The sequence below is a fragment of the Mustela nivalis genome, assembly GCF_964662115.1.
Source record: "Mustela nivalis genome assembly, chromosome: 2".
In the NCBI taxonomy this organism is placed as follows: domain Eukaryota; kingdom Metazoa; phylum Chordata; class Mammalia; order Carnivora; family Mustelidae; genus Mustela; species Mustela nivalis.
In genome coordinates this window covers 88,168,861-88,240,949 of record NC_139021.1, presented here as the reverse complement: position 1 = coordinate 88,240,949, position 72,089 = coordinate 88,168,861, and positions in this window count along the sequence as shown.

Genomic DNA, 72,089 nt, shown 5'->3' with positions numbered 1-72,089 from the left:
GTGTGTTGTCTTTGGTTCCACACAAGTATATCGTGAGTACAGATTCTTGAGTATATCATCCGAGTCAAGATGTGGAGTTTCATCACGATGGGGATCCTTGCTGCTGTGCTTTGATAACCATACCAACCTTTCTCTCACCCATTCCCACAGGCTCCCCTAACTCTGGCAGGCAATATTGTTCTCCATTTTTATAACTTTGTCATTTCAAGAATGTTATATAAGTGAAATCATATGGTGTGCGATCTTTTAGGACTGATATCTTTCCGTATCGCTCCCTTGACATTCATATAGGTGGTTATGTGTATCGTAGTTTCTTCTTTTTTATTTCTGAGTAATATTCCCCGGTAAGGATTTACCATAGTTTGTTTAACCATTCATCCATTGAAGGACATCTAGATTGTTTCCAGCTTTTGGCTTTTACAAATAAAGCTGCAATATATATGCATTTAAATTTTTTGTGTGTGAACAGAAATTTTTCTTTCAGTAGAATAAATTTCAAGATTGCAGTTGCTGGATTGTAGGGAAGTTTCCTGTTTAGTTCAGCTTAGTTTTAGTTTTTATTTTAATAACTGTATTGAGATATAATTCTCATACTGTACAATTCACCCATTTGTCTGAAATTAAAGTAAAAAACTTAATTAAAAAACACAACTTGCCCATTTGAAACATACAATTCTGTGGCTTTTAGTATATTCATGGAGTTATGCATTTATCAGCACATTCAAATTTTGGACATTCTCATTACTCAAAAAAGAAACACTGCACTCCAGCCATCACCTCCCCCAACTTCCCAATCCCTCTAATTCCCTAGCATTAGGCAGTTACTAATATATTTTCTGCTTCCTATAGATATACCTATTCTGAGACTTCTGTATAAATGAATCATGAATTATGTGGTCCCTTATGATTTGCTTTTTTTACTTAGCATAATATTTTCCAGGTTCATTCATTGGAAAGAGTATCAGGTTTTTAAAGTGGTCATATAACTTTCCATTTTATGGATATACATTTTATTTATATGTTCATCATTTGGTAGACATTAGGGTTATCTGCATTTTTGGTTTTTATGAATCATGTTGCTATGAATATTTGTGTACAATTTTTTGTGTGGATATGTTTTCATTTATCTTGGGTATATCTTGGAGTGGGAATTATTGGATCATATCATAACTCTAATACTTAACCATTTGAAGAACTGTTTCCCGAAGCAGTAGTAACATCTTCATTCTCACCAGAAGTGTGTGAGTGTTTCAATTTTTACTCATCCTCATAAATGATTTTTATTTTCCGTGGTGTTGATTGTAGTCATCCTTGTGAGTGGAAGCATTAACTCACAGTTTTGATTTGCATGTTCCTGACAGTTAATGATGCTGAGCATATTTTTATGTACTTACTGGCCATTTGTGTATATTCTTTGGAGAAACATCTGTTGAGATCACTTGCCCATTTAAAGAAAATTGGGTCATTTGTTTATTATTGAGTACTAATTATTCTTTGTATATTTTAGGTACCATTGCCATAACAGATACATGGTTTGCAAAAAATGTGTTCTCACTCAATGGGCTATATTTTCAGTTTCTTAATAGTGTCCTTTAAAATAAAACATTTTTAATTTTGATGATAACCAGTGTATCTTTTGTGGCTTGTACTTTTTGTGTATTCTATCTAAGAAACCATAGCCTTGTTATCCAAACTCACAGGGTTTACACCTATGTTTTCCTCCAGAAGTTTCATCATGCTAGCTAGCTTGCTAACTGGGTAATATTGGCTTTATAAAATGAGTGGGAAGTGTTTTTTAAAATTTGTTGATGTTTGCTTTATGGTTCTGGATAAAGTGCCTCTTAGTGAATGTTTAGTTTTGGAAAAAGAAATGCATTCTGTTGTTATTGGATAGAGTATGCTATATGTTAATTAGATTACATTGTTGGTTGATTACGTTGCTTGTATTTGTAATGCTGATCTGTTGTTTTGTGGTTTTGTCAGGTGCTAAGAGTAGTGCTGGAATCTTGGAGTCTAATCACAGATTTGTTTACTTTTTCTTTCAACTCTGTCAATATTTGTGTCCAGCATTTTGTGGACCTGTTGCTTGATGCATACACATTTAAAGTTGTTATAGACGTCTTACTAGAGGTTTGAGCCTTTTGTCATTATGTAATATCCTTTTATGCCTCTAGCAAGTTTTTGTTGTTGTTGTTCTGAATACTAATACTAGTGTTGACACACCTGCTTTATTTTTTTAATGTTTGCATGTTATGTCTTTTTTCTGTTCTTTTACTTTAACCTACCTGTGTCTTTGAATTTGAAGTGAGTCTCTTGTAGTCAGCAAAATAGGATTCAACCCAACTAGGATTTGGTTTTTCTTGAAATTCTGAGAACTCTAAAAGGTGTTTTGCCCACAAATACTGGTTTAGTCCATTAATCGCATATCATAAATATGAATGAAGTTTGCATATTTTAATACATTCTCTGTATTACTTATGTAGCTCGAATATATAATATATAATATTATGTGTTATATATTTCCCCAATTGTATTAATTGTATGGTGAATTCAGTTGAACGTAAGGAAACTGGAGATAAGACATCTGAACCACAGACTAATTAACTAATGGCTATAGACTTAGATTTAATTCTTTTGTCAAAGTAGGTAAATTTACAAGATGCTTCAGATACATGTACTGATATTAAGACACATGGTGACATCACGGTGGCCTTTTGCTTCTCCAAGGAAAATACTCTCTTTCAAGAGGCATCAACGTGAAGCACCACCGTGGTGGTAAATCTGTCCTAGTATGGAGTTGGAATTGCTAATCTACAATCTCAGATAACCAATTTTATTAACAAAATTAAAGTAGATAAACTTTTTAGAGGTTACCACAGTAACCAAACTTGGTAGATGGATGAATTAAGTTAGCAAATAAAAATACTGAGAATTTCCCAAGTGTCCAGAATACTCATGTGTGCATGGCCATACATTTGTATACTCACAATGAGAATTCACTGTCATGTGTCTTATATCAGCAGACAAATAATAATAAAGAGAATTCATGAAGAGGAGAAAACAGGGAAATGCATTAGATGATTCAAGTGTTAAATAACACCAGTCCACAAAAAAAGAATAGTAGGATCAGGATGCTCAACTGTCTTACCAGTGGCTACTGAAACTAAAAATGTTGACTGATGTCCCCTGGGAGAGCACTGCCAAAGCTAACTGGCATCTTCCCTGTACCCTCCACATCTCTGACCAGATCGTTCCTGGCTGACACATTCTTTGTATGTAGAAGTGGTTGATACCAGATCACATTATAGTTGTATAACCCCTTTCTGGAAATCATGGCTCCCTTCCCTTTGATTTTGACTACTCATTGGCTTTAGGACAGGTGGGGGATGAGTAAAATAAGGGAGGAGTTAAGAAGTGCACTGGCACTGATGAATACCAATGGAAGCATTGAATCACTATATTTATACCTGAAATTACTATTACACTATATATGACCTAACTGGAATTTAAATAAAAACTTAAAAAATGCTAACAGAGGCTATCTCATTTTCAAGTCTTTAGGATGAACCTTATTGTAGTTTTAAAATGTTTAAAATATATCCCAAGATTGTTGTGGGTGCTGGTGACCTCCAACTGCCCAGATCTTAAGTCCTGCTCTCCTCAATAAGACTGTGCATAGTTTCACAGGGATTAAGAACACAAACTTGAGTCAGACTACTTGGGTCTAATTCTGTGTATACCAAGTTAACTAACTGTACAGCTCTGGGTAACATTCTGGCTCCTTTTTCTCATTTGTAAAATACCTAACCATAGGATTATGATGAAGATATGATATTATAATATGATAATACATAAAGCAACATAAATAGTGTTGGCATAAATTGAACATTCAGTAAATATTAGCTATTCTTAATGGTTTCTCAACATTACCAAGTAGAACATGCCTAATACAGAATCCTTGATTCCCATATTTAGTTTCTCCTCAATCCCTGGACATGGCATCAACCCATTTTCTTAGGCCCTCAGCTTAGCCATCAAAATGCATGTACCTTTCCCTTCTTCCCTTTCTTCTCTCTCTCAGGAACTTCTGCTTTCTGTACCTATGAATAGCAAATCCATTTCCTTGTCTCATGTCTTCCATCTAGTTCAAGCCACTGCCATTCCCTGATGGGCATCTGCATCCTTCTCCTGACTTTTCTGCTTGCACTTCCTGTGGCCGCACTTTTACCACACTACAATCCAACATCTGTGCATTAGAATAAGTGATCTTTTCATATCCAGCAGTATGCTTTCACCTTCCACAGTTTGTCGGTGCAGACTTTCCCTGAGAGCCGGGTGACCAGGCATGATTTGGGCCTGCCCACTCCTCTGATTTCATCTCCTGGTGCTTCCCTGTGTCCACTCTATCTTTCCTTGGTGCATGCCTCTCTGGCGCTTCAACACATTCAGCTCATTCTCATTTCAGAGCCATTCCTTGCTCGGTCTCTTCTGCCTGCAAGAGTCTGACCAGATATTCACATGCTGGGTTCCTTCAAATTCTGATTTCAGCTCGCTTATCACCTTCTCACAAAGCTAATTTTGACCACCATATTTAAAATGCTCTCTGTCCCTTCGGATACTTGGGTGGCTCAGTATGTTAAGCATCTGCCTTCTACTCAGATCATGACCAGGGTTCTGGGATTGAGTCCAGTCCATCCTTCCTCAGCAGGGACCCTGCTTCTCCTTCTGCCTGCCGTTCCCTCTGCCTGTGCTCTTTTCTGACAAAGTCTTTACAAAAAATAAAAATAAAAATAATGAAATACTCTCTGTCCTTACACCTGCTTGCCCATATTGGCATGTCTGCTGTCTGCATAGCCATCCTAAGGAAGTCTGGGGCATTAACTTATTATGCCTGTACTATAATGTTTAGAATATGAAAATTTTTGCAGTCTTCAGTGCCTAGGACAGTGCTTAGCACATAGTAATTCTTCAGTAAGTATTGGTAAAATAGACAAATTTAGGGGCACCTAGGTGGATTAGTTGGTTAAGATTCTGCCTTCAGCTCAGGTCATTATCCCAGCAATTGAGCCTCCAGACCCCCGGCCCAGCGGGAAATCTTCTCCCTCTGCCCCCTCTGCTCCTTACTCCTGCTTGTGCTTCCTCTCTCTCTCTCAAGTAATTAAAAGAAATATTAAAAAAAAAAAAAAGATAAATCTAAGGAGAAATAAAAAGTGAGAGGGTAATTACATTTGCAAAAGTTTCAAAAGATTTAAATTTTAGGTTATTACCCTTCAAATATTTATTAAAATATAATGAGCCAATAAAATAGTTAACCTCGCATATTAGCAGGTAATTTTCTTTTTTTTCTTTAATGCTTTTTTTTTTTTTTTTAAGATTTTTTTAGTAAGTAATCTCTATACCCAACATACAACTTGAACTTACAACTCTGAGATCAGGAGTTGCATTCTCTACTGACTGAGTCGTAATTTTCAAATGAAGGAATGGGACTATGTTACAAATCTAATAAAATGTGATAAATTAAAATATCTTGAGATGTTTATTTTCTTTAAAAAACAATCTTCTTTTGCTAATGCCAAGAAGAAGTTGATATTAAACATCAAACTTCTAATCTTATTTTTGTTTAAAATATTTAAAGAATAAAAGCAATTATAATTTTATATTAAAAAGAATCTAGAGACAAAAGGAGTCTAGTGAACAATTAAAAAGATAAAAAAATAAACCTAAGAAATAAAAGAGCAACTTAATTTGAAGTCCAGTTTATTGAAACTGAGTTGTAAGGCCTTTATGTGGTTATGACTTACCAAAATTACAGGTTCTAAGTACATATAACCTGTAAGAAAAACACGTGATTCAATCATGGTTTCTTTTTAACTGCATTTCATAGGGTATTTTGAAATCCTTTTTAAAAGTTTGTCTTGAGGGGCACCTGGGTGGCTCAGTGGGTTAAAGCCTCTGCCTTCAGCTTGGGTCATGATCCCAGAGTCCTGGGATCGAGCCCCACATCGGGCCCTCTGCTCAGCAGGGAGCCTGCTTCCCTTCCTCTCTCTCTGCCTGCCTCTCTGCCTGCTTGTGATCTCTGTCTGTCAAATGAATAAATAAAATCTTAAAAAAAAAAAGTTTGTCTTGGGAGATGCAGATATATTCAGAATATTGGGCCACAGAATATTGGGCCGTGGGGTAAATTGATGTTCATTTTTCCGTATGAACCCTGGCAGTTTAATTACACATAAGCTGAAATGCATGAATATGCTGTTTAAATCTGGGAAGTACTTTTAAATGAGGTAGTTCATTTGGACAATTAAAAAAAAAATATATATATATATATACATATATATCTCCACTCTCTTCTTAATGTGTTCAAGGTACAGATGTCTCCAGGATGCTTTGACTAGAGGAATACGTCTATGGAATCCAGTTTCTCAATATTATTTCCTCAGCTTTAAATAATCCTTACATCATATGGACTTTTTACTTTCTTGGATTTTTTTTTTTAATTCAGTGAACATCTTTTTAGAAATAAAGGTAGTAGTAATACTTCTAATAATAATAAAATGACAACTTGTAAATAATGATTAAATTCCTCCTTTTGTTCTCCCCTATATTTTTCAGTTTGTTTATGTCTATGCTATTGCAATGAAAATGTTTTCAGTCACAAGTAGCGCAGGCTTTACATTGAAAATGTATGAGCCCATAATTCTATTTCCTTATGTTTTAAATCAGTAGTGAAAGATAAATAGGAGTTGTTTTTGCTTTAATACTTAATAAAGGATAACATGAAATTACTCTAATATCAGGACTTTGTAAATCATGACAAATAATACCTATCATATTTGCCTTTACTCTGTTATACCTAACTACCTAGGCATTAGTAGTTTCTAGCACTTATGGAGAAATTTGCTGGAAGATCTTTGAATAGATAAAGATAAACATAGTAAGAAAATTTTTGTACTCTTATGTAGAAAACAGCAGTGCAAAAAAAACCAGAAGAATGAATTATAACAGTAAATACATACAATAAATATTAACCATTGCTTATTCTTTCATCAATTATTTTTCATTCTTTTTTTAAAGACATAAAAAGCCATTCTGCCATTAATCGCATTCATCTTTTATTTTCTTTTAAATGTGCCTCTTCCTGAAAGATGTCAAAGTGCTACATTATTTTGTGCTTAGTCCCTTTCATTAGTTTGCTTATTATATTTTGGTGCAAGCAATTTTAATGAAGTTTCACAAACTTGAGAACATTCTTATTTGGCACATATGTGGTTTTTCACCACTTTATTTCAAAATCCAAACTCATGCTATTACTTTAAAAATTGAACTATTAATTTACACACCATTTAACTTCCAATTGCATTCTGAACCTAATTTAACTTTAAATTTACCTTTAAGCCATTAAGAAAATAAGATTAGTCGAAATACAATTGTAGGCCATATGGTTGTTTCAGGTCTTTCCTTTTCTGATGTGGAATTTTATTTCAACGGGCTTGTTTACTTAGCTCAGTGTGAAATTAATTGCTTTCTTGAAGTACCCTTCAGTTGTTAAAATTTGTGAAACTTTTTGGTGTTCCCTTTAACAATTTGTAATTTGTTTTCTTTTTCTTTTGATTAGTGGGTGTGACTGGGGAGGAGTCCTAGAAATTTTGCTCTTAAATTTATCTGCAATTATCTCCAGGCAGATTACCTACCTGCTATACCACCTCTAATTGTAGCATTTCTTGTCACCTGACTTGTACTTTTTATCTAAATCAATCTTGCCAACTCAGACTATAGTAGTCATTGAAGAAAAAAAAAATGAGCAAAAAATCACTTCTAAGTGTTTCCAAGGTGTTTGGCCTGAACAGGGCCCAAGGACACTTGCAGTGATATTTCAAGCGCTCTAAACTCAGTGAGCATGGCCTGAACTTTGTATGAAAGGAGAAATAATTTCCGCTCTACCATTCTTGGTAGAACCAAGAACCATTCTTGGTTCTTGGCTAAAACATCCCTGTAATAAAAAACAGATTAACAGAAGAGGAAAAAACAAACAAACAAAAAACCAAAAAACCCTTTCAAAATAATGTATGTACATACCAGGTCCCCATAAAGATATAATATTCAAAAGGCAGTCCAATAATTGAGGCTTATATACCATGAGCTAAGGAAACAAATAGGAATTTGTTGGTTCAAAAAGGGGATAGCAATTCCTAGGAAGGTGAGAAGAGGAAACTGTGATAAGTGCCTTGTGGATAAGTCCCTCAGGCAAATCAGCTGTCTCTGGTAATAGGTCTCTCCTTAGTACAGATCCTGTTCCTAATGTAAACTTCTCTTCTAAAAGAGTAACTTCTACTCTGTTTTTAGAGTTCTCTAGAGCCTACTTTTTCTTGAAATAATCAGCTCAAAATACTCCTTACACCAAAAGGGCATATTTTGGGGTGGTACATTCTGCTACTCTTCCCTCCCTGATGTAAAGCTGCAGCCACACCTCTGCCAGATGGAGCAATTCCTAGTCTTCTTCTCTAGCTATATTTTGTCCAGTAATACTTTGTAACATATTATATGCTACTAATTGATCTCATTCATTATCTATCTCCCATACTAGAATGGATGTTCATATATAATAAGTATTTCTTTCTAGGGGTGCCTGGGTGGCTCAGTCAGTTAAGTGTCTGCCTTCAGCTCAGGTCATGATCCTGGAGTCCTGGGATTGAGCCCCACATCAGGCTCCCCACTCAGCAGGGAATCTGCTTCTCCCTCTGCCCATCACCCCACTAGTGCACTATCTCAAATAAATAAATTAAATCTTAAAAAAATAAGTAATTATTTCTGTTAGCTCACTACTGCATCAATACTGCCCCAAAATAATCCCTAATATGTAGTACACACTCAATAAAGATTTCTTAAATGGGTGTGCTGCTGTTGAATGACTAGTTGAATGTTTTGTTCTTGCTCAGCTGATGTTAGTTATTCTTTTTCCTTGCTCTTGCTTTGTCCCATCATTTCCCCATGTGTCTTTCCTAAATCTATTCACAGCCACTATTACTTAAAGCATTATTTACAAAAAGTGCATGGAAGTGGTAGTTTTTATAAAATGACCATGTATAATCTATTCAGTGTAGTTCTTGACAAAACAGAAGAAAAAGCAAAAATGCTATAGTACCAATGATTTAAAATTGGTCTGTTTTCTCTAGATTGTTGATAACTGTCATTACCCCTTGAAAATATTATCTAGTATTTTTCATTTCAGAACTAGATGCTGGAGTGACATATTTTATGTATAAAAGGAAATATATGTGAATTAACTAAGTGTCCAAAAAGTGGCAAAATAAAGTTTTGTCTAGCTCTATTTAAAATAAACTAAATGATGTACTTGAACTGACTTATGCCAGCTCACAAGAATCTATTCTGTGCATTTCTTCCTAAAATTATATTCAATGGAATCATGTTGGTAGGTAAGAATTGGACAAAGTGAGGGTATTTACATAAGAAAAACTTTCAAATGCTACAAATCACAGTTTCTTTTTTTCTGAAGTGCTACTTGTCAAAAATTTGCCTTGATATTTACCAGCACACTGGTAAAAGTAACTCAGTGACATAGGAAAGAGGTAATATGAACAGGCCTATATCTATTAAGAAGATTGAACCAATAATTAATACTCTTCCAAAACAGAAAGCACAGGTCCAGATGAGTTCACTGGTGTTTTCTACCAAACAGTTATGAAATAAATTATGTTAATTCCCTATGACTTTTTTTCAGTGAATAGAAACAGAAGAAATATTTCCTAACTCATTTTATGAGGCTAGTGTCATCCTATTACTAAAACCCCTGCAAAGATATAACAAGAAAACTGCAGATCAATATCTCTCATGAACATAGATGTCCAACCATAACTAAATATTAACAAATAGAATTCAACAATGTATAACAAGAATTATACACCGCAATCAAATGAAATCTATCCCAGTATGCAATGCTGATTCAATATTTTAAAATAAATTAATGTAATCCATTATAAGAATAGGCTAAAAAAGAAAAACCACATGAGCGTATGAATAGATACAGAAAATCATTTGACAAAATCCAGCACCTATTCATGATAAAAATTCCCAGTAAACTGGGAATACAAGGAAACTTCCTTAATTTAATAAAGAATATTTTCCAAAAAACACACCCCACATGACAGTTACAACTTACAATTAATATCACATTTGCTAGTAAGAAACTCCTCAAAGCTTTCCCATTCAGATTGAAGTATGAGGCAAAGTCGTCTTCACTCAATGCTCATTTCCAACATTGTAGTAGAAGTTCTAGCTAATTCAGTAAGCTAAGAAATGGAAATAAATGTATACAAATTGGAAAGGAAGAAATAAACTGTATTTATTCACAGTTAACATGATCAGCTGTGTAGAAAATCCAAAAGAATAGACAGAAAAACTCCTGGAACTAAGTGATTATAGCAAGGCTGCAGGATACAAGGTTAACACCCAAAAGTCAATTGATTTCCTATATATCAGCAGTGAACAAGAGGAATTCAAATTAAAAACACAATACCATTTACAGTAGTAACCTCACAATGAAAACTGTTCATATAAATCTAATGAAATATGTATAAGGTTTATACAAGGAAGACTAGTAGACTGATGAATGAAATCAAAGAAGAAATGAATGGAGAGATATTCTATATTCATGGGTAGGAAGACTCTATTGACAGGGTGATAGTTCTTCCCAATATGATCTATCGATTCTATGCAATCTCAATAAAAATCTCATCAAGTTATTTTGTCAAAATTCTAAAGGTTATATAGAAAGGCATGAGTCCCAGAAGAGTCAACATAATTTTGGAGGAGAAGAACAAAGTTGGGGGACTGACCTTATGTGTCTTCTAGACTTAGTAGAAAGTTACAGTAATCAAGACAGTTTCATGTTGATAAAAATAATCAAAGAAATCAGTGCAGCAGAATAGAAAACAGAGAAATATATCCATATAACTATAGTCAGCTGAGCTCTGACAAAGGGCCAAGAGCAATATAATGGAGCAACGATAGTCTTTTTAACAGATAGTGCTGGAAATCAACTTGGATATCAACATGCAATAAAATGAGTCTAGACACAGAACCTTACACAACTGCACAAAAATTAACTCAAAATGGATCACAGGACTAATTGTAAAATCCCAAACTATAAAACTCCTAGAAGATAACATAGGAAAAAACAAACAAACAAACAAACTAGAAGTCCTTGTATGTCAATAAATTTTTAGATATAACACTCTGAAAGAAATAACTGATAAACTGGACTTCATCAAAATTTAGAATTTCTATGGAAAATAAGAGAATGAGAAGACAAGCTACAGAATGGGAGAAAATATTGTCAAAAGACCCATCTGATAAAGGACCCAAATCTGATAAGACAAAATACACAAAGCACTCTTAAAACTCAACAAGAAGAAAACAAACAACCCAATTAAAAAGTGAGCTACATAACCTCATCAAAGTATATATGCAGATGGCAAATACACGTGAGTACATGAAAAAACAACAACAAAGAAAGCGTTCTACCTCATTTATCTTCAGGGAAATGAGCCCATTAGAGTGCCAAACTCCAAAGCACTGACAACAGTAAATGATGCTGAGGATATACAGCAACAAGAACTCTCTCATTCATTATTGATGGGAATGTAAAATGGTACAGACACTTTGGAAGAGTTTGGTGGTTTCTTAGAAAACTAAACATATTCTTACCATATGATTCTGTAGTTATGCTCCTCGGTATTTACCCAAAGAAGTTATAAACTTATGTCCACACAGAAACCTGCACAGGGATGTTTACAGCAGTCTTTTAGTTCTGTAATTCATTTTCTAGTTTGGGAGGGGGGGTCTCCAGTAGCAAACAATTCTTAGGACACTGGAAGGGTATGCTATAATTCATGTAGATTCAGACACTATCTAGCATCAGATTCCACAGGTTGAGGGCTCAGTACCACAAGACTACCTCCCACTTCAGGTGCCAAATGCAAGCTGGTCTTTTTACCTGTACATCTGCCTGACCAACTACTGATTAGAGGCTTTCAAGATCTCCTCTTTAGACTTCACACCTCAGTCAAGCTCAAGCTATTACCTACTCTTCTGACTAACTAGCTATAAATCAGAGGTTTGGACAACCTCAGATTCAGTTGATTTACTAGAGCAGGTCACAGAATTCAGAGACACATTACACTTACAGAATCACCAGGTAATTATAAAATATGGTAGGACATAGCTCAGCCAGATTGAAGAAATGCTTAGGGCAAGGTATGGGGAAAGGACACAGAGCTTCCATGACCTCTCTAGATCCACTGTTCTCCCAGAACCTCCCCATGTTCACCAACCAGGAACCCAGTCCTTTTGGGATTTTGTAGAGACTTCATTACATAGTCAAGACTGATTAAATCATTGCCCATTGGGGATTGATTCAACCTTGGGTTTCTATTCCCTTAGTGGAGGTTGAGGTGGGGTGGGACTGAAAGTTCCAACCCTTTAATCACATAGTTCATTTCAAGGGTAATGAGCCCCCACCTTAGGTGCTTTTCAAAAGTTACTTCATTAACATAACACAAGATACCTTTCTCACTCTCAGCACTTGGGAAATTCCAAGGGTTTTGGGAGGTGTGAGCCAGGAAATGTGGATGAAGACCTAATATATATGAGGAATATATTTTGGTTATTTGAATGACCAAATATATATTTTTTCTTATAAATCACAGTATCTCAAGGAGCTTTATTTATAACTTCCAAAACTTGGAAGCAACCAAGACATCCTTCAGTAGGTGAATGGATAAATAAACTGTTGCACATCAAGACAATGAAATATTATTCAGTGCCAAAAAGAAATGAGCTATCAAGCTATGAAAAGACTAGAGGAACTTCAAATACACATGACTAAATAAGATCGATAAGATTATCAGACTGAGAAGGATACATATTGTATGATTCCAACTATATGACATTCTGGAAAAGTCAAAACTATGGAGATGGTTAAAAGCTCAGTGGTTGCAAGCTGTTCTGGTGAGAAAATGAGTATAGAAGGAACACAGTGCATTTTTAGAATAATGAAAATACTATGTATGGTATCATAATCATAGAAACATGTCATTAACTTTAGCCCAAACCCACAGAATGTACAAAACCAGGAGTCCACTATAATGTAGACTGTGGGTTTTGAGCGATTATGATGTCAAGTTGGCTTAGTTATAACAAGTGTGACTCCTGAGTGGGAGATGTTGCTGTTGAGGGAAGCTGTGTAGTATAGGGACATGGGGTACATGTGAATTCTCTGTATATTTCAGTTTTGCTGTGAACTTTGTTTTCAAAAAATTCTCTTAATTAAAAACAATAATTTAGTGATTATAAAGTTATTTTTTAGAGAATATTTTTTGACATGGGAAAATATAATTTTTTTTTAACTTTTTATTTTTTATAAACATATATTTTTATCCCCAGGGGTACAGGTCTGTGAATCACCAGGTTTACACACTTCACAGCACTCACCAAAGCACATACCCTCCCCAATGCCCATAATCCCACCCCCTTCTCCCAAACCCCCTCCCCCCAGCAACCCTCAGTTTGTTTTGTGAGATTAAGAGTCACTTATGGTTTGTCTCCCTCCCAATCCCATCTTGTTTCATTTATTCTTCTCCTACCCACTTCCCCTTCCTACACTGTTGGTGGGAATGCAAGCTGGTGCAGCCACTCTGGAAAACAACATGGAGGTTCCTCAGAATGTTGAAAATAGAACTGCCCTATGACCCAGCAATTGCACTATTGGGTATTTACCCTAAAGATACAAATGTAGTGATCCAAAGGGGCACATGCACCCGAATGTTTATAGCAGCAATGTCCACAATAGCCAAACTATGGAAAGAACCTAGATGTCCATCCACAGATGAATGGATCAAGAAGATGTGGTATATATACACAATGGAATACTATGCAGCCATCAAAAGAAATGAAATCTTGCCATTTGCGACAACATGGATGGAACTAGAGCGTATCATGCTTAGCGAAATAAGTCAAGCAGAGAAAGACAACTATCATATGATCTCCCTGTTATGAGGAAAATATAATTTAAAAATACTATATAAGAAAAGAAAAAGGAAGAAAGTAGTAAAAATAAAGAGTACATTTTCTCTATTAAAAATAAAAATGGGACACCTGGGTGGTTTCATTGGTTGAGCATCTGACTCTTGTTTTTGGCTCAGGTTATGATCTCAGTCATAAGGTGTAGCCCCATGTTGGGCTCTGTGCCTGCTGGGAGTCTGCTTGAGATTTTGTCCCTCTACCTCCTCCTATGCTCTTCCCCTGCTTATGTACTTTCTCTCTCTCTCTTTCTCTCAAATAAGTAAATACATCTTTAAAAAAGTTTAAAAAATAAAAAATAAAAATACTATATATAATTATTCATTACTAAAAACTGTATTATGAAACTCTACTGAAAATAAGAACTTTTAATATGGTATTGGTGGTTATTGCTGATAGTGGGATTGGGAGTGTATTTTTTATTTTTTATTTTTTTCCAGTGACAATATGCAGTTTAATCAGAAAATCTTTTCCTTCCAAAGCTCTGATGCATTCTCCTTCTACCTGACTTCTTCCTCTGTAGTCACAATGGATTCCTGATGTGACTTCCTGTGCTTTATTTCCTTCCTACTGCTCACTCTTTTTTCTACTTAGTGCACATTCCCTGTCAAAGAGAAACCACAGCTGGACAGTAGTTAAAGTGGCAAAAGTAGATTACAGTCATGAATTTTGCAAGAAGGGAAAAGAGATCTTAGTATAGAAGTGGGCTGAATTCCGAATATAACACGGACACGTGGGAATTTATAGTCCAGGAGCAGAGTGAATGAAAATTACTAAGAGGAAAGCTCAAGGGTAAGGGGTATTCTGGCTACAGACTTAAGAGGATTCTGGCTGATAAGTGACCAGAGACCCACTTAAGGGGGTGAGGAATACTATGCAGCCATCAAAAGAAATGATCAGGGTGATCAGATATTGAGGGTGGGATTCTCTCTAAACTGACTCAGCAGAATTCTTGCTACAACAGGGCTTTATAGGACAGCGACCGAAGCCCAGCTGTGGACCTACTAGAATAGAGAGCTCAGAAGAACCTGAATAAAATTTGGTCAAGGAGAGTATCTGGTAGTCACTACTGTTCAAAGGAAGGAGAAATGTTCTTTCACTTGAAAAATATGTCATTTTTCTCATTCAGTTGCTTTTTGTTTATTAAGAGCCCAAAGAACCATCTGTTGGGACTTAGTGGTAGAGAATATTTGTGAGCAGTCAAGCATTTAATGAGGGGAATTTCTGTGAAAATAAAGGAAGGAAGGAAGGAAGGAAGGAAGGAAGGAAGGAAGGAAGGAAGGAAGGAAAGAAAGAAAGAAAGAAAGAAAGAAAGAAAGAAAGAAAGAAAGAAAGACAATCAAACAAAAAAAACAGTGGTTGGAAACCCAGTTTCTGAGCCCAGAGAGTAGTAGCCAGCTGAAAAGATTTATGTTGGGTTGGAAGTATTTTCTGATGGTGGAAAGTGCTGATGAGTAGACAGATTTCCTAGTCTGCTGTCTGAATATCTCTGGTGATGACATATGTATCAGTATTAGTCATGTTTATTGGAGTAGAGCATAGAAACGTCCAGCTTCAGCTCATGGAATTCTTCAGAGAATCCAAATAAAAATTGAGGCAGTCAGGTTTTAAGTTCTCAGTGACACCAGGTAAATAAGGTGAAAGAAATATTGGAAACACTGATTTGGAGAATAGTAGCCATATATTGGAGAAAATTAGAGGAATTGAGAACTCACAACAATTCACTATAAATTTTCCATTCAAACATAAAATTTCCCTCTACAGTTGCCCCCCTTATGATTCTGTTTACAAAAACAAATCTGGTTTCCTTAGATTTGGCCTAGTTATTTACATAAGTGCAGCAAGAATGATAACTTGACCACACAGGTCTTTCTTTCAGGAACTCTGCTTTGCTGGAACTTTTCAAAAGAAATGTCATACTAGACTCTTAAAAGTCTCTAGACTCTAGGAAGCCAAGCCAATAACTCACCACCAGACTTCACCTTTTGTACCTATTGATTTAAGTGACTTCTTCTCTCCTCTGGGTCCCCAAAATACCCCAAGTTTCCTAGGCCTGCCAGGAAGTGACCTTGCACACTTGCCTATAAGCTGGGAATCCTTTAAACCAGGTACCAATCTAATTTTTCTGAGAGGACTTTGTAAAAGTTCTGTAATTCAACTTAGTTCTTTAAAATTGATTTATGCATGCATGTTGTTCTCAAACATGACATTCCCATCAAAGCCTGGGTTATATAACCAGTGTTTCAAATTATGTCCTGTAACAAAGAGAACCAACTCTCTTTTAATTTATGCAAATAATTGTATTGCCATAAAAATAAAAGTACTCGGGCGCCTGGGTGGCTCAGTGAGTTAAGCCGCTTCCTTCGGCACAGGTCATGATCTCAGGGTCCTGGGATCGAGTCCCGCATCGGGCTCTCTGCTCAGCAGGGAGCCTGCTTCCCTCTCTCTCTCTGCCTGCCTCTCCATCTACTTGTGATTTCTCTCTGTCAAATAAATAAATAAAATCTTTAAAAATAAAATAAAATAAAATAAAAGTACTCAATAAAAGTTTCCAAATTTTGGAGGATTAGGCAGGGAGAAAATATTTCCTTTTTGTTTATAATGGTATAATCTATAAAATTTCTATAAATTATTGATAGCTGAAAAGAAAAAAGAAAGGAGTTTTTTTTTTTTAAGATTTTATTTATTTATCTGACAGAGAGAGATCACAAGTAGGCAGAGAGGCAGGCAGAGAGAGAGAGAGGAGGAAGCAGGCTCCCTGCTGAGCAGAGAGCCTGATGCGGGACTCGATCCCAGGACCCTGAGATCATGACCTGAGCCGAAGGCAGCGGCTCAACCTACTGAGCCACCCAGGCGCCCAAGAAAGGAGGTTTTTAAAAAAACAGAAAATAGATCATTAAAGCACCATCAGTGTTCCAAGCAAAACCATAATCATCCTTTATCATTTCATTCAGTCCCTATGTAATTAATTCTTGTTCTGCTTGATCTTAGGTTATTAGTTTCATAAACCTATCAGTTTCTCCACTAGAATTCTGGACATTCTATCTCAGTTCAGTGGTATATACTTAGAGTTATTTAGGCAACTCAATCACAAAGGATTCTGTCCTATAGCTGATGGCAAGAGCTTTTAAGAAAACATCAAAGTAAAATAACAACCGTCTATGAATGACAAAAAGGTTAAAATGACCATGGTTAAAGATTTGATGAGGAGACATTTGACAAGAAAATGTGATTATTTTTGTGACATATACAACATTTTAAATAATAACTGGACTTATAACTGATAACATTATATCAAGACATACCATGAACAAGCAAGGGGACTGACAATATTCAATGAACTTCACACAATTTCTAGAATACCGACATTAATAACATTTATCTATATAAATACAACCTAGGAAATGTTAAAACATCTTTCATCTTTTCTTACTTGACAGTATCTCTCATGTCATTCAACATATCATATAAGCCAAATTATTTTTAACACGTCTCTTTTCACAAGATGAAAGAATAAATCCTTTGAGATTATCCAGGAACCCTCTAGATGATGTCAATGTTAGTTTAAGAACATGATTTCATTTAGGATTTGATTTGGGGAAGACAAGTCTGTCAAAAATGTAAAATACCTTACCTCTGTAAAAGTAAAAAGTCTCACTTCTTTTAAGTAATCAAGGACATGGAAAAGGTTAACATAAAGAATAAGAAATTATTCTGATTAAAAAAACATAATGTTGGTGTTCTAAGAACGTTACTCAAAAGGTAAAACTGTTTTATAATGTCCTATAAAGAGCAGACCAATAATCCAAGATAATTCTGTCATTTTAATAGGAAAAAAAACCCAAATTCTAGTTTTATACCAGTGTATTTTATATTGAATATTGTCAAAAAATCAAACTTATGAATAAATCCATTCAGATATTAGCTAGCTTGTCCACACATAATTTTTTTCTTCAAACCTTCTATAACTTTCTATGTTTAGTTAGTATTTTTTCCTTCATTTTCCTTTGTCTCATTCTGAAATACCTAGTCACTCTAACTTTAGGGCAAAATGACTCTTTTACCCTTAATGAAAATATATCCTTCAAGTACATCTTACTTTCCTTGCATACTTTTCATGCAGAATTGTTTCCCTTATTACTTTTAGTAGTTTTATCTCCATATTTGGTCATAATTTCTAACCATTAGTAAATTTTTCCACAGAAAATTGTAAGGTAGAAAGCTCTGAATTGTCTACAACATATCAGCATTCTGTAGAATATTAGCAAATTTTACATCATTTCACATTTTTTAGAGGTTTATTGTTCCTCATAGTATGGTTTTCAATGTAGCAAAAAGAACATGTTTATTAACAGGCCTAAATATGTTTAAGCTTCCCTTTATCATATAAAGATAATATGCCAGAAGTATTTAAGCTTAAATTTATGTTCAGTAATATAAAGATAATATGCCAGAACTATTTAAGCTTAAATTTATGTTCAATAATTAGTGCTGCAGGAGTTTATCTGACTTTGAAATGACCGAGGTTTCAATCAAATATTAACATAATTTAGCATAGTCATAAAAGTGAGTGTTACCACAAAGATTTTGGAAACTTGTTATTTTTGTTTGTGTATTTTTTTGGTCAGATTAATATTTAATAGACTTAGGCATCATCTCAAGATAGTTCCCAGTTAATTACTTTTACAGCATAAACATGTCAGGAAATATCACAAATGCAAAAAAACTAAGATGTTAAATACATGGCTTTTTGTTTTATTGCTGTGCCTGATATGAATAAAGTAACGGATTATCAAACAATTCATTTTTTACTCTATATTTATTATTTTTTGTTCATAAGTTGAATTTATACTTTTTATAGTCTTAAACATCTAGTAGAGATTTACAAATAAGTTTATTTCACTAGTAAACACAAGTAGGATTAAAATGTATGGTTGTATTGTATTTAATGCTAACTCAGAAGATGCTGCTGTTTTTATTAAATTAACTATGAACCCAATATGATTCACCCAAGATTTCCAAATTTATGTGAACCTGAGAAGCATTTGGGTTGGTTTGTATACTTCTGGAATTTTAGGAATATTTAATTTATAGAAGTGCTCACTTATCTTTAAACCAGCTTGAAAAGAACCCATTTAACTCATTTATAAATTAATTTGGTAATACCCTCTGGAGGTAAGAATATATCATGAATGCATAACATACATATTTGATGCCCAGAAACATACTAATAGATGTAAATAGAGCTCTTACAGCTTTTATTCTAAAAATTTGAGCCGGGACCCCGGCTCAAGTGTAGTGATATACTCTCATATTTACTCCACTTTATAGATTTTAGTTGAACTTTTGGCAAATGGGACAAACTGAGATTACTTAAGTCTTCAATGTGAGGACTAAAACTTTTTACCAATATTTATAGAGGAGACTTTTAAGATTTTCTTTGGCTTATGGACATTATGAAAGCTGCAGACATTATGAAAGCTCCATCCCTCACTTCTAGGTGAGGGATGGAGGGGACAACAAGCAGCTGTCTGGTTGTCTCCAGGCCTCATCTGAGTGGAAAAAATATCCAGTCTAATTCCAGTTAGCCTTTTCCCCCTCTTTTTAGCCTGGAATGTTGCTTCTAGGGGTCCCCAGGCCCCCGGAGAGGGGAGCAGTTTCAGGTGGCTGGACAGAGCTGTGGGGCTGACGGTGTGCAGAAAGATATGGGAGGGACATTGAAGGGAGATGTATTGAAGGGTTCAAAGTGTGAAGGGAAGAGCGAGGTGGATAAAGGAGGAAGAAGGAGCAGATGTGTGGGAAGGAGAGACCTTAGAGGAGTCGGTTTCGGGAAAACATTAGTTTCCCAAAGAGGCTGCTTATACTCTGTATCACCCTTAGTAAAACTGTGCCAGTGAGAAAAGAAACAGAAAGCTGGTGGAGCAAACAGTCAGCAGAGGTTCAAGAAGGGGGTTCAGTCAGCTGGAAACTCCTCTTCTTAAGTAATGCTATGCTGGTGCTTATGAACAGGGAAACTGGGGTCTCTAACCTAGCCTCAGAGCCACTCACAAATAGAGAAGTTTAGGGCTAACCCAGCCTCTGTTAATCTGTGGCCCAGGGCCGCTCCTATGTTACACTGAGAATCTTAAGGATCACATTATTTTAAGAATGTCCTACTGTGTTTCAACTGATTGCCATCTGAAACCCTGGCTTGGGAGTGAGTTTCCCCAAGAAGCCCATATCAGTCAGCCAAGAGTGAGGGCAGGCTTTTTGAAAGGTATACATTTGGGATCCTGTGCAAGAGGGTCCTGGGTCTGAAGATGGATCTGATTCTGAGCAATTTGTGGGCACCACAACTATCAACCAGAGCTGGACGGTAGTTAAAGTTAATAAAACAGATTTTACTCAGGATCTCCAGCATTAAGAGGAGACCTCAGCATAGAAGTGGGCCCAATTCTGAATACAATGTGGACAAGTGGGAGGTCAAGGAGCTTCACTCCCAGTGGATGGAGAATTACTAAGAGGAAACATTAAAGACAAAGGAGGATTTCCTGCTGGAAAAATCTGACGGGATTCTTACTGAAGGCAGGCTGGAGTGACCAGATCCACCTCTGCCACCTGTGGCAGAGAAATTCAGTCAGATATCCAGAATGAACATATTTCAAGGGTGAGGGTTCTCTCCACACTGACTTAATGGGGTTCTTGCTAAAACCAACCTCTATAGGGCTGGGGTTGGAAGCCTAGGGTTGGCCTAGTTAAACAAGGGGCTCAGGGTCTATGAAGAACATGAGGAAAGTCTGGTTCAGGAAAACACTTGTTATCTCCCACACTCCCTTGCTCTGACACCAGACTTTTCTTTTGAAGATAGGTTGTGGTCAGGCTCCTCCAGCAGGTGTGGTCTGAGGCTGCCTCTCCTTAACCCTCCCATCCCTCCCCTAGGGAGGTTCTTCCTTTGCAGGACATAAGGTTGGGCAGCATATGGTTTCTAACTTGTTAGTCTCTTCTCTTGTGATTATTTGCAAGGTCATTGTGGGATTTGCATACCCAATAGAGTATCTGAAACAGAAAATATTCAATAAATTTGTGGTAAAATAAGAAAGAATGAATGGATATCATGATAGTAGAAGTATAATCATCACAACAGTTAATAAAGTATTATAAGTAATTCACTATTTATAAAAATCTAAAAACCAAAACATTTACTGAGGAATATCATAAACAGCTATATAGAAGTTACCTGGATATGGGAAAAATCTTAAACTCCATTATGGAAATGCTTGTGTATTTTCTTTTTGGAAGTCAAGATGTAGAAAAATAGCTGTTGCTCCCATGATTTGAAAATGAAAAAATAGTTTTTCTTTTCCTTTACCAATTGTTTTTAAATTTTGGAGACCAGGTTGGAAATTTATCATGCCTCAAAACCAAAAAGCATTATGCTACTTTCTTGTAAGCAGATGCAACTATAAATTAAATCTGTATTTTTTTCCTATTACAAATAAAACTATTAAGTCAAATAACATATGCAGTCACGCACCTCCAAATTGCCGGTCAGGCCAAATGACAAATCTCATTTGGAGATTTGTCTCCAAATGACCTCCATGTTAGAGATTTAGGATAGAAGCAAAAAAAAAAAAAAAAGAAAGAAAGAAAGAAAGAAAGAAAGAAAGAAAGAAACTGGCTTTAACACCATTCTACAAACTACATTTGAGTAAACTGTTCAGTTTACATAGGAAAGTGCCCTTCAAATCTCATACTTTAAAACAACCACTGTGGGGTACCTGGGTAGTTCAGCTGGTTAAGCATCTGACCTTGGTTCAGGTCATTATCTCAGAGTCCTGTGATCCAGAGCTACCCCCCACTTCCAGGGTCTTCACGTTCCCTGCTCAGTGGGGGGTCTGCTTCTCTCTCTCCTTCTGCTCCTACCACTCCTTGCTCATTCATGCTCTCCCTCTAGTAAATAAATAAATAATCTTTAAAAAATAACAAATGAAATAATTATTATTTTATTATATCTAATGATAGTGTGATTCAAGAATTCAGGCAGAAATTGACTTGGTAATACTTCTGCCTGGCCTGTTATTAGTTGTGATCACAGTGTGTTCATTTGGTGGCTGGACTGGACTACAGAGTCAAAAAAGACTCAAAAAAGACTTTACTTATATGCCTGACACCATGGTAGGAATCGCTTGAAGCCACACCTTTGTCTCGCCTTCTTTACGAAGACTAGACTTTCCATACATTTCTTTAGCTGAGCAGTTGTTGTTCTTACATCAAACCTCAGGAATCCAAGGGAGAGTGTTTCAAGAGACAAGCAGTGGAAACTACCGATGTTTTAAGGCCTGGACATAGAAATGGGTATAAACGACTTCCTCTGTATTCTACTGCTCAAAGTGGTTACGAAGATTGCCCAGATTCAAATGGCGTATACCTATTATTTTAACTTCTAAAGGAACAATGTGGAAGAATCTGTAGATTTTTTTTAAATCTTCCATATATTCACAAACTTCATTTAAGAAACAATAAACTTTAAATTCAAGAGAACATGCTAGCACTAATAAAACTAAAAGGAATTATTGAGAATAAAAGGTAAAGTTTCACTTGATTTATTTTCTGTCGTGTGAGATAATGTCAATGATAAAATATAAAAATGGTAAGAACAGATCCATTTGTTTTATTCCATCAAAAATGGTATTATTGTTGAATAATATTCTATTGTATATCTATATACCACATCTTCTTTATCCATGCATCTATCAGTGGGCACTAATCTTAACTATAGAGAACAAACTGATGGCTACCAGAATGGAGGTGGGTGGGAGGTTGGGGGAAATGGGTAAGGGGGATTAAAAGTACACTTATCATAGTGAACACTGAGTAATATATAAAATTGTTGAATCACTATATTCTACACCTGAAACTAATATAACCCTGTATGTTACCAACACTGGAATTAAAAGGACAAAAAAGACTTATAAGTACTATACCTGTTGTATATCTACCATATATCTTGAGAATGCTTCATTAAAAAATTTTTAGTAATTAAAAATACTTGAATTTTAAAAATGATATTATGTCCTTGCTAATAGTTATATGATTCCTAGAAACTTAAACTATGAAGAGGTATAGCAAGGTAGGCCCCTTAGTTTTATTTGTATGAATTCACTCTTGAGTACATTTTTGAAAGTAGTTGTATTTTTGAAAGTCAAATATCAGAAAATTAAGCAGAAAATTACAGTTTAGCATCGTGGTTAAGAGCTTGAGACGGAGATTCAGACTGACATGGATCTATTATTTGGTCAAGTAATAGGATGGATGATCTTCCATTGTGATAGAAGAAATAATAGTAGCTATCATCAAGAATGGTTGATTATTAAGTGACAGTGTTATGTGAATTATTTAACATAATGATGAGACATATAGACAATTAACAAATAACATTATTTTTACAAGTTACAGGTCTTGTAGGGGAAGAAACTAAGGAAAGGTATAAACTTCTATGGTGCACACAGCTAATAATTTCTTCAATCTCAGTCTTTTTGACAAGAAACATGAAAATAGCAACTGAGGCTCTTCCATTTCTAGGAATTAACTATTTTTATAGTTTCATAAGATTGCTATAAAAAAGTACAAAAATTGGTGCTCTGAAAAAACAGGAATTTATTTTCTCACAGTTTTAGAGGCTAGATGTCCACAATCAAGGTGTTAGCAGGGCCATATTCCTTCTGAGACTAAGGAGAATTTTTCCTGGCCTTTTTCCAGCTTCTGGTGGTGGCCAGGAACTCTTGCCCTCTTCTGGTTTTCAACTACATCACTGCAGTAGGTAAAGCTATCATTACTTGGCATTTCACTGAGTGTTCCTGTTTTAACAGGATTTTTTTTTCCATTATATAAAGATACAAGTCATTGAATTGAGGCACACCTAATGACATCCTTATTTGATTACATTTGATTACATCTGTGAGACTGACCCAATTTCCAAATAAGATCACATTCACAGGTAGTCATATTAAGACTTCAACTTAACATCCCAGGAGACAGAATTCAACCCATAACAGTCAACCTTCTGGTTCTTTGAAATTTATATCTTTCTCATGTGTAAAATGTATTCACCTATTTCAGCATCCCCCAAAGCATTAACCAAATCCATCATCAGCTCTAGGTCTAAAACCTTACCTAGATTTAATCAACTAAAAAAAAAAATCCCCAATACTATTTTCTATATCATCTAAACCAGTTATGAGATAGACCTAGGATATAAATGATCCTAGACAGTATACCTTAGCATCAGTGGACCTATAATCAGACAATTCACTTGCTTCCAGAATGGAATGGTGGGAGGGGCATTGAATAGACATTCACATTCTCAAAGGAAGAAATTAGAAGCATAAAAGGTGTAATAGGTACTAAGCAAGTCCAAAACATAGCAGGAATAAATTATTTTTTTAATTTCAAGGCCTGAGAATAATCATCTGTGTTTCAGTGTTTTTGTTCTTGACCAGAAGAGGTCATGTTGACTCAACCGTGTGCATCTGTGGCTTGGCCTCAGAATTAATCTTTGTTTTGTCCCATCTCTGTTTTTGTTTGTTTGTTTGTTTGTTTGTTTGTTTTTTCAGACCAGGCTGGAAATGTTTCTGATGAAATAAAATTCTCATAAACCTTGTCAATTCATGACAGGGGTAAGTCATCAGATGAATGCTTTCCACAGATAATTGCATATCTATTCCTAGATTCTGATGCGATGGTTGTGTGGATCTAAGAATAACATAACTACTCTCTTTAGAAAATGATTGTCCACCCACAGCCTTTAATGTTCATAGTTTTGTCAGTATTCCTAATCATGCTGATACATGTATTCTTTAAGAAAACAGGAAGATTTTTTTCAAGCTCGCTCTCTCTCTTTTTTTTATCCCCCAGGTTCTTAACAGAATCACATCCAAATTTCTACCAACAGTCTTTTCAAGCCAAGCTAGGTTTTTTCCTGTTAGATGTCTCCAGACTCTTCTAGTCTCTACTTTTTACCCAGTTTCAAGGCCACTTTCATGTTTTTCCTTGTTTTTTACAGCAGCCCCCACTTGACGTCAAATTACATAGTGAATTTCAGGGCCGTTGTACCAAATTATCACAAACTAGTAGGCTTAACACAACAGAAATTTTAATTTCTCAAAGCCACTTCAGGCTTCCTGCATTTTCTAGAGGGGAGGATCCTTCTTTGCTCCTCCTAGCTTCTGGTAGCCCAGAGCATTCCTTCCCTTGCCAGGTACATCACTCCAGTATCTGCCTCTGTCATTAGTTGGTGTTCACCTGTGTGTTTCTGTCTTCATATGACATTTTTCTCACTGCTCACATTGAATTAGGGCACAACTTAAAGACCTCATATTAGCTTACTACTGCAGACCTTATTTCCAAATAAGGTCCTGTTTACATGAACTGGAGGTTAGGACTTAAAACATATCTTGTTGATGGACATAGTTCAACCCATAACACTGTCCTAATCAGATCATATCCCAAAGGACTAAGATACAGAATCTAACAATCTTAAATTCTATTTTGGGATTGGCTAGGCGTCTAGAGTGGAATTTTAGGAAACAAATCTATCTTATCCACATGGGTGAAGAAAAATGCTATTCCTGAGTACTATAAAGATCCCTAGCTGGAAGCTTGTCTACTTTCAATAAACACTGATCCCACAGGGGCACCTGGGTGACTTAGTTGGTTAATGTCTTTGGCTAGGGTCATGATCTCCAGGTCCTCGTACAGAGCCACGGGTCAGGCTTCCCACTCAGTGGGGAATCCACTTCTCTCTCCCCTCTCTCACGGTCCCTCTGTCTCTCCCACCACTTGCTCAAATAAATAAATAAAATCTTAAAAAACAAAACAAAACACACTGATCCCATGAAATGTGGGGAATTTTCTAGCAGGTCAAGAAGCTGGAACCATGAGCATGGGCCAACAAATACTGCACACCAGTTTAGCTGGAGTCAAGCCCTTTCTCTTAATGGTATAATTGGCAATGATTACTTCTTAAGTAACCTATTTTTTAAAAAACTAAGTTGAAAGTTGGTCTGTGTGCATTATATAACACATTAATATGTTATTAATGTTAAATATTAGTGCAGGTTCTATGAAAACATGATTGAAAATATATGAAAATTGAGAAATAAAATTATGTCTTTCCTAGAAGAATTGCTTTGAATGGATATGAAAGGGCCTCAAAAATTATATTATAAATATATTAATTAAAATATATTAAAATTATAAATTTATTTTATAAATATATATTTATTTTATAAATAATATATTAATTACTATTAAGCCAAAAAAAGTAAGTACTAGTCAAGAAATAGAAGTTGACATACACTTAGGCCTACATAGTCTATTATATATCATAAAAATCTTAAGATTATCAGGTGTATCACCAACTAACTTGAGACTTTCAGGTCTTTCTCTGAAATTTTAAATTTATATTTACAGGCACCTTGTTTTCCTTTGTAAATTGTAGTAATTCAAATCTCATATTTCTGGGTATAATATTTTAAGTTCCTTGGAAAAAGAAACTTTTAGAGAATCACTACCAATTATATAGCTCTGTTATTTACAATGTAGTCTGTATTTACAATTTTAAAGTAGTAGTGACTCAGGAGATTCCTAGCAACACACTTTCTCTCATACTTTGTTTCAAATATATAAGTAAATTTAAATTAAAATTATCACCAGGCAAAGCCAATTTAAAGGGGAAGATATAGAGTAGACAACTTAGGTATTAGTGACACAAACTTTAGAATTTCAGCATTGACAACTTTAGAATTTCAGCATTGACACAATTTTTTAAAAGATTTTATTTATTTATTTGAGAGAGAGAGAGAGAGAGAGAGAGAGAGAGCGCATGAAATGGGAGAAGGTCCGGGGAAGAAGCAGACTCCCACTGATCTGGGAGCCTGACTCAGGACTTGATCTTGTGACTCCGGGATCATGACTCAAGCCAAAGGCAGTTGGTTAACCAACTGAGCTATACAGGCACCACAACACCATTTTTTGAGGTACAGAAATTTTATCAAAATGGCATGACCATCTTTTCTGCTTCTGGCTTAACCTTCCATACCTACTGTCCGATGTGTTGCTGGCTTTTCTTGATTGACAGATTGCAGATGCCAGTACAACATCCAGACACATATTTTGGCTACAAAGAAAAGAAGGTGCAGATTAATCTATATTCAGTTTGGCAGCTCTGTGTAGAATCATCCTTGCTTCTTTGTTTTATGCCTCGCCCATCTGATTGGCAGGAATTTCAATTATCATCCAGGGCAGGATATCCGAAGGAAAATTTTCTGGCACTCAGGTTATTAAATCATTTTACTGCTTCATGGTTTCCTATTTTATTTTACAAGATAGTCCTAAAATAAAAGCCCTATCTCTTAACTTGCTCAGAGAAGTAATGAATATTTTTCTCTTTTTTATTTCTTTTTTGAGGGGAAAAATTCAGATCAATTTAATTTTCTAACACTCTTATATATCATTATTAATCATATTCCATAGAATATTATGAGATTATATATATCTTCAACTTTCATTCTCTAACTTAAGTTTTTTTTTAAAAGATTTTATTTATTTATTTGACAGGCAGAGATCACAAGTAGGCAGAGAGGCAGGCAGAGAGACTGAGGTGGAAGCAGGCTCCCCTGCTGAGCAGAGAGCCCGATGCTGGGCTCGATCCCAGGACCCTGGGATCATGACCTGAGCCGAAGGCAGAGGCTTTACCCACTGAGCCACCCAGGTGCCCCAAACTTAAGTATTTTTAATATCTTTAGGCTACATTTTTATGTAGCTTCCTTTGTAATGGACAATTCACACATTTGTAGTGAACTTATAGTGTTGTGCAACAATAATTTCAATAAATTTTTATATCAGTTCCATCACCTTGAAAAGTCTGTTCATGTCCTTTTGGAGTCCATTCTTACTCCTAACACCAGCCCTTTTGTGTATGCATGTCCAGTAATTTTTGCCTGATTCAATGTCATAAAGATTGTCTTCTGTGTGTGTGTGTATAAATGTATGTGTGTACATATGTGTTAAATCTTACAGTTTTAGCTTTTGCCTTTAGATCATTTTGAGCTAGTATTTTTTATAGTGTGAAGTTAAGGGCTTATGCATGTTTATCTATTTCTATTTACATATATGCATATATGTGCCTGCATATGTATATATGTGTATATATGTATATATACATATGTATATAAATATATGCATATGTATATATGTATGTCACATATATGTATATATATGCATATATATGTGCATGTGTGCATATATTTTATATATATACGTGTGTGTGTGTGTGTGTGTGTGTGTGTGTGTGTGAATATCCAATTGTTGGAGGAAGTTTCTTTTCTTCATTGAATTCTCATTGCAAATTTGTCAGATTGTTGAAAAATACAGGTAAAGATTTATTGGTGTACTCCCAATTAATTTTGCTGACTTACATTAAATCTTTAGACAATGCTACACTGTCTTGGTTTTTGTAGCAGTATAGTAAGTTTCAAAATTGGCTATGGTGCATCTTCTACCTTAGTTCTTCTTTTACAAAAGAACTTTCACTATTTGTTCCTTTGCATTTCCATGAAAGTTTTATGTTTCATTTGTCAATTTCTGCAATACTGTAAATGCCTCCTAGGCTCTTGATACAGATTGGAATGAAAAAATAGGTACATTTTCAGAGAATTTCCCTCTTAATAATATTCAGTGTTCCATCCCATGACCACGAGTATCTCTCTGTTTATTTTGATCTGCTTTAATATTTCTTAGCAATGCTTTATAGATTTCAGTGTATAAGTGTTCATGTTTAGTTCATCTTATTTCTAGATATTTTATAAAATTGTTGCTATTGCTAATGGACTTTTTATTCATTTTTTAGTATCTAATGTTATTATATAGAAACACAACTTATACTCATGTTGATCTTTTAATCTATGACCTTGCTAAACTTGTTTATTAATTCTATTTTATTGCGGATTCTGTAGGATTTTCTATATAAAGGGTCATGTTAATTACAAATAAAGATGGTTTTATTCCTTTCTTTCCAATCCACATTCCTTTATTGATTTATTTGTTTATTTGTTATGTACTATGTATGTTTATTATGGTCTTACTGCATTGTAAAATGCAATTATTGCAAAGTAAAATGTTGAATATAAGTGGTGAAAATTGATAGTCTTACCTTGCTCCAAACTTAAGGAGAAAACATTTACTCTTTCTCTATTAAGTATAATGAAAACCATAGGTTTTTCAAAGAAGCCCCTCATCAGTTGTAAAAATTCTGTTGAAACTCTTTTGTCAGGAACTGGATTTTGTAAAATTCTTTGTTATCTGTGCAGGTAACTATGTGTTTTTATCATTTATTCCATCACTATCACTTAAATTAATACATTAATTGACTTTTGGATACTAAATCAATCTTGCATTACTGAAATGAATTCCACTTGGCCATGATATATAAATTTGTGTAAGTTGTTAAATGTGATTTGTTAATATTTTTAAAAGACTTTCATGTCTATGTTTAAGAGGAATGATGTTCTATAATTTGCCCATTCTTGTGATATTTTTGTCTGATTTAGGATTACAGTGTCCTGGACTCTAGAATGAGTTGAGAAGTGTTCTACCCTATTTTCTGAAATACTTTGAGCAAGTTATGTTAATTCTTTAATATTTGATGGAATTCAGAGTGAAGCCACTTGGGTAGGCTTTTATTTGTGTGAAGATTTTAATTGCTAATTATATATATTTTATTAGCAAGTAACATAATAAGTAATGTCTACATAAATGACTTTATTTACTTTAGTTGTCCAGTTTGCATAATTTGTGTCTTTCTAGATATTTTTCTGTTTCATTTAAATTGTCTAATTTGCTGGCATACACTTGTTTTAATTGTACCTGACAAGTTTTTTCTTTCATTATAAAGTTAGCAGTGATGTTTCTTTGTCTTTCCTACTTTCATGGACAGATTACATTTGTCTGTCTTTTTTTTTTTTTTTTTTTTAATCCTTTTAGTGAACCACGATTTGGTTTTACTGATTTTCTATCTTGTTGGTTTCTTAACCCACTGAGTGGGTATTTTTTCAAAATACTGTTCAGCTTCATTTCATAAATTTAGTATGTTCTGTTTCATTTTCATCAAAGAAAAAAATTTTTAGAAGCTTAATTTGTAATTTCTTTTTGACCTATGTATTATCAAAACTGTATTTTTGGTTTCCCAATTTTATTTTTGTGGTGGATCTCCAATTCCTTTTTTGCCATAGAATATGCTTCTCATGACATTAATCTTTTTTACATATATTAAGTCTTCTTTTAGTAGACTTGCATAAAATCTGCCATTAGAATGTTCCATGTGTACTTTAAAAAAATGTTTATTATTCAGTTGTTGGATGGAGTATTTTAAAAATGTCTACCAGGTCAAATTCACTGATAATGTTCCCTGGATGTCTATAGATTTCCTGACTTTTTTTTTTAATCCTGTTTTATTAATTGTTTAGAAAGGATAGTTGAAGACTCCAGTGGTTGTTGTTAAACTTTTTAATTCTGTTTGATATTTTGTCAATTTTTTTGTTTCCTATATGTTGGGATTCAGGTATATATGATTATATAATTCTCATTTTTTGTATATAATGACAAATTTATCATTATGAACAACATTCTTTTCTCTTGCAATATTTCTTGTTTTAAAATTTATTTTGTCTGATACTATAATAAAACCAGTCCAGCTTTCTGATGGTTACTGTTTGTATGTGTTTATATGTTGTATCACTTGTTTTTTTCATTCTCAATCTGTTTATGTCCTTGATTGAAGATGTGTTTCTTATTGAAAAAATATATTTGCATCTTGATTTTTAATCAGAACTGAGAAATCTGCTTCTTTAATAGAATGTTTAATCTACTCATATTTAATGTTAGTATCATATTCTAGTTGTCTGCCATTTATTACTCATAATTTAATTATCTCATGTCTTTTCAGCTTTTCTGTCCCCCCACTTTTTAAAATATTTATTTATTTGAGAGAGAGAGAAAGAGAGATCAGGAAGGGCAGAGGGAGAGAGAGAATCTTGAGCAAACTCCCTCCTGAGCACAGAGCCCAATGAGGGGCTCAGTCCTGACATGGCCTATGAGATCATGACCTGAACTAAAATCACAAGTCAGATGCTTAACGGACTAAGCCACCCAGGCACTGTGTTCCCTTTTAAAATCTCCTTTTGTGCTAAGCATTTTTAGTATATTATTTTATCTGTTTATATTTTTACTACATTATTTCAAATTATTTTTTAGTGTTTATCTGTGGTAAGGGTTGTCAGACATTTTTCTGTAAAGTCTCACATAATAGATACTTCAGACTTTGTAGACTATATGTTTTTTATTATGACTGATCAGTTATTCTATTGTAGTGTGAAGTTAGGCACAGCCAATATATTCATGAAGAAGGATGACTATTTTTCAATACAAATTTAAGTATAAAGCCTGTGGTGGACCAATTCTGATCTGTGGGTCAGTTTTGTCCTCTTAAGTTCTAAGAATTACACTGTGTATATTAATTTGTTACAATCTACTTCAGAAGCATGGTAGTTACATTATGATAAAATAGACAAATTTGCTAATTTCCTTATTCCACTTCCCTTTTGTTATATAAATAACATATATTATATCTATATGTTAATAAACCCCAAAATGTCTGTGATAATTTTTACTTCATATCATCTTGTGATTTTAAATAGGCTAATAGAAGAAATGAGAATATATTTTTATAGATTCTTTTGCACAAAACCACACAATTACCATTCCAGAAATCTTACAATTTCTTTCTGTCAATTTTAATTGCTATTTCATTTGTTTACTTTCAGAGTAAATGATTTATTTTAGTATTTCTTGTAAGTCAATTCTGGTGGTAACATATTTCCTTAGAATTCTTTCTTCCTGAGAATGTCTATATGATTTGCTTTCATTTCTTAGATGAGTTTTACTGGTTATAACATTCTGAGTTGACAATATTTTTGTCATCAATTTGAACAGAATAAAACATTGTTTTTTTTAAGAATAGAATAAAACACTTTGGAATAGAAGAAAACATTTTTTTTTGCTCATTATGTCTGATGTCAGACATTAATCATGTATATGTTTGATCATTTATTTCTTGCTGCTAACAAGTTTTTTTCTTTGTCTTTGTCTTTCAACAGTTGGATTGATATGGCTAGATGTTATATCTTTGTCTTTATTTGGGATTTATTTGGCCTCTTAAATCTGTAGATTAAAGTTTTTCATAATGTTTGGAAAGTTTGAAATATTTCTTCATCTATTTTTCTTTCCCTTTCTCTTTCTCCTTACTTCTTGTGGTTCAATTTCATGTATGTTGCTCTGCTATCAATTTTATCACAGGTTTCTGAAGTTATGTTCAGTTTTATTTAATCTTCTTTCTCCTTGTTCTTTAAATCTTGCTTTATTGTCAAGTTCATGGGTTCTTTCTTCTCCCCTCTCAAATTTTCTGTTATACTCTTCTAGGAAATTTATTTTAATCATTGTCCTTTTTAACCACAGAATTTCCAATTGATTTTAAAAAATAATTTCTGTGCTAGCTGAGATTCTTTGTTGAGATATTGTTGTTCTGCTTTAACTCTTTAGATATTACTTCCTATTGTTCTTTGAACATATTTATAAAGGCTGCCTACATGTCTTGGCTCAATCCCACATCTGGGCAGTCAGGAGAAACAATGCAGACTTTTTTTCTGTCTTCTAAGTATTGGTCATACTTTCTTGTTTTTTAAATTTATGTTTATTTTGTGGCATAATGGTATTTTGATCATTTATTGGAGCAACTCTGAATTCTGACTTTTTCCACTAAGTGCTGTTGTCATTTTGTTTGTTTGATTGTTTTGTAATTTTTCTGGATATATTTATAAAACTTTTCTTCCCTGCAGCGTACCCCTGCTTATTTCTCTGCTTTGATTTGTGCTGTTTTATTTTTAAGTCTGGATCCTGTTATTCCAAACTGCTGTGTTTGAATAGTTTTGGATTCATCTTAAGGTTGATAAAAAGATATACTCAGGGACCTGTAGTCAGTCAACTTTCTAATCCCTGCTGTCAGATCTCTGTGTGTTCCGGAGAGGGTTTTTAAATGTCAGATCATTTTAAAGCTTCCTTAGCTGTTAACTTCTGACAGACTCATTCATGACACCTGCGCACATGCAGAGGGTCTTAAAAGTTGCCAGGGATGTCTGAGTGTGTTACTACCCCCATCTCTGTTGTGCATGCACACTGACTCCTATCAGTCAGGAATATGTGGACAGTTTATAAAGTCCCTTAGACCCTAATGGCTATCTCAACTTCTTAAGCACCCTGTTAAACCCCATGCTCTCTTGGGACCTGGATCTCTGCCTGATGGAGTCATAGGACTTTCTTTAGTTGCCAGCAGGATTGCCAATTTCACTGACAATGTTTCAAAACAAATAAGATTTTCCCAAGTGATTGTGAAGGTACTGGTTTTCATAGCCTGTCCCATCCTGTTCCGCTACTATGCCAACAGAACCAAGGCAGGCTTGGTAAAACAGCCACAGTCCGTTGGGCACAATTTTTCATGGCTTTTAGCTTAAGTTCAGTAGTCTCCACGACCAAATACTTCCGTTTGTTATATGGCTTTGGCCAAAATCCAGAACTCTGAAATAGCCTATTTTATCATTTGGCCAGTTTTGTAGTTGATTTTTAAGAGAAAGATGTGTCTATTCATGCCAGAGGTCAGAACAACATTTTTTATATAAGTGCTTATACAGAAAGCTAAAGGTACTTAGACATCTTTTTTTCTTTTCAAATTCACTGTTCAATAGTTGAAGTCAGTTTTATACCTGTGGATTACCTTGTGGTGGTTATATGTAACCAAACACAGTTAATATAATCAAGCTTTTCAATGAGAAAAATGGCTTATAATAGAGGAAGAATTAGACAATTGGAAACCTGGACTAATTTCATTAACAATGTACAATTTTATGTCTTAAATGTGTGAGTTTTATGTAAAGCAACGCATTCTTTCACTTCCAGTATTCTTTTTTAAAGTAATTTTTTTTTCACAACAAGAATTCTGTTCTTCAGAAATAGTGTATGATGTACATAAGCTATAAGATTAAACAACTTCTTCAAGCATTCATTCAATTGGTGTGTTAATAGTTCATTGTCATCTTAATACAGATCTACATCTGTGCCATGACATATTTCTATTTATTGGGAAGAAGTGAATTACCAAAATGATGGAACCATATTTGCTTGTGTTTTTCACTTGCATAATGCATCATGCTTTCTGACTATCCAGTCAGTAATTTTGCAATGTCTGGTTATTCAAAATTGTGAATCTTTAGTTCTGCAAATAATATCACATAGTTTCCTTAATCTACAATTTCTAGAAAAATCTATAGTTCATAAATTAATACTTCTTTGGCCATCCTGAATATATTGATATAACTTTTATTTAAGACTTCTTTAAACATCAAGTGCCTCATTTTATGTGCAAACTCATGATTTTGTAAGCAAATTCATTTCATATTGAAAAAATATACCCACCTTTTAAAGGCAACCCCTATCCCTCTAATACTAGATGGCACATTTGGAGAAAATACTGTCCTAAATATTGTATAGTGGTACAAAAATTTTAATATACTATATTTTTGTTTTAATTTAATTTAAATTTGTTTTAATTTACTTTTAATATACTATATTTTTGTTCTGGCCAAAATCTAGATGACCAAAATTTACATGACTTTGCATAAGTTATTTGTGGATCTTTTCTTTAATTATTTTATTACTGAAGTGAGAGTAAACTGTTATGGTTTAATGATTAAAATTACTAATGATGAACACATTCATGATTAAAATTAAGATGTTTGTAATTACAATTAAGTATGAGCATGTTTTTAATTTTTATATGTATCAGTAAAAGTATAGTCTCAAATTAGATGATGCAATAGCAGGAAGTCATCATGCAGCATTTTCTTCAGGTAATCCCAACTCTCCATGTTATAAAGTAATTATAAATGAAATTTGAAAAAAAAATCTTTTGTTTATTTTTACACACTTCACAGCACTCACCAAAGCAAAAATAAAAAGTTAAAAAAAAAAAAATCTTTTGTTTATTTTTAAAAATAACTTTTCTTCCATTGTGAAAATTATACACAGACATTTCAGAATATTAAGAAAATACAGAAAATGTATACAAGTCAAGGCACATGGTTAATAATTGTACAATCTAGAGCACTAATTCTTTATAGAAAAATCCATGAGTCGGGGCGCCTGGGTGGCTCAGTGGTTTGGGCTGCTGCCTTTGGCTCGGGTCATGATCTCAGGGTCCTGGGATTGAGCCCCGCATCGGGCTCCCTGCTCCGCAGGAAGCCTGCTTCCCTCTCTCTCTCTCTTTGCCTGCCTCTCTGCCTACTTGTGATCTCCGTCTTTCAAATAAATAAATAAAATCTTAAAAAAAAAAAAAAAGAAAAATCCATGAGTCATTGAAAACATGCTTATTTCTCAATAGGTATGTCTGGACTCTCTTTTTGAAATTTAACAATTCATAAAAATTAAGTTCCTTCTCCCTGTTTTTTCTTCTTCTTTGCACATGTTGTTAAGTTCCAGAGGCTCTGAGCACTACTCTGGGCACTATACAAGCAGTACTGGTAACTCCAATGAAGTTTTTTTCACATTTGGATTATATTCTGGAGAAGTCAAAAGCTAAAAGCATTCAAAGACCAGAGACAGGGTTGTATGCACAATAAAATCAGCACCTCAATATCATCAAATCCTTGGGTTCTTCTATTCTTCTTCTCTACTTCTCTTAGTGCTTACTTCATTCTTAGGTTGCTTTCACTGTCACATTACATAGACAATCTGTGCTTCAGTCTGTACTAAATATCTCCTGTTCAAGTCAGGACGATGTAAAGAAAACTTAGTTCCTGAACCTGGAATATTATTTACTTTCTTTGATTAGGTCATCAAGTCATGTACCCAACCCTGGGACAGTAAAAATCTTCAGGTTCATTTACTTCAAAGTTGTTCTCATGCAAGTTGTACTTTGGGATTTTTGGAAAAACTTACAGTACATATGGATGCAGGTTCTGGTTCAAGATGTCACCATACCTTCCTGAGCTCGCCTTCTTCTATGGACACACTGAGTCTATACTTATACAAGCAAAAACTTCCTCTTAAAATATTGTAAAGGCTGACTGAGAGACTACTACACATCAGGCAAACAAAAAGAAAACCATATCAAAGTGTGGGAGGGGCTGGAACACAATCTTGACATAAACTCCACGTTTGGTGAGGCAATGTACAAATGGCAGAAAACTCAAACCCTGGAGCTTCTCATTGAGGAGTCAAGGGTTTGAACCCTACATTGGGTACCTCAACTTTTAAGACTGGCACCTGAGTGATGAATCCTTAAAACTTATAACTTTGAAAACCAACAGGCTTAAGTCCTGAGAATCACAAGATTGTAGTGATATTACAGATAATCAGACGTATCTGCCCCAGTTCCCAGCTCAGAGGAAGCCAGTCATGCCCAGACTTAAAAGTGAAGGAGGCTCATCTGCTTACACTGAAGTGTCAGGCTGAGGACAGGTATCTAATTTAACACATACCTTTATGAGCTTGCTGGAATACTCTCCAGGGTTAGAGACTGCTGGGTTCCATATCTGTACTCTCCCTTTGCCATGTTACAGAGCACTAGTCTCTCTGAGAAGGGAGATTTTACATATATCTGGTGGTCTTATCTTTGTGGCTGCTATCCAGGGGACACCTGTTGATTGCTTGGCTCTGGAGGGCAAGGAAGCTTGCATTCCTAGTCCTATAGGACTGTAATAATTGGTGTCACCTAGAAAGGAGCACATACCTCTGATTTTTGTGTGGCTGTGGTGGCCAGTTGGGCTTATGCTCATGCATTCCTTGGGACTCTAATTAAAGAAGAAAGGGTGTTTAAACAGCTGCTTTCCCCGGGGCACAGAAAGTGGCAATAGGCCCAGGAGCTCCGTCTTTGTGTGAAGGAGACCTATTAGCTATTAACCACACCTGCAGCCTGAGGGATAGTCTTGTAATTAACCATGTATCTAGGGTCTTACTGAAGGACATCAGATGGCTGGCACTGTCTTTACACTCTTTCTTTGCTGCAATCCAGAGCTCTAGGGTCTCTTGAGGGAGAGTTATATATGTGGCTGATGCCCTACTTTTTATATTTTATTTATATTTATATTTTATATTGCTCTGGTTTTTGCATTTGATACCCTGGGGATGTCTCTTGATTTCCTGGCTTTGGTGGCCAGGGGGTTTATATTCCTGGGTCCCCCGAGACTGGTAATCAGAGAGATGGCACTTGCCTACAGCACACTACAGATAGAAGACCAGAACATGCTTCCCCTTTTTACCCCCTTGCTGTCTTTCTTTAAAAAAGGCCTCTTTGTGCCCTTTGTATATCTTGGACCTTTGGCCTGAGGGACAGGCTTCAGGTTTGGCATACTTCTAGTGGACTATGGAGCTGCTCTCAGGAATGTAGCTGTCGACACCATTTTGGTGCTCTTTCTCTGCCTTGCTTCAGCTTGCCAGTTATCACCCAGTAAATAGCTTGTACTATCTGGAGCCCTGATTTTGTGACTACTGCCCAGAGGACACTGCTAGATTTTCTAGCCAGTAGGATTACACTTGTGATCCCATATGATATATTTATGTACTTTTAAAGGCTACTGCCTGAAGGTCTGCCTTCCAAACAGTCTGAATCTGTGTGCCAGGATGCTCCCTTTAGAGACACTAACAGGTCGTGGCATACTCTTAAGTCCTGGGAGCTATAAAAAGATAATAGGCTGCTTGGGCAAACACAAAGGTCTAAGTGACAACTAAAAGCTGAGGCAGGATTGAACAATAAGATTCTCCTCCTACATGAGGCCACTTTTTTAAGATTGAAGTGGTGGGGTTTTGTTTGTTTTTTTAGTTTGCTGATAGAAACCAACACAGAGAACCAAGCAAATGAAGAAACAAAGGAATGTGTTCCAAATGAAAGAAAAAGACAAAAACCCCAGGAAAAACTCTTACTAAAATAGAGATAAGTAAAGATGTTTTCTGGATTCAGGAGGTGAATGGATGGATATAGTGAGAATTTCAACAAGGAGATGGAAAATGTAAGAAAGAAAACATAAGAAAGAAGTCAGAGACTTGAATATAAAATAATTGAACTGAAAAAATACAATAGCCCAGCTGAAGCAGAAGAAAGGATCAGGCAAGCTGAAGATCAGGTGGTAGAACTTACCCAATTAGAGCAGCACAAAGAAAAAAGAATGAAGAAAAGAGAAGAGTTTAAGGGGATCGTGGAACAACATCAAGCAGACCAACATTTGCATTGTGAGTTCCCAGAAGGAGAAGAGAGAGAAAGGAGCAGAGATTAAGTTTGAAGAAATTCTGTCTGAAAATCTCCCTAACCTGGGGAAGGAAACAGACATTTGGATCCAAGAAGCTCCAAGAATTTCAAATAAGATGAGCCCAAAGAGACCCACACCAAGACAGGTTATAATTAAAATGTCATAAGATAAAGACAAGGAGAAAATATTAGAAGCAGCAAGAGAAAAAAAAATCTTGTTATATACAAGGGAAGCCACATAAGGCTATCAGCAGATTTTTCAGTGGAAACTTTGCAGACAAAAAGGATCTTCACCGATACACTGATGAAACACAAAAAAACAAAAACAAAAACAAAACAAAACAAACAAAAAACAAAAAACCCTTCCAACCAAGAACATTTTTCTTAAAGCTTTTATTCAAAGTAGAAGGAGAGATGAAGGGGTGCCTGGGTGGCTCAGTGGGTTAAAGCCTCTGCCTTCTGCTCAGGTCATGATCCCAGGATCCTGGGATCGAGTCTTGCATCGGGCTCTCTGCTCTGCCTGTCTCTCTGCCTACTTGTGATCTCTTTCTGTCAAATAAATAAATAAATAAAATCTTTGGGGGGGAGAGATGAAGTTTTCCAGAAAAGCAGAAGTTAATGCAGTTCATTATTACTAAACCAGGCTTACCAGAAATGTTAAAGAAACATTTTTTAAAGGATTTTATTTATTTATTTGACAGAGAGAGATCACAAGTAGGCCAAGAGCCAGGCAGAGAGAGAGGAGGAACCAGGCTCCCTGTTGAGCAGAGAGCCAGATGCGGGGCTCTATCTCAGGACCCTGAGATCATGACCGGAGCCAGAGGCAGAGGCTTAACCCACTGAGCCACCCAGGCACCCCAAAGAGATTTCTTAAGAACAAAAACAGTGGGCAGTAATTCTTAACAAGAAAAAATCATGAAAGAATAAATATCCCTGGAAAGGTAAATATATAGTAAAGATAGTACATCAATTACTTACAAAGCTAGTATGAAAGTTAAAAGACAAAAGTCATAAAAAAAACTATGATTACAATAATCAGTTAAGAGATGCATATATAACAAGATATAAAATGTGACATCAAAACAAAACATTGGGGATTGGGAAGAGAGTAAAATTGCTGAGCTTTAGATTATGATCAAACTTAAGTTGTTATCAACTTAGAATAGACTGTTATAAGTCCTTGTATGTATGCCTCATAATAACCATAAGGCAAAAGCTATAGTAAATACACAAAAGATTGAGACAAAGGACATAAGTATAACACTAAAGAAAATCATCCAACCACAAAGGAAGAGTGTAAGAGAAGAAAGGAACAAATAGGACTGCAAAAACAGCCAAAAAATAATTAACAAAGTGGCGATAAACACATACCTATCGATAATTGTTTTAAAGCAAATGGACTAAATTGTCCAATCAGAAGACATAGAATAGCTAAATGGATAAAAAAGAAGACCCATCTATATGTTGACCACAAAAACAAGACCACAAAAAACAAGACCCATCTATATGTTGCCCACAAAACACTCACTTTGGAATAAGGAAATACACAGACTGAAATGAAGGGATGGAAAAAGATATTCCATACAAATGGAAGCAAAAGAAAACTGGAGTAGCTATACTTGGAACACACAAAATAGATTTTAAAACAAAGACAATAATTAGAAACAAAGATGGGCATTGCAAAATGATGAAGTATATAACACTTATTAATATTTATGGACCCAACAGAGGAATACCTAAATATGCAAAACAAATATTAACAGACCTAAAGGGAGAAATAGATAGAAATAGTAGGAAAATAAATAGAAAATAGATAGAAATAGTAGGAAACTTTAATGCCCAACTTGCATCAAAGGATAGATTATCCAGACAAAATCAGTAAGTATTGGTCTTGAATGACACATATTAGATCAGATGAACTTAACAGATTATATATACATATATAATCTGTTTATGTTTATATATATATACTTAACACTCCATCTAAAAGTAACAGAACATATATTCTTCTCAAGTGCACATGGAAAATTTTTCAGAATAGATCATGTTAAGTCATAAAACAAGTGCTGTGAAGTGTGTAAACCTGGTGATTCACAGACCTGTACCCCTGGGGATAAAAATATATGTTTATAAAAAATAAAAAATTAAAAAAAAAACAAGTCTTAGCAAATTTAAGAGGATAGAAATTATATTGTGTCTTTTCTGATTACTATGGCATTAAGTTGGAAATTAAAGAAAACTGGAAAATTCATAAAAATGTGGAGATTAAACAACATGCTACTGAACAACTAATGGATCAAAGAAGAAATCAAAGGATAAATAAAAAATACCTTGAAACAATTGAAAATGGGTACATACCATATCAAAATATGTGAAATGCAACTGAGCTGTTCTAGGAGAAAGTTCTTAGTAATAAATGCTTACTTCAAAAAACAAGAAAAAGTCTCAAACAGCCTTACTTTACACTTCAAAGAACTAGAACAAGAAGGATAAATGAAACCCAACGTTAGTAGGAGAATAGAAATAACCAAGATTAAAGCAGAAAAAGTGACATAGAGACTAAAAAGGCAGTAGAGAAGATGAATATAACTGAGACCTGATTTTTGAAAAGATAAAATTGGTAAGCTAAAACTCACCACGGGGGGCGGGGGAAAGAAGATTCAAATAAGTAAAATCAGAAATGACATAGAAAACTTTATAACTGATTCCACAGAAATATAAAAGATCATAAGAGACTACCATAAACAATTATATGCTAACAAGTTGGGCAATCTAGAAGAGAGATAAATTCTTAGAAACATACAACCTATCTGGACTGAACCATGATAAAATAAAAAAATATTAATTACTAGTAATAAGATTGAATTAGTAATCAAAAACATCCCAACAAACAAAAGCCCAAGACCAGACAGCTTCATTGTTGAAATCTACAAAACGTTCAAAGAACAATAGAATTAATATCAATTCTTCCCACAGTTTCTCAAAAAATTGCAGAGAAGGTAACTCTAGCAAACTCATTTTTCGAAGCCTGAATTATTTTGATACCACAAACAGACAAAGATACCACAAGAAAAGAAAATTATAAACCAGTATTTCTGGTGAACATGGATGCAAAAACCCTCAACATAATACCAAACTACCAAATTTAATTTAGCAATACATTAAGAAATCATACATCAAAATCAAGTGAAATTTATTCCGAGGATACAAGGATTGTTCAATATCCACAAATCAATATGATATACTACATTAATAAAATGAAAGATGAAAATCATATGATCATTTCAATAGGTGCAGAAAAAGCATTTGATGAAATTCAATGGCCATTTATGATAAAAACTCTCAACGAAGTGGGTATAAAGAGAATGGTCCTCAATATGACAAAGGCTATATATGACAAGCTAACAGCAAATATACTCAGAGGTGAAAAGCACACAACTTTTCCTTTAAGATCAGGAATAAAACAAGGATAAAACAAGGATGTTCAATCTCACCACTTTTATTCAATATAGTATCATATGCCTTACCCAGAGAAATTAACAAGGAAAAAAGAAGGTATATAAATTGGAAAGGAGGAAGTAAAACTGTCACTATTTGCAGATAAGATGGTATTACATATAGAAGACTCTAAGACTCTATCAAAAAAAACTATTAAAACTAATAAATTTAGCAAAGTGGCAGGAGACAAAATTGAAATACAAAAATCTGGCACATTTCTATACAATAATATAAGCTATGGGAAAGAAAAAAAATAATCCCATGTATAATTGAGTTAAAAAGAACAAAATACCTTAAAGTAAATTTAACCAAGGAGGTAAAAGGCTTATATAGTGAAAATGATAAGACATTAATGAAAAAATTGAAGAAAACACATATAAATTAAGATACCCCAAATTCATGGATAGAAAAATAAATACTCTTAAAATGTCCACACTGCCCAAAGCAGTCTATAGATTAAATTCAATTACTGTCAAAATTCTAAAGGTAATTTTCAATGAAATTCAAAAATAATCTTAAAATTTATATGTAACCAACCAACCAAACAAACAAAACAAAACTCAGATTGCTAAAACAATCTTGAGAAAGAAAAACAAAATTGGAGATAACACACTCTCTCATTTCAAATTATAGTACAAAGATATATTAATTAAAACAATATGGTAATGGTATAAAAACAGACTCATAGATCAATAGAATGGAATAAAGAGATCAGAAATAAATCAACACATATATGATCAATTTACTTATAATAACGAATCCAAGAATATACAGTGGGGAATTACATTTTCTTCAATAAATGATACTGGGAAAACTGGACAGCCACATGCAAAATAAATGAAACTAGACCACTATCTTATACCTTACACAGAAAGTCAACTCAAAATAGATTAAAGACTTGACTCTAGGACCTAAAATCAGAAAACTCCAGGAAAAATACATAGTCAGTAAGCTCCTTGACATAGGTCTTGGTGATGACTTTTTGCATCTGACACCGAAAACAAAAGCAAGAAAAGCAAAAATAAATAAATGAAACTGTGTTATAAGAAAACATTTCCGCACATCAAAGGGAATGATTGGCAAATTTAAAAAGGCAACCTGATGAATGGGAGAAGATATTTGTAATTCATGTATCTGCTAAGGAGATAATATCCAAAATATACCAATAATTCATACAACTTAATTGCAACAACAACAAAAAATCCAATTAAAAAATGGACAAATGTGAATATACATTTTTCCCCCAAAAGACAAACAGATGACCAAAAAGTTCATAAAACGACGGCCAACATCAAATCACTAAGGAACTGAAAATCAAAACCTCAATGATATATAACCTCATTCCCATTAGAATGGCTACTATCATAAAGACAAGAAATAACAAGGGTTGGCAAGGATCCTGAGAAAAGGAAACTTTGTGCACTATTGGTGAGAATGTAAATTGGTGCAGCCACTATGAAAAACCATATGGAGGTTTTCAAAAAATTCAAAATAAGACTAACATATGATCCAACAATTCCACCTCTGGGTATTTATCTAAAGAAAATGAAAACACAACCCTGAAAAGATATATACATGCCCTGGTCACTGTAGCACTACTTACAATAGCCAATATATGGAAAGAATCTACCTGTCCACTAATAGATGAATGGATAAAGAAATAACACACACACACACACACACACACACACACACACACACACACACACGAGAATTATTTAGCCATGAAAAAAGAAAAAAATTGCCATGTGATAACATGGTTGGATCTCAAGGACATTATGCTAAGTAAAATAAGAGAAAGACAAATACTGTATGATCTCTCTCAGATGAGGAATCTAAAAGAAACAAAACCAAAACAACCTACTAAAACAACAACAAAAAGTAGCTCATAATAGAACAAATGGATGGTTTTCAGAGGTGGGAGAGGTGGGAGAAATAGTAAATGGAGTCAGAGGGTAAAAAGAAAAAGCGGGATCTAAAATTCTTGAGCTTCTGGAATAATGAGCCAAGGGAAAAAAGTGAAATTTCACAGCAAATAAGTCCTGATTTTACGTAAAAACAAATAAGTCACAAGAAAAGGTTTGAGGATATTTGAAGCAGCTCATGTAAAGAGAAAAACAATCAAACAAAACACACTGAAGCCCAGGTAGCATTCCGGATCATTTATATCAAAATCTTTGATGCTGGGGATGTGGCAGTCACTTTTTTGTAAAAGATGCACATTTTCAGGCAGGCCTGAGGGCTGCTGGCTTACAATGAGAATTTACCTGTTGTCTTATGTGAGTGGAAACTCCAATTGAACTGGGGTTCTCTTAGTAAGGAAGGATTGATTTGGGGTAGCAACCAACTATGTCCAAGTTTTTCACACTTCTCAGGAGTGTTTAGACGGAGTTAGGATGCTGTGTTGTGGGAGGAGAAGGCAGAGGGGCAGTCAGGCTGGCCAGAGTACCACAGAAAGCTTCAACTGATGTTTGAAGTGAGTCTCAAAGAATAATAACTGGCAAGACAAGTGCTAGACATCATCTAATTTTTAATATCAATTGTTTGATCTGAACATAGTATAGAGACAATATTGGGTACAGAGGAAGAAAGTGGAGGCAGAGAGACCATTTGGAGGCTGTGAGTGTATAGCTGGTGAGGAGAGACCATGTACTGAATTAATTCAGTAAGGATGGACCTGAAGACAAGGCTACAGATTCAAGGGATACATAGGAAGAGGATCAACAAGATGTAATAATCAGTGTTGTGAGTGGTGAGGAATGGTTTTTTAGGTTAACAACCGGTTTTCCTCTTGAATGATCAGATGAAGCAAACGGACTCCTGAGCCTAGAATACAACTTATTCCTTATGTCTCTGAGGCATAGGAAATAACAGGAGAAAGAGGCTTGGAAGGCAATGCCTTGGGTTGTATCTAAAGGTTCCTAGGCTTTCCATGGAGCTATGCCCAGCATACAAGTGGGTAGCAATCCTGTGAGTCAACTGAGTGTGTTCATGAATAGACACCAATTTCTGTGTTGTTTGCAAGAGGTCATTGAAAATATGGGTTTGGTGACCACCATTTGAAGGAAAATATCCAAAGGCCTGTTACAAATTGTGTAACATGGTAATGAACTAGAATATAGGTTTTAAGCAAATGGTAACTTTTAGTAACTATAGTAGTGGACCAAAGGTCTTCTGAGACAGGAAATGGGCGGTGTTTTAGAATACTCTTCTTGAAGGTAGTTATGTTCTGTGGCTTTCCACAGTTCGAAGGAAGGACCATTGCTCTTTTATTGCTCCACACAGGAAGGCGCTTCAAGGTCTTGTCAGGATTAAAAGTGTCTTTGGCTTGTGGTATTACACCATTATGTTCCAGAGAGTTTTTGTGAAATAAGTGAGAGATTGTCATGTCTATTTTTTTTTCACCTGGGCTCTGTTATTGAACTTTTGTGAGCAAGGCATGTTTCAGAAATCCTCAGGAATGCCTGACTCATTTTCAGCTTCTTCTTTTGTTGATATAATACATCTCTCAGTTGTTGTGATCTCCTGGGGATTCTACCTTCCTTTCAAAGGGTCAGATTTGTCTTTGATTTTAACAAGACTCTTGCTCAAATATCCCTGAGTCTTGATCTCTCAAATAGAGAGTTTGCACAATTTTAGAGTACCTGAAATTTTTAGTAATATATTTTATTATTTTACTATGACATGTAGAAATGTCTTCTTTCAATAAATTCAGGCATCATTACATGGTATCAAAATAGTATTAAAAATCCTGATTTTACTTGCTTACCTTTCCTCCCATTTCCCTTTTTATTCTAAAATATTTTAGGTGTTTTCATATGAAAGAATGTTCTTAAATAATCAAACCATGTATTAGTCTATGCAAGCATTCTCCTTATCTGAGTAGTTTTGAACAAAGTATGAACTTGATAATATTCCCTATTTGAAAATATGTGTGAGGGACGCCTGGGTGGCTCAGTTGGTTAAGCAGCTGCCTTCGGCTCAGGTCATGATCCCAGCGTCCTGGGATCGAGTCCCACATCGGGCTCCTTGCTCCTCAGGGAGCCTGCTTCTCCCTCTGACTCTGCCTTCCACTCTGTCTGCCTGTGCTCGCTTTCGCTCGCGCTCTCTCTCTGACAAATAAATAAATAAAATCTTTAAAAAAAAAATATGTGTGAATATTATCATTAAACTTAAATCCAAATTAGCTAACAGTCAACCATTGGAAGTCCTATTACACTTCAAGAAAAAATTTTTAGGAGGTATTTCTTTCATAATTTGTAGTTCAAGAAAAAACAGATTCTATCTTTTCTTCTTATGCATGTTTTAATTAAGGTGATATGTGTGTCTTTCTTTAATGTACTCTTGCTGATGGGATCCCTGAAGATTGACTGATGGGAAATGAAGCTATAGGTAATCTACTGGGAGGATAACATATAACTGGTTCCTTTTTAATTTTAAAATTTATCTGTTACTTAATGGTCCCTGGAAGCTTAAGCATCATTTTAATTAAAACAAAATTCAGTTTGAGTGAAATATGCAGTATGACAAGAATGCAGCCAAGGACCAATGTCAATGACAAAACAGAATTTGTCACATAGATATTCCCAGTCTATATACAGAACTCTATCCCTTTTTCCTACTGTATGAAAAGTATCTCAAAGCACTTATTCCTTGTTGTGACCTGTAATGAAATTATAGTCAATAAACAATTTGCATACCTTTGTTGTTTCATGACCTTCAGCTCTCTGATGGCAGAGATCTCTACACCTGGCTAAGTTCACTATTCCTTAAATAGAGACAAAGAATACACTTCATGAGTGATGAGGTGATGATGTCAAATAAATTGAAATACAAACACCTAACCAGGATGCTTGTTGAAATCAGTGAACAAGTTGTGAAACAATCTAAATAAGTAAACTTTAGTGGGTTTGTGAAAACCACTGTGGCAACAGTGAAAGTACCTCCTAGACTATTTTGACTTTAGGGAACATAATTGATATGGGTCCTCTGGGCTCTAGTCTGAATTCTAGCTCTGTGTTTGCTCCACAGCTGTGTTTCCTATAGGATGCTCTCAGATGCTGTTTGACTGTGATAGGGATAAGTGAAACAGGAGCGATTCCTCTGGTGGGTGACTTTGGCTACAGACTCCACAGTGGTCTCCAGAAATTTTCTAAGCCTGCCAGGCAGTTTAGGGGATGACCATCTAGTCTTGCCTTTCCTCTACCCAGAAACAGCCTTGTGTCATGCATGGGCTGATGTGCCAGATTTCCTGGACCCATTTGCATTTTCTTTCACAGACGTTTCCTCCCCCAAATTATTGTGTATTAAATCCCATCTGAGCATTTGCTTTTCAAAGAACCAGGACTAATACAATCTTGGTACACTGACAAATAATTTTATTATTTGACAACCTGTGTGCAGTATGATGTTATTATGCTAGTTCTAGAAATGCAAAGACAAAAAAGAGAGCACGCTTAATGAAATCTTGCTAAATTGGGAGAAAGAGTAATTGCAATACAATAAAAGTGTAATGATTTATGTTACATGGATTTATCACAAAAGGAAAATGATGTGATTAGTGGAAATGCACCAATGGATACAACGAAAGATGAATTCTGAATATCAAAGTATATGAACAATCATCTGTATATAGATAAATTATGCACATCATTGATCCCAGCTGGGGAACAAACATTCTTGACAATTATGGCCTTATGAAGGTGTGTATGTGTGTCCAAAGTTTTATTATGCTTCACTTTATTGTGCTTTGCATATTTTAGGTTTTTTGCAAATCTGTGGTTTATGGCAACCCTGTGTGCATCAAGTCAACTGGCATTTCTTCAGCAGAATTTGTTTACTTTGTGTCTCTGTGTAACATTTTGGTAACTCTCACATATTTTAGGCTTTTTCATTAATACTATATTTGTTATGGTGACAGTGATTATGACTCACAAAAAGTTCAGATGATGGTCACCACATTTCAGTAATAAAGCCTTTTAAAATTAAGGTATCTGCTTCTTTATATTTTTAAGTTTTTATTTAAATTCAAGTTGGTGAACATACAGTGTAATATTAGTTCCAGGTGTATAATACAGTGATTCAGAAATTCTATACCACTTCTTGCTCATCACAACAAATTCATGCCTTAATCACCATCACCTGCTTAACCCATCCTCCCACTCACCACCACCACCCCCCCCCCCCGCGCTCCCCTCCGTACTCATCAGTTTGTTCTCTACAGTTAAGGGTCTGTTTCTTGGTTTGCCTATAACTGTGTGTGGTTCCCCCCCCCCCTTGCTACATTTGTTTTGTTTCCTAAATTCCATATATGAGTGAGCTCATATAGTATTTGACATGAATATATTTAGGTATATGTACTGAAATATAACTGACATTATCTTTATCCATTCAGGTGATATCTCACTGTAGTTTTTGATTTGGATTAACCTGATGATCAGTGAAGTTGAGCATCTTTTCATATGTATGTTGGCCATCTGTATGTCTTCTTTGGAAAAATGTCTATTCATGTTTTCTGCCCATTTAATAATTGGATTATTTGTTTTTTGGGTATTGAATTTTATAAGTTCTTTATATATTTTGGATACTAACCCTTTATCAGCTATGTCATTTGCAAATATCTTCTCCCATTCCATAGGTTACCTTTTGGTTTTGTTGTTTCCTTCACTGGGCAGAAGCTTTTATTTTGATGGAGTCCCAAAAGTTTATTTTTGTTTTTGTTTCCCTTGCCTCAGAAGACATATCTAGAAAGAAATAAATATGGCCATTGTCAAAGAAATTATTGCCTGTGTTCTTCTGTAGAATTTTTATGGTTTCAGGTGTCACATTTAGGTCTTTCATCCATTTTGAATTTATTTTTGTGTGTGATATAAAAAAGTGGCCCAGTTTTGTTCTTTTGCTTCCTGCTGTCCAGTTTTCCCAACACCATTTGTTGAAGAGACTGTCTTTTTTCCATTGAATAGTTTTTCCTGCTTTGGTGAAGATTAATTGATCATATAGTTGTGGGTTCATTTCTGGGTTTTCTATTCGGTACCATTGATCTGTGTCTATTTCTATGCTGGTGCCATACTGTTTTGATAACTATAGCTTTGTTATATAACTTGAAGTCCAGAATTGTGATGCCTCCAGCTTTGCTTTTCTTTTTCAAGATTGGTTTAGCTAATCAGGGTCTTTTGTGGTTCCATACAAATTTAGGATTATTTGTTCAAGTTTTGTGAAAAATGCTGGTGGTATTCTGATAGTGATTACATTAAATGTGTAGAATGCTTTGGGTAGTATGGACATTTTGTTCTTCTAGTTGTTCTTCTAGTGCATGAGCTTGGGATATTTTTCCATTACTTTGTGTCATCTTAAGTTTCTTTCATCAGCATTTTATAATTATAATTTTATAATTTAAAGCGTCTTTCACCCCTTTAGTTAGGCTTATTTCTAGGTATCTTGTTATTTTTGGTGTAATTGTAAATGAGATTCATTTCTCAATTTCTCTTTCTGCTGCTTCTTCATTGGTGTATAGAAATACAACATATTAACTGTATGTTGATTTTGTGTCCTGTGACTTCACTGAATTCATTTATCAGTTCTAGCAGTTTTTGGTGGAGTCGTTAGGGTTTTTTGTTTTGTTTTGTTTTTTGGGTTTTTTTTTAAATATATAGCATCACGTCATCTGCAAACAGTGAAAGTTTTACTTCTTCTTGGTGGACTTGGATGCTTTTTATTTCTTTTTGTTGTCTGCTTATTGTCGTTAGGATTTGAATAGAAACGTAAGAATGAATATCCCTGTCTTGCTTCTGATCATAGAGGAAAAGCTCTCAGTTTTTTTTCCCATTTAGGATGCTATTAACTGTGGGTTTTTCATATGTGGTCTTTATTATGTTGATATATGTTCCCTCTAAACCTATATGATCAAGGGATTTTACAAAGAATGAATGTTTTTTTTTATAAAGAATGGATGCTTTTTCTGCATCTATTAAAATGATAATGTGGTTCTTATTCACTTTCCATTAATATGATATATCATGTTGATTGATTTGTGAATATTGAACTACCCTTACAACCCACGAATAAAGCCCACTTGGTCATGGTGAATAATAAAGACATCACTAAAACAATATTCCTAATGAACCAATATTCCTAATGAACAAAGATGCAAAAATTCTCAATAAAATACTGGCAAACCAAATCTACCAATGTATTAAAAAAAAATCAGTCGCCATGATCAAGTTTTGGTGTCAGGATAATGTTGGCCTCATAGAATGAACTTGCAAATTTTCCTTTCTTTCCATTTTTTTTTTTTTAATAGTCTGATAAAATAGGTATTCACTCTTCTTTAAATATTCAGTAGAGTTTATCTATGAAGTCATTTGGCCTTGCCATTTTATTTGCTGGGAAATTTTTTTGATACTAATTCAGTTTCTTTACTGGTGATGGGTCTGTTCAAGTTTTCTGTTTCTTCCTGTTTCAGTTTTTGTAGCTTGTATGTTTCTAGGAATTTACCCATTTCTTCCAGGTTGTGCAATTTGTTGGCATATAGTTTTTTTTCATAATATTCTCTAATAATTGTTTATATTTCTGTAGTGTTGTTATTTCTTCTCTCTCATTTGTGATTTTATTTATTTGGGTCCTTTATCTTTGCTTTTATATAAGTCTGGCTACAGGTTTATCAATTTTTAAAATTTTTTTCAAAGAACAAGCTCCTGGTTTTATTAATCTGTCCTTTTTTGTGTATCTATATCATTTATTTCTTCCCCATATTATTTCCTTCCTTCTGCTGGCTTTAGGCTTTGTTCATTGTTCTTTTTCTAGCTTCTTTAGATGTAAGGTTTGGTTTTCTTTTGAAAGTTTTTCTTGCTTCTTGCATCATGCCTTTATTGCTATAATATACTTCCATATTAAGACTGCTGTTGCTGCATCCTGAAGGTATGGACCATTGTGTTTTCATTTTGATTTGTTACCATGTAGTTTTTAATTTCTTTTTTGATTTCCTGGTTGCTCTATTCATTGTTCAGTAGCATGTTATCTAACCTCTATGTATTTGTGGTCTTTCTCAATTTTTTCTTGTGGTTCACTTCTAGTTTCATAGCATTGTGGTTAGAGAAAGTGCATGGTATGACTTCAGTCTTTTTGTATTTGTTGAGGCCTGTTCTGTGACCTAATATCTGATTTATTCTGGAGAATGTTTCATGTGCACTTGAGAAGAATGTGCATTCTGCTGCTTTAGGATGGAATGTTCTGAATATACCTTTAATTCCATCTGGGTCATTGTGTCTGTCATTCAGAGCCATTGTTTCCTTGTTTATTTTCTATGTAGAAAAATATACACAGGTTTTAAATTGTACTATTATCAATTATTGAATTATTATGTTAATATTGTATTATTATCAATGAGCCCTTTTATGCTTATTATTAATTGTTTTATGGATCTGGGTGATCCCATTTTAGGTGCATAAATATTGAGAATTGCTATAAATTTCTTGTTGGGTTGTCACTTTTATTATTGTATTGGTCCCTCTCTGTATCTTGTTAGTGTCTTTGTTTAAGTGTCTGGTTCCTCTGATGTAAGTATTGCTACTCTGGCTTTCTTTCGACAAACATTTGCAAGATAAATGTTTCTCCATCTCTTCACTTTCAATCTTCAGGTGTCTTCAGGTCTAAAATGAGTCTTTTGCAGGCAGTATGTAGATGGGTCTTTTTGTTGTTGTTGTGGTGGTGGTGGTTAAATCCATTTTGACACCCTGTGCCTTTGATTTAGTCCATTTACATTCAAACTAATAAATGGTAGATATGCATTTATTGTCATTTTATTACTTGTTTTGTAGTTGTTTCTGGGAGATTTTCTCTGATCCTTTCTTGTCTTTGTCACTTTCAGTCTCTCCTTTCCACTAAAAGAGACCTCTTTAATATTTCTTGCAGGGCTTGTTTAGTGGTCATGAACTCTGAAAGTTTTTGTTTGTCTGGGAAATTATCTCTCCCGCTTTGAATGATAGCCTTTCTGGATGGAATATTGTTGGCTACAGATTTTTCCCATTCAACACTTTGACTATATCTTGCCACTTCTTCTGTATTGCCAAATTTTTGTTGTGAAATCTCCAGCTAGCCTTATGGGCTTTCCCTTTTAAGTTCAGGTCTTCATTTGTCTTGCTGCTTTTAAGATTTTTTCTTCACTACTATATTTTGGAAGTTTAATTACAATATGTCTTTTTCTTTTTTTCTTTCTTTCTTTCTTTTCTTTTTTTGTATTTCTGTGACTTTTTTTTTCAGTGTTCTAAGATTCATTGTTTAGGCACCACACCCACTGCTCCATGCAATATGTACCCTCCTAATACCCACCACCAGGCTCACCCATCCACCCCCCCCAACCAAAACCCTCAGTTTCTTTCTCAGAGTTCAGTCTCTCATGGTTTGTCTCCCCCTCTAATTTCCCCTAATTCACTTTCCTTTCCTTTTCCTGTCCTCCGTGTTATTCCTTATGCTCCACAAGTAAGTGAAACCATATGATAATTGACTTTCTCTCCTTGATATATTTCACTCTGCATAATCTCTTCCAGTCCCATCCATGTTGATACAAAAATTGGGTATTCATCATTTCTGATGGAGGTGTGATATTCCATTGTGTATATGGACCATATCTTCTTTATCCATTCGTCTGTTGAAGGGCATCTTGGTCCTTTCCACAGTTAGGTGATTATGGCCATTGCTGCTATGAACATTGGTGTACATATGGCCCTTCTTTTCACCACATCTGTATCTTTGGGGTAAATACCCAGTACTGCAATTGCAAGGTCATAGGGTAGTTTTGTTTTTAATTTCTTAAGGACCCTCCACATTGTTTTCCAAAGTGGCTGCACCAACTTGCATTCCCAACAGTGTAAGAGGTTCCCCTTTCTCCACATCTTCTCCAACACTTGTTGTTTCTTGTCTTGTTGATTTTGTCCATTATAACTGGTGTAAGGTGGTATCTTAGTGTGGTTTTGATTTCAACCTCCCTGATGGCTAGTGATGATGAAATTTTTTTCATGTGTCTGTTAGCCATTTGTATGTCTTCTTTGGAGAAGTGTCTGTTGATGTCTCTGCCCATTTTTGATGTGATTACCTGTTTTTTGAGTGTTGTGTTTGAAGAGTTCTTTATAGATCCTAGATATCAGCCTTTTATCTGTACTGTCATTTGCGAATATCTTCTCCCATTACGTGGGTTGTCTTTTTGTTTTATTGACTGTTTCTTCTGCTGTGCAGAAGCTTTTGATATTGATGAAGTCCCCAAAAGTTCATTTTCACTGTTGTTTCATTTGCCTTTGGAGACATGTCTTGAAAGAAGTTGCTGAGGCCAATGTCAAAGAGATTGCTGCCTATGTTCTTCTCTAGGATTTTGATAGATTCCTGCCTCACATTTAGGTCTTCCTCCATTTTGAATTTATCTTTGTGTATAGCGTAAGACAATGGTTGAGTTACATTCTTTTATACATAGCTGTCCAATTTTCCCAGGACCATTTATTGAATAGACTGTCTTTTTCCACTGGATATTTTTTTCTGCTTTGTCGAAGATTATTTGATCATAGAGTTGTGGGTCCATATATGGACTCTCTACTCGCTTCCACTGGTCTATCTGCCTGTTTTTGTGCCAGTACCATTCTGTCTGGGTGATCACAGCTTTGTAGTAAAGCTTGAAACCAGGCAATGTGATGCCCCCAGCTTTGTTTTTCTTTTTCAACATTTCCTTAGCAATTTAGGGTCTTTTCTGGTTCCATACAAATTTTCAGATAGTTTGTTCCAACACTTAGAAACATGCTGGTGTAATTTTGATGAGGATGGCATTGAAGGTATAGATTGTTCTGGGCAGTAGAGACATTATAACAATGTTTATTCTTCTGATCCATGAACATGGAATGCTTTTCCACCTCTTTGTGTCTTCTTCAGTTTCTTTCATGAGTGTTGTATAGTTCCTTGAGTATGGATCCTTTACCTCCTTGGTTAGGTTTATTACAAGGTATCATATGGCTCTTGGTGCTATAGTAAATGGAATCAATTCTCTAATTTCCCTTTCTGTATTTTCATTGTTAGTGTAAAAGGAAGAAACTGATTTCTGTACATTGATTTTGTATCCTGCCACATTACTGAATTGCTGTATGAGTTCTAGTAGTTTGAGAGTGGAGTCTTTTGGGTTCTCCATATAAAGTATCATGTCATCTGCGAAGAGAGAGAGTGTGACTTCTTCATTGCCAATTTGAGTACCTTTTATTTCTTTCCTTTTTTTTTTTTTTTTTGATTGCTGTTGCTAGGACTTCTAGTACTATGTTTACAACAGTATCAAAAGTAGGCATCCTTGCTGTGTTCCTGATCCCAAAGGGAAGGCTTTCAGCTTTTCCCCTTTGAGAATGATATTCACTGTGGGTTTTTCATAGGTAGATTTTATGAAGTTGAGGAAAATCCCTCTATCCCTGTACTTTGAAGAGTTTTAATCAGGAGCAGATGCTATATTTTGTCAAAGGCTTTTTTGTATCAATTGAGAGGACCATGTGGTTCTTCTGTCTTCTCTTATTGATGTGTTCTATCATATCAATTGATTTGCAAATGTTCAACCACCCTTGTATCACAGGGATAAATCCCACATGGTCCTGATGAATAATCTTTTTAATGTACTATTGGATCCCATTAGCTGGGATCTTGCTGAGAATCTTGACATCCAAATTCATCAGGGATATTGGTCTGAAATTCTCATTTTTGATGGGGTCTTTGCCTGGTTTGGGGACCAGAGTAATTGTTGGCTTCATAAAAAGAGTTTGGAAGTTTCCTTCCCATTTCTATTTTTTGAAACATCTTCAGGAGAATAAGTATTATTTCTTCTTTAAAATGTTTGGTAGAATTCGCCAGGGAATCCATCAAGTCCTGGGCTCTTGTTTTTTGGGAGGTTTTTAGTCACCGCTTTAAAGTTGTTACTAGATATTGGTCTATTCAGGTTGTCAATTTCTTCCTGTTTCAGTCTTGGAAGTTTAAAGTTTTCCAGGAATGCATCCATTTCTTTAGGTTGCTTAACTTATTGGCATATATATATATAACTGTTGATAATAATTTCTGGTGATTGTTTCTATTTCTTTGGTGTTGGTCATGATCTCTCCCCTTTCAGTCATAATTTTATTAATTTGGGTCCTCTCTCTTTTCTTTTGGATTAGTTTGGCCAATGGCTTTTCAATCTTATTGATTCAGAGAACAAGCTTCTAGTTTCATTGAAGTGTTGTACTATATCTCTAGTTTCTAAGTCATTGATCTTTGCTCTAATGTTGGTTATTCCCCTTTTTGTGTGTGAGGTGGGCTTAATTTGTTGTTGATTCTCCAGCTCTCTAAGGTGTAAAGAGAGTTGGTGTATTCAGGATTTTTCAGTTTTTTTGAGTGATGCTTGGATGGCTATTTATTTCCCCCTTAGGACTCCTTTTGTTGTATCCCACAGGTTTTGGACCAATGTGTCTTCATTCTCATTGGTTTTCATGAATTGTTTAAATTCTTTGATTTCCTGGTTGATCCAAACATTCTTGATCAGGATGATCTTTAGCTTCCAAATGTTTGAATTCCTTCCAAACTTTTTTCTTGTGATTAAGTTCCGGTTTCAAAGCACTGTGGTCTGAGAATACTCAGGGAACAATCTCAATCTTTCGGTATCAGTTGAGCCCTGAATTGTGACCCAGTATATGGTCTATTCTGGAGAAAGTTCCATGTGCACTCAAGAAGAATTAGTATTCTGCTGTTTTAGTGTGGAATGTTCTTTGCATATCTATGAAGTCCATCTGGTCCAATGTGTCATTCAAAGCCGTTTTCTTTATTGATATTCTGCTTGGTTGATTTGTTTGTTACTGAGAGTGGTGTGTTAAGACCAGTACTACTAATGTATTCATATCAGTATGATTCTTTATCTTGATCAATAGTTGGCTTAGGTAGTTGGCTGCTCCCATACCTGTGGGATAACTATTTACAATTGTTAGATTTTAGTGGATAGACCCTTTAAGAAGGATGTATTGTCTTCTGTATCTCTGACTACAGTCAGAGATTTAGTTTAGAATCTAATTTATCTGATATGTGAATCATTACCCCAGCTTTCTTTTGGGTCCCACTGGCATGAAGATGATTCTCCATCCCTTCTCTTTATGTCTGGAAGTATCTTTAGATTCCAAATGTGTGCCTTGTAGACAGCATATGGACTGGCCCTGCCCTTTTATCTAATCTGCAACCCTGTGCCATTTGATGGGAGCATATAGGCCATTTCACATTGAGAGTGATTATTGAAAGATAAGTTTTTATTGACATTATGTTGCCTATGAAGTTTTTGTTTCTATAGATTGTCTGTACATTTCTATCTGTGTCACTCATTGGTTCTTTCTTCTTTTATTCAACCCCCCTTAATATTTCTTGTAGTGCTGGCCTGGTGGTCACTTACTCTTTTAAACTTTGCTGGTCTTAGAAGCTCTTTATCTCTCCATCCATTTTTAAAGTCAGTCTTGCTTTATTACATATTCTTGGCTGCATGTTCTTCTCATTTAGTGTTCTGAATATGTCTTGCCAGCCCTTTCTGGCTTGCCAGGTTTCTGTGGACACATATGACGTTAATCTGGTGGTCTTTCCTCTGTATGTAAGGAATCTCTTCCCCTTAGTTGCCCTTAAGACCTCCTGTCTGAAATTGTGATTCATAAATTTCACAATTAAGTGTCTGGATGTTTTCTAGAGTTGTTGATCTTGGAGGGTATCTTTTCAGCCTCTGGGGCATGAACACTTGTTCTATTTCCCAGATTAGGGAAATTTTTATCCAGAATTTGTTCAGCTATATCTTCTGGTCTTCTCTTTTCCTCCACCCCATTGGGGATCCCAGTAATTCTTTCTTGGAACATTTAATGGCATTATTTATTTCCCCAATTCTGTTTCATGGTCTAAGCTGTTTATTCCAAGCCTTCTCTTGATCCTTCTTTTCTATCAGTTTGTCTTCTAGATTAGTAATTCTATCTTCTGCTTTGGTTACTGTAGCTATTAGTGTATTTAGATTACATTCATATCACATTTCAGTGATATGAAAAATACATATCACTGATATTTTAAACTTCTGCCAGATTGGCTATCACTTCTGCCCTTAGAGATTCTATGTTGTCACTAATGGTCTTCTCCAACTTAGCCATTGCCATTTATTACCCTGAATTCCCTTTCTGACATACTGGTTATGTCCATATCCAATCGTTCTGTGGCAGAGGGAACTCTGAGTTTTTCTGCTGTTGGGTGTTCCTCCTCCTAGTCCTTTTGATGAAAGATGGTTGAGGGGATGTATAGATGAATATATCAACCACGATCAAGGCAAGGTTCACACTTGCTACTTTTGTTGAATGGCCAGATGGGTAGGATCTGACACAGTTGATTGCTGCATGTATGTCATAACCAGAGGCTTCTGAAATTAGTTCAGTTTTTAACTCTCATAGTTTCTGTAGATCAGGAATTTGAGAGCAGCTTAGCTGTTGGTTTTGGGTCTTTGGGTTGTGCTGCAGTCATCTGGTGTCTTGACTGGGGGCTGGAGAATGCACTTCTAAACTCACTCATATGGCTGTTACAGTGGGCTTCAATTCCTCACCACATAGGCCACGCCTCACAGTGCGATAGCTGACCTCTCTCAGAGTGAGTGATCTTGTGTTTTTGGTTAATATTTAAAAGTGAGTTTTTCATATATTTAGGTCACAAAATTCCTGAGCACTCCAGGAGGAATGCCACCCTGGACCACAACCTACAATATGTCTTGGTGTGGATCTGCTTTTTTTTTTTTTTTTTTTAGTTCTTTTCCTAGTTCTTTTGCTTCCTGGATCTGGATGTCTGTTTCCTTCCACAATTTATATGTTTCCTGCCAATGTCTTAAAACAAGTTTTCTGTCCCCTTTCCCTCTGGAACTCCTTTAATATGACTATCATTTCATTTGATGGAGTCACTGATTCCCTTGTCAATTCTCATGTTCCCTAATTCTTTTTCTCTTTTGTTAAGCTTCATTACTTTCAATTACTTTGTCTTTTATGTCACTAATTCATTCCTCTCCTTCTTCCAGCCTGCTGTTCATTGCATCCAGTATGTTTCTACTCTTGTTTATTGCACTGTCCATCTCTGATCTATTCTTTTTAAATTATTTTATCTCTGTTGTATGGGCCTCACTGATGTTGTCTATTCTTTTCTGATGCCCAGTGAGTATCTCTATGGTTGTTGCTTTAAATTCTCCATCTGGGATCTGCTTTGTGAAGATCATTGGCTATGGCCTTATCTTGTTCTTCATTTGGGATAAATTCCTTCATCTTTGCATTTTGTCTAAGCCTCTGCCTTCTTTTCTATATTACAAAATCCAGTTATGTCTCTTGCTCCTGAAGGTAATGGCCTTATGAAGAAGAGGTGATGTAGGGCCCAGGGCCTTCATGTGGTGTCTCCGGTGTCTGCTAAGTGTGCTCTGCTATTGTGTTTTGGCTGCTCTTTTCTTTGGACCGTCATCTGCCTGCTCTGGGCACTGTTTGGTCCCTATCCTGAATGTGTGAAAAGTAGAATACAATAAGATAATAGTGATGCTAGTTACTACTGTAACAACAAAAACAACAACAACAGTTACTACTGTTGCTCAGTTTTAATTTCTTTGTAATAATCAGGAAAGAGTGTAGAGCACTGTTACATTGAGAGAAGTTTGGTGTGTGTGTCTGTGTGTTTTTCCCTGTTGGGTGCCTTTAAATAATAAATAAAGTGGAGAAAACTATGAATGAAGATTAAGATCACATATTTTGTTTTTCAGAGTACCTACTTTGTGGGTCGATTTTTCTTTATGGAGTTTGTTTTTCTCTTTCCTTAAAATAAGCCTGACTCTCTTTCAGAAATTTGTAATAAAACCCAAGGCTTATAATATGTGCAAGTTATTTTGAAATATGGAAAGTGATTTGGCTCTGTAAATGATTCTCTTCACTGCAATTACTTAAATGTAAGAAATAATTCCTTGGATGACAGCCTTTTTTAAGGACAGAAGAAACCAGTCAAGTTAAGGACTAAAATGTGGAAATTATAGTTCACACTGAAATATAATTTAGTTATGTTGTGCAAGGGGCTGAATGTTTGTGCTTTCCCAAAATTTATATGTTGGAATTCTAATACTAATAAGGGTATTGAGAGGAGGGACCTTTAGGAGCCCTCATCATGGGATTAGTGCCCTTCTTATGGGATTAGTGCCCTTCTTATGGGATTAGGGAATTTATAAGAAGAGGCCTCAGAGAGCCAGCTAGTGCTCTTACCTCCTTGTAGCAAAACAAGTCCTCAGTCTGCACTCCAGAAAGCTCTCACAGAACTAGGCTATGGTGGCACTCTGATTTCAGAGTTCCAGTGTCCGGAACTGTGAGGAAAAAAAAAATCAGTTGTATAAACAAGTTTATTTGTAAATGTAGTCAATCATACATAATTAACTTCAGCAAAAGGATACATTTTAAACTCACTCAGAAAGCCATCCATAAGTGATGTTCCCAAGACTGTAGGTCAGATGTACCCTAACCTGATGCCATCTTAACTGGCATAGTTTAAGTGGGATAGAAGAAAAACAACAACAACAACAACAACAAAAACCAATTATAATGTAATTGAGGAGGATTTAAGCATATTTTTAAATTGCAGTGGCTCAAGTTTGTTCCATTGAATTTTTCCAGCAAGGTTTAACTCTATAAATCTTTGAGTTTCTGCAAAATACGTAGAAACTTTTAGGGCAGAGGAGTCTAATCATGAAGAAGACCTTGGGACGCTTACTTACAGGACAGTGAAGTCCAGATGAATATGCTTTTGAAGTAAATAAAGGCTTTTCTCAGTTTACAACACAATTGTAGTCATACTGAAAACTGAATTGTAGAGTTAAGTGTTTTCCAGTGAAAGAAACAGTTTTTGTATGTTCATAATATTTACTATTTACCAATAGTAATAGAAATCACAGAATGTGCTTAAGAAGGTGGCAAAATGTGAAAACATAAGATACTTAGGAACTTGAATAGACACAGATTGCAAAATTTGTTTTGTTTTGTTTTGTTTAAGAAAGAATAGCTGCTTGTAAGTTTCATTTTATTTTTAGAAGGGTACATGGAGAAGATTTGGTGGGATGGTGCACAAAAGTTAAGGATGGATCCAACTGACTTTTGTGCCAGAGCCTGTAGTCATAGTCTTAAGTAGTTGTTGATGATATATATGAACAAATTTCCTCAAGCATTTATGTATGAGGATGAAATAAATAGTAGTAGTGTTTCTAGAATAAGTAGCATAGAGATCATTGAAGGAAAACATGAAACACGAATTCTTACTATAACTTATTTGGATTGCTGATTCAACTAAAAATTACCTGTAGAAATGGTTATGAATTTGGGATGCTTCATGTTGAAGAATTAAGTTCTACTAAGACCCAATAATTTAGATGAATATGGTGTTATCAGAAGTTTAAAGTTGAAATAGTCTCTTTCTCATATTCTATTTTTTAGAGAAGTATAAATCATACAATTACAAAGTTTTTTTTTTCTTTTTAGCATTTCTTAGTTCCATAGATAAATTATGACTTTGTGTCAAGAAATATCCTTCTTTTCTCAGCCAGTTTTGAAGTTTAAGAACAGTTCTGTATAGTGTGTGTGTTTGTGTGTGTGTGTGTGTGTGTATGTGTGTGTGTGTATCACAGAGTTTAAAGAAAAGTTTCTTTGAATCCTGATTCAGAGAGGAAAATTTTAAGAGAATTTCTGCCCATCAAGAATTTTGTCAGATACCAGACTAAAAAGAAACTTTTAGGTAAAGTAGATATTTGTTTTAAGTGTGCTGTATTTTGTTCAAACTTATTTATGTTACAGTGTTTGTTTTGATGATTTTCCTTGGCATACTTAAATTTATGTATTGATTTTTATATGAATATTTTGAATGATTTGGGTATCACATTTTGGGAAAAAATATTCTTTTTTGGTGTTTGAAGAGCTATTGGAATTCTTCTTGCTTCTCTAAAATCTGATAATTGTCATTATTTTTCTTATGGGAGTAAGAATTTCAGATTAATTAAAACATAGAATTAACTGCAGGCAAGGAGACAGATTTAATCTTCATTGTCTCCTGATACTGTTTTAAATTATTTTCATGGATTCAGCATCTTTATAGTGAGCTCAAAATGTTTCTACTGATTCGATCTTAATGGTCAAGAAGAGGACATCTGCCAAATTAATTTACCCTAGAGGATTTAATGAACAATACATTCTTTCCAAAGGACTGCATTTCAAGAGAGAGTAAAATAATGCTTCTTAATATAGTGGAGAAAGCATGGATTTGGGATTTAGACAAGCCATTTTTCATAATGTGATCCTTATGTGATGATGAGCAAGTTATTTCTTTAAGCCTAGGTTTTTGTTTAAAAATCATCATGTGATTTGGGGGAGAATTTAACATGATATATTATATTATATATATTATATATTATATATATATAATAGATATATATTATCTATTTCTCAGGGATTGTGCTAGGTTTTGGAGGTTCTGTGAAACAAAAGCCTATTTTCATATATAGTTCATACTCTAGCAAAGGAGATAGATATGCATTACAGGTATATAAAAAATAGTGACCAAATCACCCCAGTTTCCTTTTTAGGGAGTGTATAATGAGCCATGTGCACAGTAAACAAAAGGCCACAATATATCTAGAGGTTACAGAAGGTGTTGGGGAGTTATTAATATTTTATACTGAGTTTTATAGTTTTAAAAGTATATAAAACTGTCTCATACAAAATGGGTGACTCAGCTGAAAGAAATATGTCTCAAATGGTAGAATTTTTGACATTTTGTTACCTGCATGGGAAAGATATTTAGAGACAGGTAGATATCTAGTCACACTCTACTGCTGATGATAATCTCTACTCTACAAGTGGATTTCTGTTGTTGGTCTTTGAAATTTTAGTTAGTTTTCTTATTTTATGAATAGACCTGGACATTTTTTTAAAATTTTAAATAATGTCTGTCACTGAAACACACACATAGCTACATACACATACACACTATAGTGTAGGAACCAGAGATGGTTAATTGAGAACATTGGTTAAAAAGGGAAACTTTTAAAAAATGACATATTCTCCTAAATATGTTAACATCAACTTATAATTGATTATTTACTTCTCAATCTTTTGTAATAAGGCCATGATATTTTCTTTGATTATAAACGTGTTGATTATGGTCTTATCATTTTTTTCCTTGCATAAATTGTAACTGGTTTGCACTTTCTGTACTACATTTCCATTTTAAGGATTTTTTGAATATAATAATATTTAGATTATTGATAAGCAACTTGAATGCCGAGCTTTCCTTTATATTTTTAGTAGTTTTTCAAACTTCTAAGGTTGCCTTGCTTAAATTTTGATAACATTTTGCTTAACAACTTACTTTTAGTATGTCTGTCTAAACATTCATAGAATTCTATATCTTGGCATGGATATTTCAAGAATTTGAGTTTCTCAATATTATATTAAGTAGTCACACTAACATGTCATGCTAGAATCAATAGTTTCGGACAAACACAGTTGATTGACTCAATGTACCAATGTGAATTTTTCTGACTGGCAAGAAAGGAAGTGTATGGGTATTCTGTAACCTGTTGACAGCATACATATAGAGCACATAGCAATAGTCAATACAATTATTAGAAGACTTCCATTCTAAATCAGGACAGTTTCAGAGATTAAATTTTCACTATCTTTATTTTTTTTTAATTTTTTAAAAATTTATTTGAGAGAGAGATCACAAGTAGGCAGAGAGGCAGGCAGAGAGAGTGGGGGAAGCAGGCTCCCTGCTGAGCAGAGAGCCCGATGCAGGGCTTGATCCCAGGACCCTGAGATCATGACCTGAGCCAAAGGCAGAGGCTTAACCCACTGAGATGCCCACGTGCCCCAAATTTTCACTATCTTTAAAGACAATATTACTAATATTCATTAAAATAATTTTTAAATGACCTTTAATATTTTCATTTTCTAAAGATCTTTATATTGTATGGAAGTCCCTAAAAACCGTCAGAATTTGCCAAAAAAAAAAAAAGCAATCAAACTGGAGAAAGAATAGGATGCCTCCCTCCATGCTGTAATAGATTTCTATACAGAATATCAACAACGGAAACAGATGGATAAGAACATAGATAGGTACGTAGGTACTTTAAATTATGAATCAGTATCCATATCATAGATCACATCCAAACTGCCTAATGTAGTGAACAAAATATTTGCATCAGGTGAGGATCTAGATTCAGAGGTAGTAACCTTCCATGGGCTCAGAAAAGCCCTGCCTTGCAGAGTTTTCTGTCTTCAGGTGCTTGGGCCAATATCACATACTAATAGAACAGAACTTTGTTAAAAGATATAGAAGCAAAACAGAGCACTTTTTGTTTGTTTGTTTAAAAATATAGTAGGGAACTGTTATTTATTCAGCTTGATGTGCTGAGTAAAGTCAAGTGGTCTTTGGAAGACTGAAGAAATGTTACAAAAATACAAGACAGATTATATTCTGGTATTTCAGAGGATAGGTCAAAGGCTGATGTGGTAAGAGTAACATACATTTGCCATCCCTAGCAATAATTTCTTAAGGAATTTGGATTGATGGATGTTTAATAATAATAGTAGGAAAGAAATGTGGAAACAAGGATTATCACTGTTATAAAGATGATACTCTATAATAACCCAGATTTATATTGTAAAAGTGTCTATGAAGGAGGGGAAAAAAAAAAAAAACTAGCCAAGACTTAATACCTAAATAAATCAACAACAGAAATGTGATCTGGTAATTTATTTTTGTAACATTATTAAAGCCAAAAAAACTTTATATATTTTTGTTCCATTTATCAAATCTTTGTTGAAAGCAGGTTCTTTGTTAATTTATTTGTGAGGTATTCTGGTCATAGAGTGGTCTGAACAAATGTTTTTGACTTTTGTTCTAGCCAATACTCTCCTCAGGGAAACTCATCACTAAAGCAATTGTGGCCTACTTTTGGAGTGGAACAGGAGACTTTGGGCTTTTCAACAACCTGAGGATTTTGCAGGTGTGAGATGACATGACCTACAGTGATCCTTGCATCCCTTCCGTGTGTGCACATGGTCAGAGGGAGGAGATTATAATTGACATAGGACATCTCATTAAGAAAGGGAGAGATCCTCCTTTAATTCCTGGGTTCAGCTTATGAGAAATCAGCTGTCCCTGTTGATGTCAGAGCCCCTTCTTGCTCCTGAATATGGAATATCTATATTCCTCTCGTGAAAAGGAAGAAGATGTCAAGCCATGGCATGCTGTGAGAAGTCAGGGAAAAAAAAAAAAAAAATCTATGCCTTGAGCTTCACCTGCCTTTCATTCCAGAACACCCAATTTTCTAACACAACATAAGTAGGCAGGGATTTAATTGTGCAAACTGGCCCTTGCTATCAAACATAATGAGAATTGCTAAGTAGATGCCATTAATATGCATTCACAGGTTTCAGAAATCATAGATTCTTATGTCCTATGGAAAATCACATTGTGATAGACTGGCAGGGGTTGTCAAAACTAGAGTCAGAGTCAAGAGTTCTAAGTTCTCCTGCAGGCGCCCAGAAGCTGAGAGTGCACCGTGGGGATGAGGGCACATGGAATCAACCCCACCTAAAACATTTTATCTGGCAACCCTACCTTCAGATTTTAGTTTGATGATCTCTGCTTTACACAGATTTTTTTTTTTTTTTAAGGAATTCAGTATTATCTCAAGACTCCTAGAAAAATCATCTCTCCTGGTTATAGCAGCAATGTTAATAAATACACATCAGTTTTGGTGGAGTTTTTTTGTTTTTTTCTTTTCCTGTCTTACTCTCTGAAATCCCTCACATTTGCTTTTCTGGGATTACCTCCTAAATAAGCTTCTGTACCTCCTGATAGGGCCTGAATTATGAACTCCCTAATGGTGTTAAAGCCTCAACCCCCAAGGTGACTGTATTTAAAGAAAGGAACTTTAAGGGTAATTTAAGGCTAAGTGACATCATAAGGGTAAATAGGATTACTTGCCATATAAGTAGAGACACCAGAGAGCTTTCTTTCTCTCCTTACGTGCACAAAAGAAAAACCATGTGAGGAATTAGTAAGAAGGCGTCCATCTGCAAACCAGGAATAGTCCTCACCAGAAGCAAATCCAGAAAGTACCTTCGTCTGGAACTTCTAGCCTCCAGAACTGTAAGAAAATAATTTCTATTGTTAAAGTCACACACTCAATGGTATTTTATTATGGCAGCCCTAGTGGACTAATATACTCACGCTCCCTAGTGAACATTTTTAATAGAAAAAGATAAAGAGGATCACAGGTAAAACTGTGTTAACATTTGCCAAGGCCCAGTGGAGGACCTCTGCCACAGTTCCAAGCAAAAATCCTAGGATATGGAAATCATGATTGGTAAATGAGACATGGTGGACAATTCTATTATCAAATAATAGGAGTTGAACTGGAAAAAAAAAATAGAAAAAGAGTAAGAAAGAAGAAGAAGAAAGAGGAGAAGGAGGGGGAGAAAAGAAGAAAGAAAAAGAGAAAAAGAAAAAAAATGAATCCATTCAGAGCATCTGGGTGGCTCAGTCATTAAGTGTCTGCCTTGGGCTCAGGTCATGATCCCAGAGTCCCCAAGAAGGAGAAGAAGAAGAAGGAAGGAAAGAAAGCAAGCAAGCAAGCAAGCAAGCAAGCAAGCAAGCCAGTTTACTTTTCTGATGTTCTCCTGCAAAATTATGGTGTTCAGATATACGGTTGAAAGAGGGGTTGATTGAATTCCACTAAAATGTGGTTTTACAATGTGAGGGAGAGAATTAAGATTGTTTAAGGGTTCTTCAGGGACATTATCATCATGAAGCTTCAGATCATATTCAATTATTTAGTTTCTTAAGGTTAGATTTTTTTTTTTTAAGATTTTATTTATTTATTTGACAGACAGAGATCACAAGTAGGCAGAGAGGCAGGCAGAGAGAGAGAGGAGGAAGCAGGCTCCCTGCCAAGCAGAGAGCCCAATGCAGGGCTCGATCCCAGGACCCTGGGATCATGACCTGAGCCGAAGGCAGAGGCTTTAACCCACTGAGCCACCCAGGCGCCCCTCTTAAGGTTAGATTTTTGAACTAGAATGTGTTTTTCTTGTGACTGTTTCATAACCGCTTGAGAAAGCATAATGTGATGTTAGGCCACTAATCTATAATGCTCATGTTGATTGATGGTGTTGTTGAGTTCTTCTATATCCTTCCTTAGTTTGTCTAGTAGTTTTGTTTTGTTTTCTTTTGTTTGTTTTTAAGATTTTTGTTTATTTGGGCACCTGGGTGGCTCAGTGGGTTAAAGCCTCTGCCTTCAGCTCAGTCATGATCCCAGGGTCCTGTGGGATCGAGCCCCCGCATTGGGCTCTCTGCTCAGCAGGGAGCCTGCTTCCTCCTCTCTCTCTGCCTGCTTCTCTGCCTACTTGTGATCTCTGTCAAATAAATAAATAAAATCTCTTAAAAAAAAGATTTTTGTTTATTTGAGAGAGAGAGAGAGAGAGAGAGAGGGAGAGAGAAAGAGAGGAAGAGAGTAACAAGCAGTGGGGGAAGCAGAGGGAGAAGGAAAAAGCAGGCTCTCTTGTCCCTGGGATCATGACCTGAGCTAAAGGCAGGAGCTTAACTGACTGCGCCACTGAGGAATTCTTGTCCAGTAGTTTTATCAGTTGCTGAGAGATCAATGTTGAGATCCCAGCATAGTTGCGGATAGCTTTATTTCTCCTTTCATCTCTAACAGTTTTTTACTACATAAATCCTGAAGCTCTGTCCATTGAGATATACACAATTAGGATTTGCTGTATCAAGTGTTAATCATCCCTGCCTACTTCTCAGGTCATATAAAATATGCCGTCATGCAGCATAAAAAAAGCAGTATTTAAGTATTCATTCTTCAATAAAGTATTACTTAAGTATTTAAGTCATCATGCTTATGGCACTGTTTCAAGTGTGTTCATATGTTTCTATTTAACCTTTTACGAGATATGTTCCATTTTCCTCCCTGTTCCACATTAAAAAATACAGATAGGGCGCCTGGGTGGCTCAGTGGGTTAAGCCGCTGCCTTCGGCTCAGGTCATGATCTCAGAGTCCTGGGATCGAGTCCCGCATCGGGCTCTCTGCTCAGCAGAGAGCCTGCTTCCCTCTCTCTCTCTCTGCCTGCCTCTCCATCTACTTGTGATTTCTCTCTGTCAAATAAATAAATAAAAAATCTTAAAAAAAAAAATAAAAAAATAAAATAAAAAATACAGATAGACATTAGCGACATTCAGTTGCTAATAAATAGTCAAATTTTGGATGCAGAATCCTAGACCTCATGATAGGAACCATTAAAACTAACATGTTCGGCCATTTTACACTTCATACGTGACTTTTTTCTATTTAATACTTGCTATGACTCTGTGATGTAGGATTTACTCAGACATTCCTGGCTCTGTTTCCTTGTTTGCAGAGCAGGAAGAAAAGATTCCAGGATATCTCCAAAAATCTGTCTTAGCATAAAATTGGTCCTTCTTCTGACTTCTCAGTGGTCCTGACTTGTTCCCAGCTATCCTGCTAGGTCCTTCATTTCTATGACTTTTAACTTGTCCTTTTTCTCACTGTGCTTATGATTTAAGAAACACTTTGTGTTGGAAAGAATTTTGTATAGATGGAATAAAATTCTACCCACTTCTATGTCTTCAGTCATTGCCTACATCATTGTGAGTCTATACATTTATGAGAAATTTGAATATTTACTTTCTCAGTATGCACTTGGCATGCTCACTGGATGCATGCCTCATGAAGTTTTATATTTTACAAGTCTACCTGTATCTTCCTCTTGATAGTTATATTTTTTAATATGCCCAAACTATTTTGTTTTAATCTCACCCTCTGTGAGCATTTAGGTATGAGGCTTAGGGTGATCATTGGTTTTATTTCTATGTTGATACAGGAATTATATTTCAATAACTTCCTGAGTTTTATTCTCTCATTCTGAAAATTTACACATGATTCTACCTGATCATACCATTAGCAGAATAATCTCTAGTAGAACTGTGAGAGAGTCACAAAATATTTCAGCATTTTAAGTGGAAAAAAATTATATTTCACTTACAGAGGACCAGAGATTCTGAATATATATTATATATATTTATACATACATATTTATATTTATATATGTATTTTTAGTGCTAGGATTCATTTTATCAGTGGAAAATGAGATACAGAACAGTATGAAAAATATTATATTTGATAATGTTTTAAATTAGGTTCATACTGTAAAACATGGTTTAATAGTACTGGAATCAACATATTTTATTCTTTATGCTTAACAAAGTTCTGATCACTAAGCTGAAAGAGAACCACTGTTTGTCATTGTTCTACATATGTGTGAAAATGTTCAAATACCTTTTTAGATACCATTTCCATAGTGTGAACACAGTTTGGACTTGTTATAGTATAAAAAAAATTTAGCTTAAGAATGGATGCAATTTATTATTTTAACTTTAGAATCCAAAATTATATTTCGCATATCAAAATACAGGGCTAACCTTGCTGTAATAGGAAAATGTATGTGATTCTTCAAAGTTTCAGAATATTCTGGAAAAGTAAAAGAAGAAGAATTACTCTTTATCTAAGACTGATTCATAACTTCAGTATTTGACATATTTCACCTTCTTTTCCTTATCATAAGAAACACAAGATGTAAGGTGTGTGAATCACATAAAGGAAAGCACCAATATCTCAGAGTCAACAGGCAAGTAGTTACAGATACACTGAGACACTGTGTAAGCCTTCATGTCTCTCAGTAAAATCCTCTTCACTAGATTCCTGTCTGAATCCTGGAATTCATTTTTAACAAATAACTTTTCCACATACTTTAATTTAGCATCACAGATACAACTCTCATTGAATTTATGAAGGGAGAGATGACATTTGCTCTCAGGAAGTAGGAACAAAGTAATGTTTCCCACAGTCATTTTTATTTTCTTTTCAGAGCAGGTCCCAAGTTATGTTTTTGTTTCTCCTCACAGTCTAATAAGTACTGGTTGGATTTATAATTAGCAAAACTGAGGCCTGTGTGGTATATATACACAATGGAATACTATGCAGCCATCAAAAGAAATGAAATCTTGCCATTTGCGACAACATGGATGGAACTAGAGCGTATCATGCTTAGCGAAATAAGTCAGGCAGAGAAAGACAACTATCATATGATCTCCCTGATATGAGGAAGTGGTGATGCAACATGGGGGCTTAAGTGGGTAGAAGAACAATCAATGAATCAAGATGGAATTGGGAGGGAGACAAACCATAAATGACTCTTAATCTCACAAAACAAACTGAGGGTTGCTGGGGGGAGGGGGTTTGGGAGAAGGGGGTGGGATTATGGACATTGGGGAGGGTATGTGCTTTGGTGAGTGCTGTGAAGTGTGTAAACCTGGTGATATACAGACCTGTACTCCTGGGGATAAAAATACATGTTTATAAAAAATAAAAAATTTAAAAAAAAATACACCATGACTTGGAAAGAGCTATGTGAGTGTTGGTATTTGAGGAGGAAAGAGACCAGGACTACTGTACAAACTTTGGTCCACCATGTTTTGAGGTTCCATTTACCATAAAGCCTCTATGCGTTTCCCTATTTTTCAAATTCTTGGTTTGAAAATGGTCCATGTGATTTTGAAGCTAAGTTGCAACCTGCAACTTGAAAACATGATTTGCTGACTTTCTGGTCAACTTAGAATTTCCTAGTTGTTCAGATATTTCAGGTATTTGAGCCACTAAAGGTCCACTGTCAATGGACTCTACCCTGAAGAGTAGAAAGCATTTTTCAATGGCTGGAAGAGGTAGTAATTCAGTTCCAACAAGCAACAGTTTATTTTACTTCCTAAGGCTTTTTTAAAAATTACACTTATCATAATCTCCAATATTTTATGTCAAATAAATGATAACAGGAATTAAGATTTATTGTCAAGTGTTCTCAGTGCTTCCTTGCTTTGCCAATGTAGAGTTATGTAGTCCTTACAATGTCCCTATGAGGTAGACTCAGTTGTTCTCTCTATGTAAAAGAAAATAGAAGGAAGAGGATTTTACTTGTTTTTTTAAAAAGATTTATTTATTTTAGAGTGAGAGAGAGAGTGTACATATCTGGGGGAAGGGGCAGAGGGAGAGAATCTTCAAGTGACTCTTCACCAAGCATGGAGCCTGATGTGGGGATCAATCCCAGGATCCTGAGATTATGACTGAGCTGAAACCAAGAGGTGGGTGCTTAACCAGCTGAGCCACCCAGGCACCCCAAGAGGATTGTATTCAAGGCTGGATAAGCAGTGACATGCTGAGCTGGGTTATGTAAGGATGCTGACTACAGAGCCTGATTCTTCATCTTCTTCCATATGGCCTGCAAAGAATCTGGAGAAGTTTGAAAGAAAGAGTGAATAATTCTTTTCTTATCCTTTCTTTTTATAGTTTATAAAAGTTGAAATCCATTCTTAAACTCCATAGATGTTAGATTTTCAAATGAAAAATAAAGTATCTGTTTTTTTTTATCATTATAAAGCATGGATATAATATTATGTGCATTTTAAAAACAAAAGTTAATGTCTTTAACAGATGTGGAAGCTGAATAATGAAATCTATAACCACTATGTATTAGTCTTGAGTAGAGATGTATTGTGTTCCAGTTGGATAAAAGAATCTAACCCTTGACTAGCTCAGGAAAGTACGGGTGCTAGATTGGCTAAGGAAAATTAAAGAAGAGTCAAACCCCCAATCTGCTGGGATTGGAGGCACACAGCTGGCTTCAGAAACATCTGAAACAAACCAACAAACAAACAAACGATTTAAAAAATCAAACCTGAAAAAAAACCCAAAAACCTTTTAGAAATTTATTATTTTCTGATTTTTCTCTTGAGTTAGTCTTTTTTCTTTCTCTGATTAGCTTTCTCTACATAGTGGGAAAATACAGCCAGTGGAGGCACTCAATTTTATATTTTATCACTGCTACAACTGGGAGAAGACTGATTGTCTTTTTTGGGTGCAATTTGAAAAATTTCAGGAAAGCACTCAGGATGCCATTCCTGGGGGTGGGAGGAGGTGGCCTCCTTGGCATTGCTGTGCACATAGGAGGCTTTTGGATGAAGCTGGGTCATAGCATCAGTGGAGATTAAGTGATATGAGAGTGGATCTGAATAGACCAAGCCACGACAATGACCTTGCCTCCAAGAAAATAATAATATGACGCAGTGGCAAGAGCAGAGGATTTAAGAGTTAAAGAAATAGTGATTCAAATCCTGGTTTAAATAATCACTTGGATGACTGAAGTTAGTGAATCTCTTTTTACATTGGTTCATTCATCTAAGAAATTTTATGATAAATAAATGGGATAATATATTAACAAGTCATAGCTAGCATTAGGCTAGCTAGGTATCATTTTTATCTAACCCCCTGTATTGTCCATGTATTATCTAAGCCCTTTAATTAGTCCATATACTTCACTCTGTAAATCCAGTTAATAGCCCCCTTTCAGATGAGAAACTAAGACATATGAAACTTAAAAAAGATGTTCTATACTCATATTTAGTAAATTTAGGAGACAGAATATGTAGATGTTCAAGAAATATCAATCATTTATAATATAAATTCAAAGTTCATTCATCTTCAGAGCATGCTTGCTCTTCCAGGAGAGCTCAATGTTCAGAGGTAGAACATGCATCATGTACTTTTCTGAATCTGACTTAGAATGGCCATAATTATAAAAATATCCCTCATTCTTCATTAATGATTGCTCATCACTGGTCTTGTGCATAATTCAGTATCATACCTTGAGATATGTGGTGGTTAAGTGCATGGACTTGGGAGCCAGTCTGCTTGGGTTAAAAGTGTAACTTTGCCATTTTTACCAAATATAGTTTCTTGACTGTGTTGCTCACCAATTTGTGTTTTAAGTCTCTTTCTCGTCAAAAATTAATGGTAATAATATCTACCTTTCAAAGGTATTACAAGGAAATAATTAATGAACCAGCACTTTTAAGGGCTCTGAATAATGCCTGTCCCTTAGTAAGTACTCAAGAAATAGCTACCAAAACAAACAAAAAAAGAAAT